This window comes from Phocoena sinus, chromosome 2 (genome assembly GCF_008692025.1).
Source record: "Phocoena sinus isolate mPhoSin1 chromosome 2, mPhoSin1.pri, whole genome shotgun sequence".
NCBI lineage: Eukaryota > Metazoa > Chordata > Mammalia > Artiodactyla > Phocoenidae > Phocoena > Phocoena sinus.
In genome coordinates, this window is record NC_045764.1 from 115,146,353 (window position 1) to 115,218,441 (window position 72,089).

Genomic DNA, 72,089 nt, shown 5'->3' on the forward strand with positions numbered 1-72,089 from the left:
CCTAGATTGGAATGTAACCTGTGGAGGGAGGGATTTTTAAGGGTCGTCTAGGGAAGAATGTGCTTTCCTGTCCTACAATCCTCTTTCAAGTCACTTTTCCTCCTTTATTCTCTTGAGGACAGAGCCATTAAGAATAATGGGTCTGAGAAGAGCTGAATACAAAAGTCCTGAAGGAATGGTCCATTCGGTAGGCCTGGTGATTAAGAGAGCAAGCTTATTCACATCCCCCGGCCCACCCCAGAAATTCTTGGCATCACCTTTAGTCAGTGATGCACTCAAGAAAGACAATGATTGAAAGCCACTGAAATACTGGGTAGTTATCACCAGAAGAACCTTAAACAAGCAACTACACCAACTCACGCCAACGGCCTCCCTTTCTGGAAGGCTCCGACTCAAGCTGAAAATGATGCTGGCACCAGACATTACTTACTGTAGAGAGGAGGACTCTCTAATGTCCTTCAGAAGAGTAAGTCTGAAGGATAACAGAAAAAGGAAATCCTTCCTAATGGCCAGAATCCTAGACTGTCAGACATGACTTAGGAACGTATTCTACTGCTAACAGCCAAGAAACAGATTTGTGGTATTTATTTAGGGGCAGACTAGTGACCAGTATATGATCCTGTTTTCTAGGTTTCTTCCCCACCTCTAAGTCATACCTCCTTTTCTAATCGATAATTTTTGTTGAGGTTTTTTTTCCTACTGTATTGCTGATGTGATCGTAGTACAATGTGCCAATAAACCAGAGGTCATTCTGTCAGGAATGGTGGTTACAAGCACTGTGATTAGAGACTGAAGGCAGACATTTGGTTGCTGTACCTATAATACTGGATGACATTAGGCAAAGATTATCTTGAAGGATAAGTTTGTTCTGCAGTAGAAGAAATATAGGGTAGACATTAGTGGAAATAACTTGTCCACATGCCGTTCTTTGGGAATGATTTTAAAGTCCCGTTTTTTTTTTTTTTTTAACCAGGTGACCCCATTTTTCAAGGATTCCACAAACATGGTACAAGACTGTGTGTACAGTATATAATCCTATGAGAGGTCCTGCCCCATCATCCTGGCAACAACTGACTGAGACCCCTGATGACATTGAGATTCAGTCTCTGAAGGACTTGAACTAAGATACAAGGACAGGTAAGCAAGCAAGGGTCAATGGAGTTGCGAGGCTCTATAGAGCTGGGTTCAGAGTGTGCACCATGGAAGCTCAAAGGCATGAACAAGCCAAGGTGATGGAGACAGGGCTAACATGTCACCCATGTGAGGAAGCAGAAATGAAGAGGCCTTCAGAGAAACCAGTTCACAGAGAATAAAGCAGATGCATAGATGCTTATGTGGTAAGAGAAAAAGAATGAGGAAGGACAGAGGGAAAGAGACACAGAGGGAGAGGGAGAGCAGAAAACAAAGAGGGTAGGGGACAGAGACAGAACTAGACCAGAGCCAGAGGCAGCTAGAGACACAGAGAAAGAGATGAACCGAACCACTGGTAACCTTCTGGCTGCCACACTGTCAAGCTATACTTCCTGCAGTTAAATTCCAGTATTTCTGATGCTTTTTTAACAATTCTGCGTTACAAGCTATTTTAGGTAGATTTCTGATTCTTGCAACCAAACAATTATGAGCTAAACATCTGCTCCTTGATTATACTTGCTTTAAAAAAAACATTTTTTTTACTGCAGTATAGTGGATTTATAATATTGTGTTCCAGGTGTACAGAAGTGATTATTTTTGCAGATTATATTCAATATAGATCATTACAAGATAATGGGTATAATTCCCTGTGCTATACAGTAAATCCTTGTTTCTTATCTATTTTTACACATAGTTTCTGTTAATGCCATACCCCTAATTTGTCCCTCCTCACTTCCCCCTCACCTTTGATGACGGCAGGTGTTTTCTAGGTCTGTGAGTCCTGTTTTGTAGTTTTGCATATTACATTCATTTGGTATTTTTTTAGATTCCACATGTAAGCGATGTCGTAAGTATTTGTCTTTCTCTGTTCGACTTCACTAAGCATGATATTCTCTAGGTCCACCCGTGTTGCTGCAAATGGCAGTTATTTCATTTTTATGGCCAGGTAATAGTCCACTGTGTATATCTACCACATCTTCTTAAGCCAATCATCTGTTGATGGGCACTTAGGTCTGGTTCCATTTTGGGCTATTGTAAATAGTGCTGCTATAATCATTAGGGTGCATGAATCTTTTAAATTAGTGTTTCTGTTTCCTCTGGATATATACCCAGGAGAGGAATTACTGGATCATATGGCAGTTCTATTTTTAGTTTTTTAAGGAACCTCCCCAGTGCTGCACCAATTTACATCCCAACCAACAGTGTATGAGGGTTCCCTTTTCCTCCACACCCTCTCCATCATTTATTGTTCGTAGATTTTTTGTTGCTGGCCATTCTGACCGGTGTAAAGTGATACCTCATTGTAGTTTTGATTTGCATTTCTCTGGTAGTTAGTTGAGAAATGATGTTGAGTATCTTTTCATGTGCCTGTTACCCATCTGTGCCTTCGGAAAAATGTCTATTCAAGTCTTTTGCCCATTTTTTGATTGGATTGGGTTTTTTTGATAGAGTTCTAATGAGCTGTTTAAATAGTTTGAATATTAACCCCTTGTCAGTCGCATCGTCTGCAAGTATCTTCTCCCATTCTGTATGTTGTCTTTTTGTTGATGGCTTTCTTTGCTATGCAAAACTTACAAGTTTAATTAGGTCCCATGTGTTTATTTTCGCTTTTATTTCTTCTGTATTGGGAGACCGATCCAAGAAAATATTGCTACAATTTATGTCAAAGACTGTTTCACCTCTGTTCTCAGAGTTTTATGGTTTCATGTCTTATATTTAGGCCTTTTAACCGTTTTGAGTTTACTTTTGTATATTGTGTGAGGGAATGTTCTAATTTCATTCTTCTCCATGTAGCTGTCCAGTTTTCCCAGCACCACTTGTGAAGAGACTGTCTTTTCTCTGTTGTATATTCTTGCCTCCTATGTCATAGATTAATTGATCATAAGTGTGTGAGTAGTAGCTGCATCTTTTAAATGTTTAGTTTGCAACTATGGAAATATATGTACTGCCTAATATAAAACTGGGGCACTCCAAAAAGGTGAGGCTCTCAAGGGAGAGGGACTATATAAGTTGTAACAACTTTCCAAAGACACACTTGGTTTTAGTCAATAGTAATAATAGCTAACGTTTACTAAGCACTTCTTTTAGGCCAGTTTCAAAAGCTGTACATGTATGATTTCAACTACTGTTCATAACAAATGTAGGATATATTATCCTACATTTTACAGATAAGGAAATAGATTAAGTAACTTGTTAAGGTCACACAGTCTAAGGGGATAAAAGGTATGATCTACTATTTAGATTAAACTGACACTTAGAAAAGAATATATGCATTCATTTAAAAACTCACTTCAAATTTTTATTGAATGCCTATTATGTACAAAGTACTGGTTTAAACTAAAACTGGTTAGTATCAATGTTACAAATATAAAGTCTTCTTAAATATCACTATTCAAAATAAATCTTCCTTTCTGTGGTAAACACACACATACACATGAAGATGTACTTTCAAATTAAGTTTTTCAATTTCCAAAATACCTCCTTTAAAACAGAAGGGAATAAATTCCAACATTGCTATTTTCAATGCATTAACTATTTTAAAGTACACTGGAATATTTGAAGATTGCTTGCTGCAAAGTGGACTCACACGAAAATAAACCTTGCTTTCAGAGGGACGTCTACATTAATACACTGCAATTAATTAAATGACTATGTAAGTAAGTTATACACACATATCTAAAAAAGTAAAATGACAACAGAAGAGTTTTTCACGGAAGGTGATGCGTCACCATAGATTCTGCTTCTCTTGATTTTCTGAGCAGAGCTTGCTTGAGGGCACTAATTTTCTCATCAAGTTCAGCCAGTGAATAGTTCTGCTGTAAACAATAACAAATTGCTGAAGTATCTTAATGCAGATAAAGTTCTAAATGTACTATAAATATATAAAATATCCAAAAGCATGGTAAATACCCTTTTCTCATGAGAATTTAAAAACTGAACTATATATTAATGTTGACTATACTATAAATTTAAAGGCATAAGATAACAAGACTTAAATATTTCTTACTTTTGCTTTTCTAATGACTAAGCTCTCCTGGAACTTTTATACTTTTTGAAAGGATTGTAAAAACTTTTTCAACTGACTATTCTCATAATCAATAGTAAAAAAAAAAAAGTATTTAGGACTAGTTTGCTTAAAATAACTAGAAATTCTCTTTTGATAGATTAACTGCAATCAACTACCCCTCCTGGAAAAAATGGATACTCTCAAATATACTCAAAATTTTACAATCAAAAAAATAAGGGGGATCAAGATGGCAGAGGAGGAGGATGTGGAGCTCACCTCCCCACACAAACACATCAAAAAACATCTACATGTGGAACAGTTCTCATGGAAAACTAACTGGAACCTGGCAGAAGAACTGTACAACCAAAGCTGCAAGGAAGATCTCTACAAAACCAGGTACGACAGAAAATAAAACACATCAGGTCAGGACCTGTGCCCCTGGGAGGAATATGTAAGGAAGGGAAGGTTTGCATGGGTGGACCCTGGCATTGGGGAGCAAGCAGGTTAGGCCACAATCCTGAATTCCAGTCCTGGGGTCCTGCACAGGGGTGAGAAGTGCCCTTGCCTGCTAGGAAATCCACTGGGACAGAGAGAAGGGCTGGAGAAACCTAGACTCTACCCAGGAGGAGTACGTGTGCTGGCTTCCCAATAATCAGGGTGGAGAGAGCCTTGCACTGGTGGATGCTGCCTCATTACACTTCCCAATCCGAAGGGGTGTACACCCCCGGCCCTGTTCACTCCACACCACAGACTGAGAGATCTGGGCCAACTGAACACTGGGAAAAGACTTGGTCTAGCGATACAGAGACAGAACAGGGTGCCTAGAGTATGATCCGGGTGGGGCAGGGGCAGCCATTGTCAGAGCACTCAGGAACACAGTGGTTTGTCTCCTAGCGAGAGTGCCCTGGAATGTCCAGTCCACACTGCAGCTTAGTGCTAGATTCTAAGAGAAGACTGCCACAGAGGCAGCCCAGATCTCAGGCAGCAGTGCAGCCACCTCAATTCCTGCAGTCACAACACTCCGCCATGCCATACCTTTGCACTAGATCCGGGACAAATACAGTAGAGGAAAACATGTAGCCTTGGGCTGCTTCTAAGCAGAACCACAAACACCTACACAGGCAGTGCATAGGTTCTCTCTGACTGCACTGGGCCTCACTTGCTTCAGCAATCACCTCCTTGGGGCAGGGCACACACTCAAGGGCAAAGAAGCCTGATCTAACCCAACCCTCTGGGCTTCTACAACAACTGTGAAATAGACCCCACCCTTGACAGGGCGGTGACAGCAACAGCAGAGAGAAAGCCCTGCCTCACACCCTGCACAGGCTTTAGATACTCCAACACCAACCACATCCCCTATTAGGGGATAATGGCCAGCACACCCAGAGGAAAGACATGGCTGTCAGTCATCCATACTAAAACCATCCCTTGCACCAAAGACACTGGATACAGTTTACACAGAAATGTCCCCACATAGAAACAATCCTTCAAGAAGACCAGAGTAGATAACTTTCTGCCTCTATGAATTTAGAAGAAACAGTTAAGTAAAGTATATAAAACAAATACTAACAGACATAAAAGGAGAAGTTGACTATAATGCTAGGAGACTTTAACAGCCCACTGACATCAAAGGACAGCTCATCCAGACCGGAAATCAGTAAGGCAACAGAGGTACTAAATGACACAATATACCAGTTGGACTTAATTGATTTCTACAGGATGCTACATCCAAAAAACCCAGAATACACATTCTTTTCAAGCACGCATGGAATGTTCTCTAGGATAGACCATAAGGTCACAAACAAGCCACAACAAATTTAAGAGGACAGAAATTACTTTCAAGTATCTTTTTTACTGAAAATGGTATGAAACTAGAAATCAACCACAGAGACAAAAACAGGAAAAGGAGAATAAAAAACATGCACTAAAAAACCAGTGGATGAATGATGAAATCAAAGAAATCAAAAATACCAAGACAAACAAATTGAAAAAACACAACTTTACAAGATCTACGGGATGCAACAAAAGCAGTTCTAAGAGGGAAGTTTCATAGGGATATAGGCCTTCCTCAAGAAAGAAAAATCCTAAACAACCTAACCTACCAGCTAAAATAATTAGGAAAAGAACAAACAAAACCCAAAGTCAACAGAAGGCAGGAAATAATCAAGATGAGAGGAAATAAATAAAAGAGGTCAAACAAAAATACAAAATATCAATAAAACCAAGAGGTGTTTTTTTTTAAAAGACGAACAAAATCAACAAACCTCAAGCCAGGTTCCCCAAGAGGACCCAAACAAAATACGAAATGAAGAGATATAACAACTGATACCAAATACTATTAACAGTTATATGCCAACAAATTGGACAAACTAGAAGAAACGGACAAGGTTCTAGAAACACAGCCTGCCAAAACTGAGTCAAGAGGAACAGATTATTTGAACAGACCAATCACTAAAAGTGAAATAGAATCTCTAATTTAAAAAAAAAAAAAAAAACTCCCTGCAAACAGAAGTCCAGGACCAAATGGATTCACCGGGGAATTCTACCAAACATAGAAAGAAGAACTCATACCTATCCTTCTCAAAGAGGAGGGAACTCTCCCAAATTCATTCTATGAGGCCACCCATCACCCTGATACCAAAGCCAGAAAAAGACACTATAAATAAGAAAATTACTGGCCAATATTTCTAACAAATATAGATGCAAACGCCTCAACAAAATATTAGCAAACCGAATCCAACAATACCTTCAAAGGATCATGCACCATGATCAAGTGGGATTCATACCACAGTCACAAGGATGTTCAACATATGCAAATCAATGTGATACACCACATTAACAAAAGGAAAGACAACACATGATCATCTCAACAGATGCAGAAAAAGCATTTGAAAAAATTCAACATCTATTCATGATAAAAACTCACAAAGTGAAAATATCTCACCATAATAAAGGGCATTTATGACAAACCCACAGCCAACAGAATATTCAAGGGTGAAAAGCTCAAAGCCTTCCAGCTAAATTCAGGAACGAGCCACTGATGCCTACTCTTACCACTTCAACATACTATTAGAAGTCCTACCACAGCAATCAGACAAGAAAAAGAAATAAAAGGTATCCAGATTGGAAGTGAAGAATTAGAACTGTCACTATTTGCAGATGACATTGTACTCTACGTAGAGAACCCTGAAGTCTCCACACAAAAACTATTAGAACTGATAATGAATTCAGTAAGGTAGCAGGATATGAGATTAATATAAAGAAATCTATTGCATGTCTGTTACACTAATAATGAAATATCAGAAAAAATTTTAAAAGGCCCATATAAAACCATGTGGAAAACAAAAAACCAAAACAAAAAAAACCTAGGAATAACTTAACCAAGGAGGTGAAAGACCTATATGCTGATAAAATGGCCATACTTCCCAAGCAATCTACAGATTTAATGCAATCTCCATCAAAATACCTATGACACTTTTCACAGACCTAACACATAAACCTAAAAGTTACATGGAAACACAAAAGATCCAGAATTGCCAAAGCTCTCCTGAAGGAAAAGAACAAAGCTGGAGGTGTAATACTTCCAGACTTCAAACTATACTCAAAAGCTACAATAACCAACACAGCTCTGTATTGGCAAAAAAACAGACACATAGATCAATGGAACAGAACAGAGAACTCAGAAATAAACCAGTGCACCTATGGTCAATTGATCTACAGACCAGGGAGGTAAGAATACACAATGGAAACGACAGGTTTTTTTTGGTGGGGAAAATGACAGACTCCAGGAAGGCTAAAGCCAAGGACTACTTCCCAGTACTTCTGCTGCCAGTGTCCGTGTCCCTGTGGTGAGCAACAACTGCCCCCCACCCATGCAGGAGACCCTCCAAAACTAGCAGCCGTGAGGCTGACAGGGTCTTGGTGCTCTGAGCAGGTGTCAGGCCTGTGCCTCTAAGGTGGGAGAGCCGAGTTCAAGACATTGGTCCATCAGAGACACCCTGGTCCCACATAATACAAATCAGCGAGAGCTCTCCCAGAGATCTCCATCTCAACACTAAGACCCAGCTCCACTCAACGACCAGCAAGCTCCAGTGCTGGACAACCCATGCCAAACAACTAGCAAGACAGGAAAACAACACCACCCATTAGCAGAGAGGCTGCCTAAAATCATAGTAAGTTCACAGACACCCCAAAACACATCATCAGATGTACTTCTGCCCACCAGAAAGACAAGATCCAGCCTCATCCAACAGAACACAGGCACCAGTCCCCTCCACCAGGAAGCTTACACAACCCACTGAACCAAACTTACCGAATGGGGGCAGAGACCAAAACCAACGGAAGCTACAAACCTGCAGCCTGTGAAAAGGAGACCCCAAACACAGTAAATTGAGCAAAATGAGAAGACAGAGAAACACAGAGCAGATGAAGAAGCAAGGTAAAAACCCACCAGACCAAACAAACGAAGAGGAAATCTACCTGAAAAAGAATTCTGCATAATGATAGCAAAGATGATTCAAAATCTTGGAAATAGAATGGAGAAAATACAAGAAACGTTTAACAAGGAACTAGAAGAACTAAAGAGCAAACAATGATGAACAGCAGAATAAATGAAATTTAAGATTCTCTAGAAGGAATCAATAGCAGGTTAACTGAGGCAAAACAGATAAGTGACCTGGAAGATAAAAGAGTGGAAGTAACTAGTGCAGAGCAGAATAAAGAAAAAAGAATGAAAAGAATTGAGGACAGTCTCAGAGACCTCTGGGACAACATTAAACACACCAACACTCGAATTATAGGGGTCCCAGAAGAAAAAGAGAAAAAGAAAGACACTGGGAAAATATTTGAAGAGATTATAGTTGAAAACTTCCCTAATATGGGAAAGGAAATAGCCAGTCAAGTCCAGGAAGCGCAGAGAGTCTCATACAGGATAAATCCAAGGAGAAAGACGCCAAGACGCATATTAATCAAACTATCAAAAATTAACTACAAAGGAAAAATATTAAAAGCAGCAATGAAAAAAACAACAAATAACATACAAGGGAATCCCCATAAGGTTAACAACTGATCTTTCAGGAGAAACTCTGCAAGCCAAAGGCTGTGGCAGGACATATTTAAAGTTATGAAAGGGAAAAACCTACAACCAAGATTACTCTACCCAGCAAGGATCTCATTCAGATTTGAAGGGGAAATCGAAGGCTTTACAGACAAGCAAAAGTTAAGAGAATTCAGCACCACCAACCCATCTCTACAACAAATGCTAAAGGAACTTCTCTAGGCAGGAAACACAAGAGAAGGAAAAGACCTACAATAATAAACTCAAAGCAATTAAGAAAATGGTCATAGGAACATACATATCGATAATAACCTTAGATGTAAATGGATTAAATACTCCAACCAAAAGACATACACTGGGTAAATGGATACAAGAACAAGACCCGTACATATGCTGTCTACAAGAGACCCACTTCAGACCTAGGGACACATACAGACTGAAAGTGAGGGGATGGAAAAAGATATTCCATGCAAATGGAAAACAAACAGAGCTGGAGCAGCAATTCTCGTATCAGACAAAATAGACTTTAAAATAAAGACTATTACAAGAGACAAAGAAGGACACTACATAATGATCAAGGGATCGATCCAAGAAGAAGATATAACAATTGTACATATTTATGCACCCAACATAGGAGCACCTCAACACATAAGACAAATGCTAACAGCCAAAAAGGGGAAATCGATGGTAACAAAATAATAGTAGGGGACTCTAACACCCAATTTTTACCAATGGACAGATCATCCAAAATGAAAATAAATAAGGAAACACAAGCTTTAAATGATACATTAAACAAGATGGACTTAATTGATATTTCTAGGACATTCCACCCCAAAACAACAGAATACACTTTCTTCTCAAGTGCTCATAGAACATTCTCCAGGATAGATCATATCTTGGGTCACAAATCAAGCCTTGGTAAATTTAAGAAAATTGAAATCATATCAACTATCGTTTCTGACCACCACGGTATAAAACTAGATATAAATTACAGGCAAAAATCTGTAAAAAATACAAACACATAGAGGCCAAACAATACACTACTAAATAACCAAGAAATCACTGAAGAAATCAAAGACAAAATCAAAAAACACCCAGAAACAAATGACAATGGAGACACGACGACCCAAACCTATGGGATGCAGCAAAAGCAGTTCTAAGAGGGAAGTTTATAGCAATACAATCCTACCTCAAGAAACAACTCAAATAAACAACCTAGCCTTACACCTAAAGCAACTAGAGAAAGAAGAACAAAAAACCCCCAAATTAGCAGAAGGAAAGAAATCATTGAGATCAGAGCACAAATAAATGAAAAAGAAATGAAGGAAATGATAGCAAAGATCAATAAAACTAAAAGCTGGTTCTTTGAGAAGATAAACAAAATAGATAAACCATTAGCCAGGCTCATCAAGAAAAAAAGGGAGAAGACTCAAATCAATAGAATTAGAAATGAAAAAGGAGAAGTAACAACTGACACTGCAGAAATACAAAAGATCATCAGAGATTACTACAAGCAACTCTATGCCAATAAAATGGACAACCTGGAAGAAATGGACAAATTCTTAGAAGTTCACAACCTGCCAAGACAATCAGGAAGAAATAGAATATATGAACAGACCAATCACAAGCACTGAAATTGAAACTGTGATTAAAAATCTTCCAACAAACAAAAGCCCAGGACCAGATGGCTTCACAGGCGAATTCTATCAAACATTTAGAGAAGAGCAAACACCTGTCCTTCTCAAACTCTTCCAAAATATAGCAGAGGGAGGAACACTCCCAAACTCATTCTAGGAGGCCACCATCACCTTGATACCAAAACCAGATAAGAATGTCACAAAGAAAGAAAACTACAGGCCAATATCACTGATGAACATAGATGCAAAAATCCTCAACAAAATACTAGCAAACAGAATCCAACAGCACATTAAAAGGATCATACACCATGATCAAGTGGGGTTTATTCCAGGAATGCAAGGATTCTTCAATGTACACAAATCAATCAATGTGATAAACCATATTAACAAATTGAAGGAGAAAAACCATATGATCATCTCAATAGATGCAGAGAAAGCTTTTGACAAAATTCAACACCCATTTATGAGAAAAACCCTCCAGAAAGCAGGCATAGAGGGAACTTTCCTCAACATAATAAAGGCCATATATGACAAACCCACAGCCAACATCGTCCTCAATGGTGAAAAACTGAAAACATTTCCACTAAGATCAGGAACAAGACAAGGTTGCCCACTCTCACCACTATTATTCAATATAGTTTTGGAAGTTTTAGCCACAGCAATCAGAGAAGAAAAGGAAATAAAAGGAATCCAAATCGGAAAAGAAGAAGTAAAGCTGTCACTGTTTGCAGATGACATGATACTATACATAGAGAATCCTAAAGATGCTACCAGAAAACTACTAGAGCTAATCAATGAATTTGGTAAAGTTGCAGGATACAAAATTAATGCACAGAAATCTCTTGCATTCCTATACAATGATGATGAAAAATCTGAAAGTGAAATCAAGAAAACACTCCCATTTACCATTGCAACAAAAAGAATAAAATATCTAGGAATAAACCTACCTAAGGAGACAAAAGACCTGTATGCAGAAAATTATAAGACACTGATGAAAGAAATTAAAGATGATACAAATAGATGGAGAGATATACCATGTTCTTGGATGGGAAGAATCAACATTGTGAAAATGACTCTACTACCCAAAGCAATCTACAGATTCAGTGCAATCCCTATCAAACTACCACTGGCATTTTTCACAGAACTAGAACAAAAAAGTTCACAATTTGTATGGAAACACTAAAGACCCTGAATAGCCATAGCAATCTTGAGAACGAAAAATGCAGCTGGAGGAATCAGGCTCCCTGACTTCAGACTATACTACAAAGCTACAGTAATCAAGACAGTATGGTACTGGCACAAAAACAGAAAGATAGATCAATGGAACAGGATAGAAAGCCCAGAGATAAACCCCCGCACATATGGTCACCTTATCTTTGATAAAGGAGGCAGGAATGTACAGTGGAGAAAGGACAGCCTCTTCAATAAGTGGTGCTGGGAAAACTGGACAGGTACATGTAAAAGTATGAGATTAGATCACTCCCTAACACCATACACAAAAATAAGCTCAAAATGGATTAAAGACCTAAATCTAAGGTCAGACACTATAAAAACTCTTAGAGGAAAACATAGGCAGAACACGCTATGACATAAATCACAGCAAGATCCTTTTTGACCAACCTCCTAGAGAAATGGAAAAAAAAACAAAAATAAACAAATGGCACCTAATGAAACTTAAAGCTTTTGCACAGGAAAGGAAACCATAAACAAGAGGAAAAGACAACTTTCAGAATGGGAGAAAATATTTGCAAATGAAGCAACTGACAAAGGATTAATCTTCAAAATTTACAAGCAGCTCATGCAGCTCAATATCAAAAGAACAAACAACGCAATCCAAAAATGGGCAGAAGACCTAAACAGACATTTCTCCAAAGAAGATATACAGATAGCCAACAAACACATGAAAGAATGCTCAACATCATTAATCATTAGGGAAATGCAAATGAAAACAACAATGAGGTATCACCTCACACCAGTCAGAATGGCCATCATCAAAAAATCTACAAACGATAAATGCTGAAGAGGGTGTGGAGAAAAGGGAACACTCTTGCACTGTTGGTGGGAAGGTAAACTGATACAGCTACTATGGAGAACAGTATGGAGGTTCCTTAGAAAACTAAAAATAGAAACCCAGCAATCCCCCTACTGGGCGTATACCCTGGTAAACCATAATTCAAGAGAGGTCATGTACCACAATGTTTATGGGAGCTCTATTTACAATAGCCAGGACATGGAAGCAACCTAAGTGTTCATCGACAGATGAATGGATAAAGAAGATGTGGCACATATATACAATGGAATATTACTCAGCCATAAAAAGAAATGAAATTGAGTTATTTGTAGTGAGGTGGATGGACCTAGTCTGTCATACGAAGTGAAGTAAGTCAGACAAAAACAAATACCGTATGCTAACACATATATATGGAATCTAAAGGAAAAAAAATCATGATGAAGATCCTAGGGGCAGGACAGGAATAAAGATGCAGATGTAGAGAATGAACTAGAGGACACAGGGTGGGGAAGGTTAAGCTGATACGAAGTTAGAGAGTGGCATGGACTTATATACACTACCAAATGTAAAACAGATAGCTAGTGGGAAGCAGTCACATAGCATAGGGAGATCAGCTCAGTGCTTTGTGACCAGAGAGGTGGGATAGGGAGGGTGGGAGGGAGAAGCAAGTGGGAGGAGATATGGGAATATATGTATGTGTATAGCTGATTCACTTTGTTATAAAGCAGAAACTAACACCATTGTAAAGCACTTATACTCCAATAAAGATGTTAAAATAAAAGAAAAAGAAAAAAGACAGTCTCTTCAGCATGTGGTGCGGGAAAGCTGCACAGCTATATGTATATCAAGTCACTCCCCCACACCATATAGAAAAGTAAACCGAAAATAGGTTAAAGACGTAAATATAGGACATGACGCCAATAACTCCTGGAAGAAAAACATAGGCAAAACATTTTTCAGCCATAAATCACAGCAATTTCTTAGATCAGTCTCTCAAAGCAAAAGAAGTAATATTAAAAATAAACAAGACCTAATCAAACTTAAAAGCTTTTGCATAGCAAAGGAAATCATCAACAAATTATAAGACAACCAACATATACTGCAGAGAGAAGACCAGCCCAGAGCATTTGGCTTTGAAGCCCAGCAGGGATGGCTTTTGGGAATCCCACAGGGTTGGGGAAATAAAGACTTCACTCTTAAAGGGCACACACAAAATTTCACACACTCTAGGATCCAGAGCAGAATCAGTAATTTGACAGGAGCCTGGGTCAGACCAACCTTCTGATCTTGCAGAGTCATCCAGAGAGACAGAAATTAGTTGCAGCTCACCCTGCTTACACAGCCACTGGCTGGTGGGCCAGCCATTTTTAGAAGCCTGTTCCAACATGTGGACAACACTGGTGCTAGCAAGTGGCATTGTGGAATCCTCCCTCTAGATTATTAGCCGCAGGACCCAGCCCCGTTCTAGCTCAGCAGCCTGTAGGCACCAGTGCTGGGATGCCTCAGGCCAAAGCAACTAAATGGGCCGGGACACAGCCCCACTCACCAGCAGACAGGCTGCCTTAAGACCTCCTCAGCCCATGGCTACCTCTGGACACAGCCCTGGCAACCAGAGGATCCAGGACCCAGCTCCACCCACAAGTGGGCAGGCACCAGTCCCAGAATACCCTGGGCCCCGGCCCTGCCCTGGAAGCCCGCTTTAACCTCTGAACCAGTCTCACCCACCAAGGGACAGACACCAACCACAAGAAAACGACAGCTCCACAGCCTGCACACCCGGACTGCCTACCAGTAGGCCACACTTTAAACTGGGACCAGCTTGGCCCTGCCCAGTAGCAGGCCAACACAAGCTTCAGGATGTCCTGGATGCCACACTCAACTGTGTCAGGAACCGGCCCCACCCACCAGTGATGCAAAACTAGCTCTGGGTCGCCTTGGCCATAGAATTAAGACTCCAGGACCTGGCTCTGCCTGCCAGTAGGCCAGCACTAGCTGCAGGACCTGGATTCACCCACCATGCGCAGGCAACAGCCCCGGAGTGTTCTGGAACTTGACTCCAGCCACCAGTGGGGCAAAATTAGCTCCAAGGCTACCTGGGGTTCTGCAGTCAGCCACCGTGTGACCCAGTCCCACCAACCTGTGGTTGGCAGCCTCCACACAAGGCAGGGCCTGGCAGCCAACCAGACTAGGGGCCAACCAAGCCTACTAGACCACCCACATAGCCAGCCGCAACAGAAGGACCCATGCAGCCCTCATAAGGGGAACCCCTAGAGCATATAGCTCAGGTAACAAAAGGCCAATTCTCCATTGTTGGGAAACATAACCAACCACCAGATACATAAAAGTAAAAACAGCAACTCAGGCAAAATGAGACAACAAAGGAACATGTTCCAGACAAAAGAACAAGATAAAACATGAGAAGAAGAACTAAGTGAAGTGGAGACAGCCTGAGAAAGAGTTCAGGTGGTGATCGTAAATATGACCAAAGAGCTCAGGAGAAGAATGGATGCACAGAGAGAGAAGTTAGAAGTTATTAACAAAGAGTTAGAAAATATAAAGAACAACCAAACAGAGATGAAGAATACAATATGTGAAATGAAAAATACACTAGAAGGAATCAACAGTAGACTAAATGAAAGAGAGGAATGGATCAGTGAGCTGGAATACAGAGTAGTGGAAATCATTGATGCTGAACAAACAAAAGAAAAATGAATGAAAAGAAATGAGGACAGCTCAGGAGACCTCTGGGACAACACTGAGCACACTAATGTTTGCATTATAGGGGTCCTAGAAGAAAAGAGAGAAAAGGGCTGAGAACATATTGGAAGACATAATAGCTGAAAACTTCCCTAATCTGGGAAAGGAAACAGACATCCAAGTCTAGGAAGCACAGAGAATGCCACTCAGGATTAACCCAAAGAGGAACACACCAAAACACACTGTAATTAAAATGGCAAAAATTAAAGTTAAAAGTAGCAAGGAAAAAGCAACAAGTTACATACAAGGGAATTCCCTTATGGCTTTCAAGTGATTTTTCAGCAGAAAGTCTGCAGATCAGAAAGGAGTTGCATGATATATTTAAAGAGATAAAAGGGAAGAACCTACAACCAAGAATACTCTATGCAGCAACGCTCTTTTTCAGATTTGATGGAGAGATCAAAAGCTTTACAGACAAGCAAAAGCTAAGAGTTCAGCAGCACCAAATAAGCTTTACAAGAAATGTTAAAGGAGTGTCTAGAAGCAAAAACAAAAGGCCACAAATAGAAATGTGAAAATTACAAAAGGAAAAGGCTCATCAATAAAGGGAAACATACAGTAAAGGTAGTAAATCATCCATGCACAAAGATAGTAAGAAGGTTAAAAGACAAAAGTAGTGAAATCATCTAACATCCACAATAAACAATTAAGGGATACACAAAAAAATCAGATGTAACAATATGACATCAAAAACAGTAATCATGAGAGAAAGAGAGGACAAAGGCAGGGTTGTTAAAATGCATTTGAAATAAGAGATCAACAACTTAAAACAATCATGTATATATATGTGTGTGTGTGTGTGTGTGTGTGTGTGTGTGTATATATATATATAGTCTGCTATATAAAAACCTCATGGTAACCAAAAACCAAAAATCTGTAATAGATATATACACAGAGAAGAAAGACAAATCCAAATATAACACTAAAGACAGTCATCAAGTCACAACAAAAAAAAAGCAAACAAAAATTACCTACAAAAACAACCCCAAAACAATTAACAAAATGTCAACAGGTACATATCAATAATTACTTTAAATATAAATGGACTAAATGCTACAATCAAATGACAATGGCTAAATGGATAAAAAGCAAGACCTCTATATATGCTGCCTACAAGAGACTCACTTCATATCTAAAGACTCACACAGACTGAAATTGAAAGGATGGGAAAAGGTAGTCCATGCACATGGAAATCAAAAGAAAGCTGGAGTAGCAATATTTATATCATACAAAATAGACTTTAAAATAAAGACTGTTCCAAGAGACAAAGGAGGACATTACATAATGATCAAGGGATCGATCCAAGAAAAAGATATAACAATTGTAAATACATATGCACCCCAACATAGGAGCACCTAAATACATAAAGCAAATATTAACAGACATAAAGGGAGAAATTGACAGTAACACGATAATAGTAGGGGACTTTAACACCCCACTTATATCAACGGACAGATCACCCAGACAGAAAATCAATACAGAATCACTGGCCTTAAATGACACATTGGACCAGAAGAACTTATTCATATACAGAGAACATTCCTTCTGAAAGCAGCAGAACACATTCTTTTTAAGTGCACATGACCAGTCTCCAGGATAGATCACAGCTAAGCTACAAAACAAGCCTTGGTAAATTTAAGAAAATTGAAATCCTATCAAGTATCTTTTCCAACCACAACACTATGAGACTAGAAATCAACAACCAAACAAACAAACAAAAACATCACCTGCAAAAGACACAAACACATGGAGGCTACTAAAAAAACAATATGCTACTAAATAACCAATGGATCACTGAAGAAATCAAAGAGGAAATAAAAAAAAATACCTGCCGACAAATGATAACGAAAATACAACATTCCAAAATCTGTGGAATGCAGCAAAATCAGTTCTAAGAGGGAAATCTATAGCAATAGAAGGTTATCTCAGGAAACAACAAAAACCTCAAATAAACAACCTAAACCTTACATCTATGGCAACTAGAGAAAGAACAAACAAAACTCAAAGTTAGTAGAAGGAAATAAATCATAAAGATCAGAGCAGAAATAAATAAAATAGAAACAAACCCCAAAAATCAACAAAATAGGTAAACCTTTAGCTAGACTCATCAAGAGAAAAGAGGGCCCAATCAATAAAATCAGAAATGGAAAAGGAGAAGTTACAGCCAACACCACAGAAATACAAAGAATCATAAGAGACTACTATGAAAAACTATATGCCAAAATGGACAAATTCCTAGAAATGTACAATTTCCCAATACTGAACCCAGAAGAAATAGAAAATACCAATATCAACAGACCAATTACCAGTAATGAAATTGAATCAGTAATTTTAAAAATCCCCAACAACAAAAATCCAGGACAAGATGGCCTCAGAGGTGAATTTTACTAAACATTTAGAGAATTAACACCTATCCTTCTTAAACTACTCCAAATAACTGCAGAGCTTCCGAACTCATTCTACAAGGCCATCATCACCCTGATACCAAAACCAGACAAAGATACTACAAAAAAAGAAAATTACAGGCTAATATCACTGATGAACACAGATACAAAAATCCTGAACAAAATACTGGCAAACCAAGTTCAACAATATATTAAAAGGATCATATACCATGATCAAGTGGGATTTATCCTAGAGATGCAAGGATTTGTCAATATCTGCAAATCAATCAATGTGATACACATTAACAAACTGAATAAAAACCATATGAACATCTCAATAGATGCAGAAAAACCTTTTGACAAAATTCAACATCTATTTATGATAAAAACTCTCCAGAAAGTGGGCATAAAGGGAACATACCTCAACATAATGAAGGTCATATATGACAAGCCTGCAACTAACATCATACTCAATGGTGAAAAGCTGAAAGCATTTCCTCTAAGATGAAAGGATGTCCACTCTCATCACTTTTATTCAACATAGTATTGTAACTCCTAGTCACAGCAAAAAAAAAAAGAAAGAAAGAAAAGGAATCCAAAGTGGAAAGGAAGAAGTAAAATTGTCACTGTTTGCAGATGACATGACACTATACACAGAAAATCCTATGGATGCCACCAAAAAACTACTAGAGCTAATCAATGAATTTGGTAAAGTTGCAGGATACAAAACTAATATATATAAATCTGTTGAATTCTACATATTAACAATGAATTATTAGAAAGAAATTAAGGAAACAATTCTATCAAAAAGAAGAAAATACCTAGGAATAAACCTACCTGAGGTAAAAGACTTGTACTTAAGAAAACTATAAGACACTGATGAAAGGAACTGAAAACAACACAGATGGAAAGATATACCGTGTTCATGGATTAAAAGAATTAATATTGTTAAAAAGACCATATTACAAGGCAATCTACAGATTCAATGCAATCCCTATCAAAATACCAATGGCATTTTTCACAGAACTAAAACGAATAATCTTAAAATTTGTATGAAACCACAAAAGACTGAACAGCCAAACAACAGAGCTGGAGAAATCAGGCTCTATGACTTCAGACTGTACTACAAAGCTACAGTAATCAAAACAGTATAGTACTGGCGCAAAAAACAGACACGTAGATCAGTGGAACAGAATAGAAAGCCCAGAAATAAACCCACACACCTATGGTCAATTAATCTACAACAAAGGAGGCAAGATTATACAATGGAGAAAAGACAGCCTCTTTGATAAGTAGTGCTGGGAAAATTGGACAGATACATGTAAAAGAATGAAATTAGGACATTCTCTAACACCATATACAAAAATAAACTCCAAATGTATTAAAGACCTAAATGTAAGACAGGAAACCATACAACTTTTAGAGGAAAACATAGGTGGAACATTCTGATATAAATCATAGCAATAATTTTTTGGATCTGTCTCCTAAAACAAAGGAAATAAAAGCAAAAATAAATAAGGCTCTATTAAACTTAAAAGCTTTTGCACAGGAAATGAAACCATCAACTAAATGAAAAGACCTACTGAATGGGAGAAAATATTTGCAAATGATATGACTGATAAGGGATTAATATTCAAAATATATAAACAGCTCTCACAACTCAACAGCAAAAAACAAACATCTCAATCAAAAAATGGGGCGGAAGGGAAGGGATGAGATTTAAATTACTTGAGCATTTATTATTTTTCAGCATTTTGTAACTGATATTTTCTTCTACAATTAACATCTGGATAGATTTTAATACTTATTTGGCCCATCTGAGTCATTCCACATGCTTAAAATAAAATTATTTCTCTAATTCAACACATTAATTTCTGTTGCTCTTTTTTTTTTCAGTCCTTAAATCCACAAACAAGTCCACAACCACAGTAGAAACTTTTATTAATAAGAAAGGTATAAAACCAATCAAACTATTTCAGAAACAAAATAAAAATGTAGTAACTTACTTGAGGTGGTTGAACTTTTCTTCTTTTTCCAGAAAAGTTCTAGATTAAAAGTAAAAAAATAATAAGTAATCAATGCTTAGAAAAATCTAAACAATTTTCCTTTATAGGATAGTGAACAAAATAAGGAGAACCCTGGCAGAAATAAAGCCCACGAACTCACCTAGCACTATCTGTAACTAATATCTGCCTTTTTCTACTTTGGAAGTTACCCTCCAGAGATGGTATTAAAAGTATATAATAGTAACATCACAGCAACATGCTTGTCCCTGACTACACACACTTTCCTATTAATTCCCAGCTTCTAATGAGGCTGAGTGATTGTGGAAAGAGGTGCTCTGTGGATTTCCTACTTAGTTTCCTTTCTTTAACATTTCTATCCCAGGATATTGAACAAGTGAAGCAGCAAGAGACAGAGGGAAACAGAATTTAGAATACCAGGCAAAGGGGTGAAAACACACACATACACACACACCCTTGATTGACTATAAGGGACACTGTGGTTGTCTAAGTGAGCAGCTGTCTGCTGTTCCTCTATGTGACTCAGAGGAATACTGATTCCACCCCACTGGTCTTGTCAGTGACCAAAATGGGCATGGGCCCAATTCTGGCCAATAATTAAGGAGAGTCAGCTGGGGATTAGGGGGAGAACTTCTGGAAGGAAGAAACTTCCTCACTTCTAAGAGAAAGCCCTCAAAGGAGGCAGTTCTTCTGGACACTGCTGTTATCTGGTTAGGACACCAGAAAGCACTGTAGCTATCTTGCCATCTGCCTGAGGAAAGAGCCAACACCAAGCAGAGCTGAGAGGGGAAAGAGCTCAGTTCTTTGACAATCATGATTTAGCCCAGTAAATCAATTTACCCTGAAGACTGCATTCTGCTGAACTTCACATTTTATAAGATTATTTCCATACTGTTAGAACCAGTTTGAGTATGAACTTCCATTACTTGAAGCTGATAACATTCTCACCAACACACTGCTGTGTTTTTTAAACCCTGACCTAATGAATTATTTCTAGACTTTGTTCTTAGTTTCACAGGACCACAAGCTCTTGAATGGCAAATTAGTATATTAGTACATCTGACAAAGAAACTGTCAACATAGGTGGCAAAATTTTCTCTTGAACGTTTGTGACCACTGAGATTTACAAGAGAAAGTAAAAATCCTGATTTTCCTTTGTGTCAAAAGCTATTTTCAAAGAATACTGAGGTATGCCTCTTATCAGTAGTTTATAATAAGTGGGAAATCAGTTAAGTGTTGGAATTATTAAATATGGGGAAGAAAGTGCCTATATAAACATGCTCCTTCCTGTGCCAAACTGAGCTGGATACCTGTGGTGGGGCCTATGGGCAGGTAAGGGCTTAATGTTTAATTTGGTCACTACTCAGTCGCCTACCTTCCCACAAGGTGGTTTTTTACACCCTGATGAAAATATACTTCCCCTTGTTTTCCTAACAGCTTAATCTGTAAAATATGGACAGTTTCCATGTCATTGAGCAATCAGATTATTAATGTATCATGAAACCAAAGTGAGAAGTATCAGAACAAGGACATCAGTGGTTCAATGACTTAAAAACAGTACAATGTGGCCTTTGGGGGCTTATTTTAGGTCTGATCAGAATATTTCAACAGGCTGAACACTTAGAAACATATCTGTTGTGGATACACTGGACCAGCTTTAACATTTATTCTGTTTGGGTACAAGGAAATCTCAATGTAAAAGGCAGAAATTTTAACAAGTCTTGGTACCTGAGAGAAAATATTTGAGAGCACAACACACTAAACAGCTGGACAGAGATAATTAAAAATTGTCTCTACTCTCCCACTATTTTAAGTTAGCAGGTAATTTATAGCTACATTTATAATGCCTGTGTCCCAAAGAGAAGGTGATTAAACACATACATGAGGTTCAGAAAACCCATGCTCTAAGAAAACTCAGTGGTAAGGAGGCCTTTTTCATGACCAACCCCCTTCCTTACTTCTAATCAGTTTTAAAGGGTAACCAATTGCGAAGGGTTACAGATGGAGTGCCTTAAATGTTTCTTCCCTTCTAGTCCCACTGACCTGATTCAGACCTTCATTTCTCCCTGGTATGGACAATGACATGTTTCCTAAACTACTTTCTTTGACTCTGAACTCTCTCCAACTCACAACTTCACAATGTCACCAGACAGAAACCCATTCTAGGTTTCTTTCGCAAAGACTTAACTGTGCCCCAATGACACTGGAATTACAAACAGGTTAATGTGACCTTCAAGGCCCTCCAAAATGTGTTTGCAATTTAATTTTCCAGCCAGACCCACTTGTTCACCTCATGCTACAGGCCCACCATGACCTTCACGTGTAAACGGCCTGCATGCATGAAGTTGACGTGGCCTTCAGGGCTCCTTCTTCCCACGCTCCCCTTTAGAACCGGGACTTAACCATTACAGACTAGAGTTAAGATTCCACCTAGTCAGTGCTTTCGAACAAAGTTAACATACCTTAAAAGTCCAATAATTAACTATCAGCCAGGTCCTATCCATTCATTCGCACATTTATTCCATGCCTACTACACTCTGTGTTCAAAGACGAACAAGACACAGTTCCTGCCCTTCAGAGGCTGAAAACATAGTGTGAAAAATAGATGTGTAAACATATAAGTCATAAGTGCTATAAAATGAACAAAGTGCTATGGAAATGTACCTGTGAAGAACATTACACTTACTGTTTTCAAGGGTCATAATTTAAAATCAGTAAGTAATTCTCTGGAAATACTCATAAAATTGTATCTTTTAAATGGTCTGTTAAGCAATGCCCTTAAAATTTTTAAAACATTACCACATTCAAATTTTTCCATGTTGAATGTGATGGGTAAAGATCTTAAAACGTGCAACAAATACTAACTTTGTTGTAATTCGTGCTTTATATACATTAACTTTTTTTTGAATTTTATGTCTGTTTCATAAATGAAAAGAATTTTACATAATCTAGGTTTTTTTTAGGAACCAAATACAATTTATATCTTTTCTCTGTTAATGTTTCTCTTTTCATATGCTGTGCTTCAAGGTTACCCAAGATAATCTCTATCCAACTGTGTTTAGAATTCATCTACATGTGAACCTGGATTAGACACATTTCAGTTAAAAACTTTTCATAAATTCAATTTCTAACAAAAGTTCAATCCTTAGGAAATTTAATAGGCTCAATCTTCCCTTGCTTTCTAACTTTAGAAGCTACATATCTAGTCTTTTCCGTAGACTTCTGAGGAATAGATACGTAAAACTATGCAATTGCCATGCGTGTACTCCCAGCAAGAGGAAGGTAAGAGCGGTGAATAATGTGCTATGTCGTCTGCAGGGTGTGTGTTCATCTCCTCTCACGTGCAAGGACAATCCTAGAGCTGGCTCCATTCTGAGCGAGAAGCGCAGCTCCTAGAGATGGCACATTCATCTGTTATGGAAGGGTGGGTATGAAATCTTTGCCTTTGGGTCTGTACCATACATATTCATAGGCCTTAAGGACAGAGTCAACCTGAATGTTTAAACCATTGTCAGTGTTTTGTGCTTGTTGCTCAGTATTAATTTGTGTATGTCATTTCCGATACTAATCCAGAAGTGATCCTTCTAATCAAATATAGGTTAATATATTTGGAACTATTCTTTTAAAGCACTAGTTTTGTTACAGATATGACAACCCAACACATCCATGCCAATCCTGTTTACATTTATCACACTTCCTGCCCCTGAAGTTAGTTTCAGACCTTAGGCCTCTGAAAGTCTCAGTGTTCTTACCAATTCTATGTTCTCACCTCTACACTGTCTCTCCCAACTATCTCAAGTGTAAGTCCTACATTTTGAAAAGCTTACCCGATATTTCTATCTGCATAGCCTGCTATGACTCTAAGTTCACATTTCACCCAAAAATCTCTCTCTCCAGATTTTATTTCTACCAATGATGGTATCATTTTTCCAACCAGAAACTGGACTCATTCTTGCTCCATGTCTCTTTCCATATTCAATCAATTATCAATATTTGCCAACCTTTCTTTACTACTGTCTATGGCACTAATCCTTTCTATTCTCACTCTCATGTCCTTGTTTCAGGATCTCAGTTCACATCTAAACTAGTATAATACTGTCTCCTTATTTTCAGTCTCTCCCTTTTCATATATTTCCCAGAACAGTAATAGATAAATCTTCTAGATATCACTTGCACAAGTCCCTTCCCTGCTCAAATGATTTCAATAGCATTTAAACTTTAAACTTCTGGGGACAGCATTTAAGGTCCTCTACAATCTACTTCTACCTCCTTAATCAAACATTCTAAACATTCTATCCTGTGTAAAATGGATCCCCCCAAATAAGATTATGATTTAAAGGGCTTGTTCTTTTGTTAACTAAATTTAGTAATAGGTGTATGTTAAGCTTTTAAAATCAGAATCAGAGAGAAAAGATAAATGATGGGGCAAGATCTCACTTGAGGCATCTACTACTACGATACTCTCTTATAAGATCAGTCCTACTGTTAACAAGAATTATATTAACAAGGTATGAAATTGAACGAGAAAAAATAATCTGCCTAGGGATTTCTTAATGAAGGCAGCTTGAATGGGAAAAACTTATGGTATATTGTTGTAGGAAAAGGCATACAATCTCTATGAAGTTTTCTAGGAAGATACTATGAATAATTCTAAAAGTGGAAAGACCTTTTTAATTATGTAAAACAACCAACAAGTCTTCTAAAATTAAAGATATATTGTAATTGTATGACTTATCCATGTTTATACAGCTACTTCATAGATGGTTTCTGAAATTAAATAAATGCTAATATTTACTGAGGTTTTACCATGTGCTAGACAGCAGGCTAGGTGCTTGACTGGTATTATTTCATTTAATCCTTGCTTCAGCCCTCAGTACTTTAATAGACATCATTTTATATTTGAGGGAAGTGAATCACTAAACGTCTCTAAATTATTGAGCTTTAAGATTCACTACTCACTTTGGTTATTCAACTTGCCTTCTTCATCTGGAAATATTCCTACCTTTGTACCTTACTCTAATACCAATTTGAAACTGGAAAGATTGCTGTTATTCCTAAAATAATTCTAAGCGCACTTTCACCAATGACTTATAATGATCCATGCTAACTGAGCTATCTTACATAATATTTCAGAAACAGGAGTTTCAGTAAATTTTATTAAAAATTTAGTAAATTTAAAAATTTTGTTCACTTTAACTTTAGTTCCTTCTAATATGGCACTGCTTTAGAACAAACAAACAAACACTAAGCCTCAGAAAAGGCAGTTGTTATGTACAATCACCCCAGAAGACTGAGGAAATTAACACAAGGAGCTCAGAATGGCTTGTCTGAAACATGCTGATATGACAAAGAAGATGCTTATCAGCACAAATTGTTTTCTACTGTCCTTGGTAAAAGGGATAAGAATGAATGAATAAATAAATGCTAGAATTGAGAAATTAAACAAATATAGACTAGTCTTTCAGAAAGTCTAGTGGTTAGGGTAAAGAAAAAGGTAGGGTGGCAGATTGAGGTGTGTGTTTGTTTCGTATGGGGGAGAAATGTAAACGTGTATGAGCTGAGGGAAGGAGTCTGTGGAGAGTGAGAGATTAGAGAGACAGAAGGGACAACAGAGAACAAGGTTCCAGAGGGAGTCTTTGTATTACAAGATAGCAAGTTCAGAGTGACAGGGCTCACCACTATTCAGGCTGATTTATTATGCCACAAAAATGGCTTAAGTTTGAGAATTTGGGTAATGTACCATGAAAGTAACCCTTTAAAAAAAATTGAGTCTATAATACAATATTCAAAATCACAATCTTTAAAGAACGAGGTAACTCTTTACTCAGAACTACGTTCATTCATCACTGAACTATTAAAACAGTGTTTTGCACACAGCAGATCGATGAGTGAATTATGTGATAATGAATCCTAAAATAACATTTATTTCTTGCAGACACTTATACTTACTACAGATTGAAAATATTCAGGAGAAATGCCTTCCAATTCAAGGATTCTGTCCTCAAGTTTTTTAATTCTCTGATAAATGTCTCTTGGCACCGGACCACCTAAATACATTTAAAAAAATTCTGAGATACTATGGATAATTCTTTCTTCTTACAATTTTTATTCTTAAAATACCATTCAAAGACACTTATGCAAAAGAATGGGAATTATTTAAACTTAAGAAAATAAGTTAACAAGAGGAAGACAGAATGAAATCTTTAGCAAACATTTTCATAATATACTCTATGGGATATATTATTATACTACACTTCTCCCCAAGCCCCATTTATGCTTCCTATGTTGCTAGGCATTTTGTTTTATGTTAAATTCATTTTACAAGACATTGAATAGTTCCTGTATAGAACAACTTGTATCTCTGACAGACTCTGACAGTTGTTTAGGAGGAGGAAAATGCATAGTGACAACTGACAATTCAATTCAGTGGTTGTAATATGTCGTATCATTTTCTTCAATTTATACTTCTCCTTACATGCCATATTTTCTCCTTTAACCCAGAAGACCATTTAAAAGGAGCTTTACCATAATTTTTTTTTTAACATCTTTATTGGAGTATAACTGCCTTAAAATGTTGTTAGTTTCTGCTGTATAACAAAATGAATCAGCTATACGTATACATATATCCCCATATCTCCTCCCTCTTGCGTCTCCCTCCCAACCCTCCCTATCCCACCCCTCCAGGTGGACACAAAGTACCGAGCTGATCTCCCTGTGCTCCGTGGCTGCTTCCCACTAGCTATCTATTTCACATTCAGTAGTGTATATAAGTCCATGCCACTCTCTCACTTCATCCCAGCTTACCCTTCCCCCTCCCCGTGTCCTCAAGTCCATTCTCTATGTCTGCGTCTTTATTCCTGTCCTGCCCCTAGGTTCATCAGAACCAGTTTTTTTTTTTAGATTCCGTATACATGTGTTAGCATACGGTATTTGTATTTCTCTTTCTGACTTACTTCACTCTGTACGACAGACTCTAGGTCCATCTACCTCACTACAAATAACTCAATTTCATTTCTTTTTATGGCTAATATTCCATTGTATATATGTGCCACATTTTCTTTATCCATTCATCTGTCGATGAACACTTAGGTTGCTTCCATGTCCTGGCTATTGTAAATAGTGCTGCCATGAACATTGTGGTACATGTCTCTTTTTGAATTATGGTTTTCTCAGGGTTTATGCCCAGTAGTGGGATTGCTGGGTCATATGGTAGAAAGGATGCTCAACATCACTAATCTTTAGAGAAATGCAAATCAAAACTGCAATTAGGTATCACCTCACACCAGTCAGAATGGCCATCATCAAAAAATCTACAAACAATAAATGCTGGAGAGGGTGTGGAGAAAAGGGAACCCTCTTGCACTGTTGGTGGGAATGTAAATTGATACAGCCACTATGGAGAACAGTACGCAGGTTCCTTTAAGATACCATAATTCTTAACTAACAAACTTTCTAGGCAGGGGTATGGTAAAATTAAGGTTACTCAAATTTCAAGATTATGATTATATCCCAAATCCTTCCATTTCTTGCACACATAAAGTCTGCTCGCAACACAGCTGCCAGCAACCCTTTTAAAATGCAATTCAGATAGTGTTAGTTCTCTGCTCAAAACCTTCCAACACCTTCACATTTCACTCAGATTAAAAACCAAAGCCTTTACAATAGTCTACAAGATCCTATACAATTTGGACATTCTCCCCACATTCATACCATTTCAGCCATTTTTCTGTTATTCAACTAGGCCAAGTACTCTTACAACTTTAGCACTTGTGATTCTCTCTACCTCTATATTCACAAGGCTTGCACTTGCCAACTTCAGGTCTTGGCTCAAAAGTTACCATATCGGTAAGGCCTTCTCTGACCACACTTTAAAAAATACCAGTACTACCACTTCCCCCTACCTAGCACTCCCTCCCTATCTTTTTTCCCTTATTTTTCTCCAAACCATTACTACCCCCCTGACATTCTGTGTATTTTGCTTATTCACTGCCTGTTTCTCCAATCTAATGTAAGCTCTTAGAGGGCAGAATTTTATGTTTTGTTCATTGGGTATGGCTGTGCAGGTTGTACACTAAACAAACCTAGGAAGCATCAGTGCATAGACTGAACAGGTGCTCAATATTTACTGAATGAACAAATACATGATTAAACAATCGTTATGCAATTAAAGAATATGGATAAATATTCATATCAAAAGTATCAACTTGTTAAATATAAAAACTCTAGAAATATGGGGGGATTTTTTTGAGAATTTTTAAAGTTTAGGATCTTGGTTGTTCTTGCTTTCGAATAAAGTAAAATGAATAACTTACTCACCTGACTTTGCTCTTGCTGCTCCCTTTACCTAGAACATCCTCTGCCTCACCTCCCTACCTTTCAAGAACCATTTCAAGCTTCACTGGGTCAACAAAGCACTGCCTGAATCTCTTCACATGGAGGCTCCTTGTGCCCCACCACACCCTTCCCTCACAGCCCCTTTAACATCCCCCTTTGCTATTAATCTTTCTCCCAAACAGATTATAAAGTCCTTGACGCCAGAAACTGTGACTACATCTCAGTGTCCCTCCTGTCTAAAACAGTGCTTGGTGTATAGTAGGCATTCAACAGATACTTTTCAAAATTAACTACTTGACACTATTAGATTTAATAAACCAGTCAATCCTGTTATAGTTTGTATTGTAAATGCATCTAGTTCTGAGAAAGGGAGTTAATTTTAATGCTAATCTCTTACTATCCTCAAAGATTTACTCATTCTCTTATCATCTTCTCCCTTCATCCACAAATACACCAGATAGACTGGACTCAGAAATTCCCTGAACCGTATTTTATGCCTCTGTGCTTTTTTTTTTTTTTTTTTTTTTTTTTTTGTGGTACGCGGGCCTCTCACTGTTGTGGCCTCTCCTGCCGCGGAGCACAGGCTCCGGGCGCGCAGGCTCAGCGGCCATGGCTCACGGGCCCAGCCGCTCCGCGGCATGTGGGATCTTCCCGGACCGGGGCACGAACCCGTGTCCCCTGCATCGGCAGGCGGACTCTCAACCACTGCGCCACCAGGGAAGCCCGCCTCTGTGCTTTTTGCAGATATTTAGAAGATAGAATCAACAGGACCTGGTGACTAAATCGGGAGGGAGACTGAGGCTTTGCAGCCAGTTAAGATCTAAGTTTGATTTCTAGTTGCCACTTACTACCTTGGGCATGCTGCTCTGAAAACTTCAGTTCCTTTATCTGACAATGATTACAGCACCAACATCTCACAAGGGTGCTGTTAAATAGTGAGTTGATATATGTATAATACTTTCAGAGTGACTGGCACTTAGGATTTAGTCAGTCACTTAATAAATAAATGTTAGTCCCCAATGGCACTTATTTATTTATATGCTTATCCTCACTGGAAGATCTTAAAGAGCCAGGGTAACACTTATTAATACTTTTTACCAGCACAGTGGGGGATACGAGTGAGAGATGGTCATGGTTATGAAATTAATGGCAGGAAAAAAACTACATTAGTTTTCAGCTATGACTTTAATCAACTGAGAGAGTCAGGATATTGTTGAGAAGTGTAAGAGGAGGAAGAAGGGCGTAAACACATGAACTGTAAATTCCTTGAAAGCAGGGACTATGCTTTCTTCATTTTTGTACCAATCAGAACAATGTTTTTCGTACATGACAGCTGCTCAATGAAAACCTGGTGACTAAATGAATCGGAATTTCTTTAACCACTTGCAAAGATACATTACAGGACACTGCCCAGCACTCTGCTTACCTGTCTGCAATCGCAAGTGAGCCTCAATGTTTTGTAGTCGTTCTTCTACAGCCTGATTACCACAATCGCGGAGCATGCTGTTAGGTTTATGACCTGACCCTTGAATTCCTTCAGGTCTAGTCTGTGGTCCATATGTATTCACAACTCTAGAAACTAAATTAAGAAACTTTTGAGCCTATTAAATTTACATTTCAAAAATCAGAAAGTCTCTCTCCTTAACAGTATTTGATGTTCTTTTCATAACCACAAACCCAAGTACAAAGAAAGGCAAGAGTTTTTGATTTGTTTTAAAATAAATAAAATTTAGATAGGAAAGTGATTTCTATTCCATTTTGCTTATAATCTAGAATAAGTTTCTGACAGTGATGAAGATATTATATAATGGATACTTACCTTTTACATGACTTTTAAACCCAGGGTAAGGAGTAAAAACGGCATCAGTTCTCGCACAACTATTTTCTAAGGAGAATTCAGATGAGTATAAGTTTAAATATATTCTTAACTTCAAATGTATGATATTTTGATAACCCTTCAGTAATGCATATAACATATTACTCATAATCAGAGAATATCATTTTAAATAACAGTAATTAAATTACTATCATGCACAGGATAAAATTTAGTGATCTTTACTCTCTAAAACTTATATCTAATGTTACCTATTTCCAGATTTATATATAGAAAAGTCCTCAACATTTGGTGGCATAATTTAATTTTTTTTTTTTTTTTTTTTTTTTTTTTTTTAATGCGTTACGCGGGCCTCTCACTGTTGTGGCCTCTCCCGTTGCGGAGGACAGGCTCCGGACGCGCAGGCTCAGCGGCCATGGCCCACGGGCCCAGCCGCTCCGCGGCATGCGGGATCCTCCCAGACCGGGGCACGAACCCGTGTCCCCTTCATCGGCAGGCGGACTCCCAACCACTGCGCCACCAGGGAAGCCCCCATAATTTAATTTTTAATGAATACCAATATCCCTAAAAACCATCTGGGCCTTTGGAGAAAATAATTTATATATTATAGAGAGTTAAAATTTCTAAGCTAAAGAGACATAGAAATAAACAAAACTCAGTATTTTTACTAAAATATCTTTTTAAAAAATACAGCATTTTTGATATTACTGATCATATTAGTGAACATGTAATATAAAGTATTATGCCTTTAACACATTTTTTATTTCAGAACGCCACACAAAAAAAGACCTTGAAACCTACAACACATACTTTTATACTTTTCCTAGATTTCCAGTGCTCATCTAAAAAAAATCCCTAATCACAAAAGCTATCTATCTCTTTCCAGACTGCCCCTTTCAAAAAAAGCAATTTTAAAAATGATACCATGTGAAATTTCGTTCCAAATTTCTTCTAAGCTGAAAAGTATAGTTTCTTTCAAGTTATATATCAACAAATAAATCATAAACCAAGGGAGAAAGTTGGAATGATATTAACATAATATATAAGCAATTCAAATATTATAAAATAATCTTTAAAATGACATTAAGTAAAACCATGCATTGCAGTAAATTTCCTAAGACTCCCCTTAATTATTTTGTAATAAAAATGGATGGTAAAAGATAATGAAGGAAAATTCTTTTTTTCCCTAGGGAATTTGATTTTTTAAAAAACCCATTGCTTATATTTTGGTCAATTGAGAGGTATTAAAAGGAACACACTAACACGTTACAATACATCTGAATTTTTTCAGTCTAAGTTTCCTTAAGATAGTTCTGCTGACACATCAAACTGTGAATAAAATTCCAAACCCACTTATCTTTTATATATAGATACTAGAGTCATTTTCTTTTTCTTTTCTTTTTGAAACACCTGAAAATATGTTTAAATGGCCATCACCTCTCCATTCTCTTTCTACCATTTCATGGGGCTAAGGGTTAAAAAAAGAAGCTATCATCCATTCCAGAACTATATTCCAAATATATAGATTAACTGACCCATTAGAGAAAAATTCAGCATGGTGTGAAGATAGTGAATGTATAAGTGCTAGTCACTCTCCACAGCAATTCTTCCCAACACTGTTTGGAGCCAGCAAGGGATTGAATGGGCTAAGGAATCCTGCTGAGCATTTCAATTCTTGTCAATTTCTATCCCCTGGTGGTTTATAATAATAGAGTTAGCAAGGAGAACAGAGGAATAACATTAGTGATACATGTGCTTGCTCCTTCAACAAACGCTTTCTCATGGGTAGCTTGCAGTTGGATTGTAGTACCTGAGATTTTGCCACTGCTGAACCTGTTCTGAAAAGCTAACAGTAAAATATACCAAATCTAGAGATACGTATGTATAATGTTAATAGTAGAAAAGGCTGCATTTAGGACCCACCTTGAGCCTGTATTATTTCATTATTAAGAGAATCAGTGTTACCAGTGTGATACGAGTCAATTCTAGGTTCATCTGAAAATTGTGTTCATAATAATCAGCCACAAGATATTAGAGGCAACAAGAAAAATGTTCATTCCAATTAGGAACTCTTCTCCATAATTTTTTCTAAGAACTACTTGTTCTGATTATTACTATGATGCCTGACTATGATCTATGCTAGTGCTTTGCAATTTTGTATTCTGCAGCATACCTGCAGATCTGTAAATATACTATAAAATCATGTGGAGAGGAAAGGAGAATCTGATGAAAAACAGCAAATGTATGCACTATGAGAGAAAGGAAAAAAGCATAAGACACCATAGTCTTGTTGACAAATTGGTTTTATCGTGACATAAAACATTTCAAACAGCTAAGGAGTAGTGAGAAAACTGCTCCCTCTTGAGGAGTATTAACTTTACTAAGTTCACTTCATGTATTAATATCATAATTTCATAAATACCTTTAGAGACTTGAAATTTATATAGCTTAGACCTTCTTACTAGTGAGACTGAGACACCCTACCACCCACACTTTATCTTCATTTCCTGAAGGAACTTTAAAACAATCTTTACACCTGTGGTAAACATTTGCCTTTTTACGTTAGCATTTATTTGATTTTTGGATAACCAAGATGAAAACCATTTTGTATTATTAAACAGAAGGAAATACTGCTGTCTTAGTTTCCAGATAAACCTGTGAAATAATTAAAAACTGTGTTCTTAATGTTATTCATTTTAAAAAACAAATGAAAGATCATTAAAATCCTACAAAAATTAACTTCTTCTAGGTAGTTACCTTGATTACAATCAATAACATTGCAAAATTCCCTGACGTTGTTTTCATTGATTTCAGCTTGCTTTCTTTCAATAAATGCAGATATTCGTCTGTCAATCTACAAACAATAAGCATGTGTGTCTTAATTCAAACACAGTAAGATTAAAAAAAATACTCCACCCACCCCCCCAAAACCCAACTTCTTACTTCTGCTTTTCCAGCCTTTATTTGAACTACTTCTGGATCAAAATGGATCTGTGTCTTTTTCACATCTCCCAAATCACAATCTTTGTGCTTTTCTTCCTCCTGTAGGTCTCCAATGGGAAATTTGGCATTTACTTCATTCTTGTTCCCTGTTTCTGTTTTTCCTATTTCTTCAACAACAGTTGTATTCTCCTCTTTAATCAGAGGCTGAAGTTTTGCTAAAAAAGGCTGAGAACACAATTCCATCTGCTGAGGTTCAAACTGATCAAAATTAATCACATATTTACCATATTTATATAAATTTCTGCTAAGTAAAGGCAATATTCAATATCAATTAACTAAATTTAAAAGGTTGGCACATCATACATAGATCGGAGCACATGTAGGTGTTTGTGCTGTCCTCTGCTATTGTGACCAATATCATTTGCTATAAATCTGTTAAAAAAAAAAAAAAAAAAAAGGAAAGAAAAGAAGAAAGAGAAAACCTGAGGAAATTTAAAATTTTCTTTGAGGGAATCATTCTGTCACTCATCTTTTATTTTGTGCCAAATCAAAGCCTCAGCCTCTGGCACCAATGCCACTTAATTAACATGTCATTCAAATGCCTCCTCAGAATACTAAGGCTTAGTATTTTTCCTCCTTAACACGAGAGCCAGTGCTCTCACTCAGCAAAGCCCTGTATTATCACTATATCACTGGAGATTCTCCACTTGAAACTGCAGTTGGCCGAAGTAAATGAGAGAGCATAGACGTGAAATATATAGGTGTTATGCTGAGTGAACACTCAAGCTTCTCCTGACATGGCAAGATATCTTCTTGGGTCATGAAATTAAATTTTTAAAAAGAAAACGAACAAGAGCCATAGCTGAAAAGAGGTAGATGCCTATCACCATACTAGAGGGGGAAAAAACCCTGTTGTGTAATGTAAATTATACTACCCATTCCCCCCCCCCCCAGACCCATCCACAATTAGGCCTCAATTGAGTCCTATAGCTCATTGCTTCTGCCCTTTAAAACTAGGGTTAACTATTACTTTTAACATGAAACAGAGTTAAAATTTCCCATAAAGTCACTGAATAGAGGACTGAAAATTAAATGTCTACTCCATTAATCAAAACATACCAACACTCGTCAGTGTTCCAATTATTTTTTCATACCGACAATTTTGCTTCCATTATTTGCTATACCAAATACTCTTCTGAATCCTTGTAACATCTTAATAGAAGTAAACTTTTCGACACTTCATATTTTATACTTTGATTAGAGATAACCTGCAAACTTGCATCAATTGTAACTGCAAAGATGTTCAATTGGAAACTAGCAAGGTCATAATACTGTTATTGAACTGAAATACTAAAAAATATAACAATACTATTATAAATTAACAATTCAGTGTTGACTTAATATAAAGGATGAATTATTTCAAACTCAAGAAAAAGACGATAAAATAGTGACTGGCTACTTACTAATATGAGACATTAATGTCACAGAAATTACTTTCTTTTTAAAAACTATGCTGAAACTGTTTAATTGCAATAGACACTCCAGGATGTGTCAAGCTGGGATAATGCCACTTCTTGAACCACTGAAAGCACTCCATGAGCCTCCAAACTCACCCAAGGCATGGAATCATTATCATAGCATGACACACACCTGCCGTGTCTTATTGCTTAATTATAACCTACCATAGATGCAACTGTATTGAATTTTCAGTGCAAGTCTAGAATTGAATAGAACTGCATTTTCAATCTTCACATCCACATCAGCCTATTGGGCTATATTCCTGTAATTGTCCTGATCACTATGTAAATTAACAGATTTGGATCCAATCTGGCCGAAGTAACCTTTTATTAATACCACTATTAATACAGTGTTAAGATAGAACTAACAAATACTACAGCTTACAATTTAACTACAATTAATTTCTAGTCTCAATATCGAGTTAACATTTTTAACACGAAATTTACCTGTAAATATAAAACGTGTTGTTCAAGTGCACTAAAGAGCAAAGCAGGCTGGAATGCCGAGAGGCTCTGGAGCTTGTTCCAATCGATTGTAATTTTCACCACATCATCTCTGATGTTAAGCTTCAAAGGGGCAAACCAGCAACATCACAAAAAATTACAAGATTAAGCTGTACACATGGGATTGTCCAAAAATAAGATTTCTATAGAATAACACACCATTTAGCTCAAAGTTTTCAAGTTTTCAATCAGACATAAAAATGCTCTACACCTAGTTACCACTTTAAAAAGCCAAAAAATGTGAAATTTTCATAAAAAAATAGAATGACACCACACTCTAATTCTGTTCTTGGGTCTGTGTAATGGGACCATCTTTTACGATAATTCATTATCTAAAAAACTTTGGATAGGGGTCAAAATAGTCTTGTCCTACTCAGAATCCTACTGCTTCTAGCTCAGAGAATTAAACAGAGGGGGCAGGTACCTTTATAAAAGTTCTGATATACACATTTCTTTCTGTTAAATATGCACATAAATACATAACTGAAACATATCATTCCTCTGATGTCTTCTGAATCACATTTTTATTGTTTTCAATTTTAACCAATTTTAAAATCAATTCATACATTTATATTCATACATATTATAAAGTCTAGTGATACACAGCAATGTGTTTATCTACTTCAAATAAAAATTAAACTATTACTTAGCTGCGGAAACCTGAAATTGAAAAACAAATACTTTTCCACAATAGTGAAATAAATGGCCAGAGACTGGATGGAAAGGCCACACTTACTGCTAAACAGTATCTTCTAGTAAAGTATGAGGGCTCATTGTATGAAAATTTCTTATAAATTGGCTATCCATGACCTATTACAATAATAGTATATACGGAAACTACCAAGAACCTGAATATAAAATTAATATCAAAATGAGTGAAGATTTTAGAGGGAAAGCCTCCATCTCTAGTCTTTCGAGTGAATAAAAGTAAATCACCGTAAACTTTTCTAGGGACACGTGTTTATAAGGATATACTACATCGCAGAATCAAGTTAACTATTATTTTTTCAAAAATCATTTATTTAAAATTAGTCATGTTTTCTACAAAATAAAGACAAGTGTTACATTAGTTCAAATACAGATCTTATAAATTGTGATTGTAATAAAACAAAAAGATAAACCAATGTACATAGAACCGAAAAGATCCAAAGTTCCCAAAAAAGGCACTATATGAATGAACGCTATATGACAGAAGTTTACCACCCTTTGACCAGAAATATTTAAAGTCCATATTAGACAAGTGTAAACAAATAAGTTTTGTGTAGGCTGCACTGGCAAAAACTGGTTTACATTATTTTAACTAAGGTTTTATATTAAGATAACCACATTAATCTTAATTTACTTTATTTAATGCCTATAAAGATTTCCTTAGACAACAACTTATGCATGGAAGTAAACTATTACTATACTGTTACAGTTCTCAAGGGATCTAGAGTCTATTATAACAAATCTATGAATACAGTTTGGGGATAATGCAGGCAAATCCTCAACCAAAGCAAAGCATCAAATTTTCTAGAGAAAAGAATAACTTATAGAAATTAAATTTAATGTTTGGATCATATTCTCATTTCAATTCAGCAGAATTATGTAAGCTCTCAAGTGCAGTTAAAGATATTTGGTCTTTTAAGAAAATCACATAATAATGTCACAAATTAACTTTAAAACTATCCCAATACATCCAACTATTATTCAACAAATTCCCTGTTAGTAATATGAATTCTATTTATTTTTACACTGTAGAACTTGTAAACCATTCACTCAAAAATGTATTAGTCTGCCATTAATATGGCCTATTTAAAATATGTATTTCAGTAAAAACTTTATTAAATTAATACGAAAATCCAAGCTAACAATAAATATTTCTTCAGCTTGGTAAAATGGACCAACCAGAGGTAAGCAATAAAGTTAAAATTACAAAATTGGAAATCTGAGATAAAAAATACTTTTTAAATATTCAACTTTATGTTTCCTATTAGGAGAGCTAATAACACGATACTATACAGAGTGAAGTAGGCATTTTACAACATACATTTTAAAAAATTCCTTAAACTTGTTTTGAAAGGAAATAGTGATTTCCACCAAGGGCAATTTTATAAGTATAGTACTTGGGCTTTAATTCTTTAAACAATACATCTCGAAATACAGAGAGTATTACCAAGTTGGCTAGCATTTAATTGATGAGATGATCTTATTTTTTGACACTTGTATAAATGGTCTTTTCACTCTGTCATGAAAACTCACCAAATATTTACTCTAAACATTTTTGACAGGTGACATAAGTAAATTTTAATCACATCTCTACTTTTACCTACAGAATATCTGAATGTTTAAAATTTTTAAATGAGTTTTTAAAATTCAGTATACAAACTATTTCAAAAAGAAATGTTTAAATTATTTCTTAATGTTATTTTTAAAAAGTATCTCATCAGTGGGGGGAAAAAACTTGCATAAACTATAGGTGAGTATAAACTTTTTTCATCTTGATATTAGGATATTAAAAAAAAAACCTTAAAGTTCCAATGTCCACGCCATAGAAAGTTCTCAAACTTTTAAACCATTTACAGGTCTTGAGTCTTGAGACTGAAATAATATGTCCCCAAGTCTTAAAAAAAAAAGTTTAAGTCCTTGACAAACAAGTGAGTTTAAAACTTTTAGCCGACTCTATTAATAATCGTTCCATTAAACCAAACTGAATGTTTAACTTAGAGTAATGCTCTTTTTAAGTTAGAACAAATATTAGGATTTTAAAAAATATTTAAATAACGTTTTAAGAGACTGATTCTCCATTCACCCAAGGCTTTTAAAAATAATTTTCACAAATCAAACGCTCTATTTTCATAAAGTAAGTTACCATTATCTTCAACATAAATGCCTAATTCCGCCTGAGATTAAAAAAATCTGTTTTTTAAAAGCAGACAAACATTTTCAAGTTGTTTCTCATTTAAAATTTGCTTTGCACTTTACATCATGAAACTAAATAGTGACTTGAGTGTAAGCAGTACCTTTACTTAAACCCGATTTTATTATGACATTTCTACAAAAGCTATTTATCAGCCAGTTAAACTAGTTAATAGCTAAATTATTAAACAACAGTTGTGATACAAGCAGTATCGACCATGGATAACTCAGCCAACTTTACGCTATGAGTAGTTTAGATTAATTCCTTTTCTCTTCCTCCCCGTTTTAAAGGGGAAGAGATGCAAGCAACGGCCAGAAGGAAAAAAGAAATAAACAAAAGCAAATGACTCATAAGAGGAAATCACCCAAAAAAGGCGGAGAGAGAGCTTTTCCAGAAATCGCAGGCCGTTCTAACCTATCAATTTCTATAATGAATGAACTGGAAGTAAAAGGAGCCTGAGCGCCAGACGCCTCCCAAACCCTCAGAGAAGCTTCTCCGCAACCATTCTCTCCAAGCCTGTTCATCTCCGAGCCGGGTTTTCACTTACACTAGCCTCACTCACTCTTGGGGGGAAGAGTTGCAAGGAAATCTAGCCTGCAACCGGCCGTGAACTAACCCGCGCGGCCATCCTCACTCAGACCGCAGACGGCTGGGCCCAGGCTCCTCCCCCGGCCTCGGCTACTCACGCCGGGTCCCACACCCGGCAGGCCTCCGCTGCCCCCTGCCTCCGCTCGAGGAAAAAAGGGGGGAGGGGCTAGACGGTTCCCAGACCCCTACTCCCACAGACCACCACTCACTTGTCCAGCCAGGGTATGCAAGGAGCGAAAGACTTCGCAGACCACCTCTTGTGAGAGACTGGGGCTGCAGCTCCGCTCTAGGTTCCTGTCACCGATGGTCGGGCGACTAAGCTCAGCGGCAGTAGCCATGACACTTTCGTAGGCCGCCCCCGCCAGCACCGAAGAGCCCTCACAACCCACCCCACCCTCCCCTGCTTTGGTCGCTGCGCGATGATGTAAAAGCACTGCGTCTCTTTTAGAGCGGGGCTTTGAGCACCCGCCCCCTCTATGTGACTGACAAGCACGTGCACCAATCAGGTGCAGCTACATGGTTCCGCAGAGGACTCTGAGCGGATGACTGCGAACCTGCGTGAGGCTAGCTACAGTATTTCAGATAATGATTGGAGTCGTCATCGAATGAGGGTTAGCTTCTTCAACCCTCATTAGTTAGTTAACATCGCTAATTTAACATAAATTAGTTATCATAACTAATTTTTCATGCGAGGAAGAGGACATAAAACAAGAAAAACTTTTATGCCTCATTTACCATCAAGGGAATGATATTTACTTTAAATCTGCAAAATACTTCTGTCAGGTTTTAAAACTCGTAAATCAGTTGCTATTCCCTGTGTACTACGGTAGAGACGCTCATCCTAAAACTGTTTCAAAGAAGGGAAACACTGTCAATATGATTCTAACAGGAATTTAACTAAGTAAGCAATCGCATGCAACACAATATTTGAAATTAGAGATCAATCCAAATTGAACTTTGACAAAGTATTACTTATCAGATAACTTTGGTAAAAGATATTTGAAAGACTTTGTAGTATTACAGAGTCTAACATTAAAAATTTTGTTGTGCAATTGAAAAGTTTAGAAAGTTTTTAGTGTTAAACTTTATTCCAAAACACTTGCAAAAAATAAATATCAGTTTACAGATGAGGGATTTAAAATTCTTAATTCCAGTAGTCTAATGCTCTTACAGTAAAAGAAGCAGAGGTGGAAACTTGCACAATGTGTATTCAGTTTTAGAGTACGCTGAATGAAAGGGGGAGGAATAAGGCATCAAGGAACTGGGATTAAGGGCAGTAGGGATAAAAGAACGCCTTTGACCTGCCTCTAGAGAGCCTGTTAATTAGGCTTTCATTTCCAAAGATCACCAGGCGACAGGATCTTGAGTAATCTTGTCTGCTCCCTTGTTCACAGCAGGATATACAGTTTATAATCCAGCCTATGTCTAGAGATGTCCATAGAAAGATTTCACAATATCTAATCCCAAATTGAGCAACCTTCTCCTTCAAGCCACTCATCCCCATATTTAACCTAAATTCATGATTCTTTGCAATGTTAGCAATTTTCTTTGCCTCTGGTTCTCTTGTTAGAGAATAATTCTAATGGGGTAGCTAAAAGTTTTTGTTTTGTAACATATTAGCAACTAGTTTCAGATTATTTGTTTTCATCTAGGTGTGAGGTTTGTTTTTTTTTTTTTTTTTCAAATATTCAGGCCAGTGGTATGAGACACATTTGGGAACTTGCTTTGTATATTATAAGAATACCGTCTTTAATAAGGTACTGCTCATTCTTTCCTTTGCCATCACTGATTTTGAAATTTCAAGTTTTACTTGTTCCCTTGAACATCTAATATAGAATTAATTGATGGCCATTTGATCTCTACATAAATTCTCTATAAGATTCTGTTTCAATACGCAGACTTCCCCTTATAGTATTGCTTACTTAGCTAATACTTGCAATTTAACTCTTTTGTGCATTATTTCTTCTTTCCAGGGACTTTTCTTACTCCTTCCTGATGCCTATTACCTTCATTTTGGAACTTATTTAAATAGAAGAGTTTGTAGGCTGAAAAGATGTGGATTTCCTTGGGCTAACTTTAAATAGAAACATATAGAAAATAATGAGTAACAAAAATATGATGAAAGCTCTGAAATTTAGAGAGTAAAGGAAATAATTTACCCTTTATAGAAAACTAATTACAGTTTATAAAGTGGGTTGCTGAAAAATCTTCTGCCTGGTGGAAATAATTCAAACTGTTGGTCTTGGCATTAGCAAGAGAATTAGAAAAACTGTCCTGAAAGTTCATCCTAAGAATCACTTGGGAGGATAAATGAAATCCAGGCTATCTACCTTATCAACAAAAATATCCTTTATAAAGAGCTTTAAAGGTACAACCCTATTAAATAAACCAGTGCCCAGCAAAGTGCCTGAGATATACGTGCTCAATAGATGGTATAATACACCTTTTATCTAATGTAGAAAAGGATGGTATAATACACCTTTTATCTAATGTAGAAAAGGAAAAGTTTAATTTGCCTTCTCTGGCTCCCCATCACCTGATGGATAAGCCCAAGTTCCTTAGAATGGCATCTAGGGCTCTTCTCATGATCTGGCCTTTGCCTAAATTTCCAGCCCCATTTTCTGCCACAAACCATCTGGTGCTTAATGCTCTCAAAACTGCTTTTACTTCTTCAAAGCTTTACTATTTTTTTTGCCTCCATGTTTTTATTTGTGCCCCTGCCTCCTATCTGATTGGAAAACTCCTATTCCTCCTTCAAAAACTCCAGTTCAGAAATCTCTGGGAAGTTTTTCCTCATACTCCTTGTCATAAAGACCTTGTCTTCTCCGCTAAACAACTCCTACAACTCATATATGCTTCCATTATTGTACTTATCACATTGATACTGAAATTTACTTGACTACGAATCTGTCTCCCCACTGAGCTATGAGAATTTATATGTATCATGTTTGTATACTTAAGGCTTAGCATAGTTTCTGGCACAGAGTAATTGCTCAGTATATGCCTGTGGAGCTGAATTTATTTGCCTAAGTTGAACAGATTTGTAAAATGGAAAAAAAAAAAAGAAGTTCCTACACTTGAGGGGAAATTGTAACATGTAGCAAGAATGCTACAAACAATTCATTTCAAACAATGAAGCATGTCCGTTGATTCTCCTCTGGAACAGCAATTTCAAAGTGCTCAAATTTTTCTTAATGAATAAATACAGCTAGTCTCCATAACCTTCTCACGAATGATATCCATACAAATTAATTGTACCTACTATATGCCAGACACTCTGACCATGTTGAAGGTACAAAGATGAATCAGGCAAGGATATTTCTCAAAAAGCTCCAGTTCTCATGGGTGAGGCATATATGTAAACAAACATCTATGATATAATGTGACAATGATCATATTAGAGATATGTATAAAGCAATACAACCTATTAGTTCCTTTGGGGAGGTGTTTGGATTCAGTGTCAGGAAAAACTCTAAACACTTGATGTAAAACATTGATTTTGAGGCTCAAATGATGAGTACAAATTCTTAATTAAGATAAAACAGGAGCAGGAACTTGAACACGCATCGATGTGTTTAGGGAGGATCATTGGATAGAGAAGTATGGTGAAGCCAGCATTTCCCAAAGTTTGCTCTGCTGAATACCAGTTCTGTAAGATGCTTCTTCCAACAGAAGTTTCCACAATCAAAGAAGTTGGAGTAAAACTGATTATTTGTGTTGCCATGTCGTGCAACGGATCACAACATTCCACTTTCTATTAGCAAGGAGCTCAGTACTACAATCAAGTCCAGGGACACAATAAACCAGTTTCAAAATCTCAGCTTTGAGGATTGGTTTATTGGGACTTCCCATACTGATTTGTGATTCATTCAAGGTTTAGAAAACATACCTGTTACTTGAACAGAGAAAATTTTTAAATAAATTATTACTTATGATAAGTTGTTGATTAACTGAAAAGATAACAAGAAAACAATGATCTATCACAGTGTTAGCAAATTCAGGAAGCAGCTAACCCCTCTAGGGCTGCGGGAACAAAGGGAAGAGTTTGGAATTATTAAAATTCAGGAGCTTAGAGGAACATGGAGTCCCTCAGAGAAGGGGGTGCTGCCCAGCTTGGATTGGTGACTTAAGCGGGGGCATGATGAGGCTGATTTTGCAAGTTTTTAAAACTGAAAATAGAGCATCCAACCACTGTAGAACAATATAATGTAGTCTAATATACATATAATTGGAACCTCTAAAGGGGAATAGAGAAAGATTGGGGCAGAAGAAACATTTCAAAAGATGATGACTGAGAAATTTCCAAATATAGTGAAAGCATCAAACCACAGATCCAGAGAACTCCAATATTATATACTGCTGTGTAACAAATTACCCTGAAATTTAGTGGCTTAAAGCAACAAATATTTCTTATCACCAAGTTTCTGTGGGTGAGAAATTCAGGAGTGACTTTGCGTGGTAGTTCTGTCACCCACTGTGGAGAAAAGCAGTGAGAGAGAAGCCACAGGGCCTTTTAGGACTAGTCTCTCAAGTCACACATTGTCATTTCCATCTGATTCTACTTGTTAGTAGCAAGTTACTATGTCTGGCCCACACCCAAGAGATGGGAAATTAGGTTCTATATCTCCATTTCAAATATGAAGGAGAAATAAAGATTTTTTTAAAGGTAAACAAAATGAAGATTATTCATTACCAGCAGACCTGCACTGTAAGAAATGTTAAAGGAAGTTTTTCAGGCAAAAGGACTGACATCAGAAAGAAATTGGTATCTACGCAACAAAATGAAGATCTTACAAAATGATTAAAATAAAGTGATATATGAGACATTTTTTCTTATTTTTATTTGTTCTAAAGATAATTAACTGTCTAAAGTAGAAATAGTGGCAAATTATTGTGGGTTTATAGCACATATAAAGGAATGTGTGACAAAAATAGCACAAAAATTGTGAGGGAGGAATTGTAAGTATTCAGTTGTAAGGTTTTTACATGCACATGAAGCAGTGTAATATTTGAAGGTAGACTGTGATAAGTTAAAGATGTAAATTATAAGCTCTAGGGTAACTACTAAAATATTTTTTTAAAGTATAAATAATAAGCTAATAATGGAGATATGAAGGAATCATAAAAATATTTAATTCAAAGTCAGGAAAAGAAGAAGAAACAAAAAAGAGATGGGGCAAAGAGAAAATAACAAGGTAATAGATTTTAATCCAACCATATCAATAATTAAATTAAATGTGAATGATCTAAACACAGATTTAAAGATTGATTAAAAATTAATATCTAACTATGTGCTGACTAAAGGAAACCCACTTTAAATATAAAGCTTAAAAGTTAAAAGATGGAAAAAATATATACCATGCAAGTACCAATAAAAATAAAGCCAGAATGACTATTTTAATATCAGACAGTGGATATCACAAGAGCAGTATATAATGTTAAAAGGGACAGTTCACCAAAAAGACTTAACAGCATTGTTTGTGCACCAAAAGCAGATCTTGAAAATATTTGAGGCAAAAACTGATAGAACTTAAAGGAAAAAGAAACAAAACCACAATTATGTTTGGAGACTTCAACACCATTCTCAGTAATTGGTAGAAAAAGTAGAAAAACAGTACCTAAATTGCTAATTTTAGTAGAAAATAGACCAACTACAAGGAAAATGGCTCATTCAAGGGTACAAAGGCATGTTTTACATTTCTTCTCCCATTTTATTATAGTTGTTAATCACCTCATTTATTTTTATAAATGCTCACCTTATATTAAAAATATTTTTCTTTGGAAAATCATGTAAATCAAGCTTTACAGTATCAATCCCACTTTTCCCCTTTGATTTGTATTTTAATTTCAGAGGTAGTTAGTCTACATTTCTAATTCATTTTCACAAGTCAGTAGCTCCTAATATTTAAGATTTAGGTTTCCTAATAGATGTACAAAATCTATCTAAAGAAAACTATAAGAGGACTTCCCTGGTGGTACAGTGGTTAAGAATCTGCCTGCCAATGCAGGGGACACGGGATCGAGCCCTGGTCCGGGAAGATCCCACATGCTGTGGAGCAACTAAGCTTGTGTGCCACAACTACTAAGCCTGCACTCTAGAGCCTGTGAGCCACAACTACTGAGCCCATGTGCCACAACTACTGAAGTCCGAGTGCCGTGCTCCGCAACAAGAGAAGCCACCGCAGTGAGAAGCCCACGCACTGCAATGAAGAGTAGTCCCATCTCGATGCAACTAGAGAAAGCCCATGCGCAGCATTGAAGACCCAACACAACCAAAAATAAATAAATGTATAAAAAAGAAAACTATAAGACACTTCTGAGAAACACAAAGTAGACTTGAACAAATTGAAAGACCTCCCACATTCTTGGCTAAGAATTAAATATCATAAAGTTGATAGTTCTCCCCATATTAATGTATAAGGTTAATATAATTTGAATAAAAATATCAAAAAATATGTTTTTCTGGAGCTGGAAAGTTTATTTTAAAGTTAATATGGAAAAATAAACAAACAAGAATAGTCAGGAAAATCTACATATGTTATATCTTCCCACAAATAATGATTATTATTTAGCCTTGAACCATCCATTATGTTTAAAACCAAAAAAATGAAAAAATGTATTTTATATTAACCCATATATTCATCATTTCTGGTGCCCTTCATTCCTTTGGGTAGATCCAAATTTCCATCTGGTCTCATTTCCCCTTTGCTTGAAGAGCTTCATTTAACTCTTTTTGTAGTGAAGATCTGTTGGTAATGACTTCTCTTAGTTTTTACTTTTCTGAAAAATTATTTTGGTTTCAATTTTTAATATATTTGCTGGGTAAAGAAATCTGCTCTCTTTTTCTTTCAGTACTTTAAGGATGTGTCTCCATTATCTTTTGGCTTGCATAGTTTGAGAAGTCTGCTGTAATTCCTAGCCTTGTTCCTCTGTATATATATGTGTGTATGTGTTAACTCTGGCTGCTTTTAACATTTTTCTCTTTATTGTTGGTTTTCAGCAATTTTGATTATACTGTGCCTTGGCATAGTTTTCTTTATTTTTATTCCACTTGGGATTCATTGAGCTTCCTGGAACTGTGGTTTTGCCGTTTTCATCAATTTTGGAAAATTTAAACTTTTATTTCTTCAAATATTTTTCTAGCACCTCCTCTCTCTCTCTTTTCCTCTTGGGACTCCAATTGTACATATGGTAGGCCACTTGATATCCCAGATGGCTATTCATTTCTTTCTAGTCTTTTTCTCATGGTGCTTTATTTTGGATAGTTTCTATTGCTATGTCTTCAAGTTCTTTGGTATTATCTTCTAAACTGTTTAATCTGTTCTAAATCCCATCCAGTGCGTTTTTCATTTCTTATATTGTACTCCTCTACTTTAGAAGTCCCATTTGACACTTCATTATATCTTCCATATATCTCCTCATCATGGTCCTGTTTCCTCATATTTTCTGGAGCACAAAGAGAATATTTGGTATTATGAAAATGAATAAAGGAAAACCTTATTCAAAGGGAGTTGGGAGGTCGTGAAGGGGAAATTCTCACATACCACTTGTCACAGCTTACTTGACATACCCTAGCAGAAAGAAGGAAGATTTTCTCCTTTCCCAGCAGCAACGCAGCCAATGAGAGGCTACTACAACCCCAAACTCTCACTCCCCTCCAATAAGCTTTTGTTCAAAACAGCCCCTTCCAAATTCCTCTTCCTCTATAAAGAATGCTCCTCTCCTTTGTTCTCTATACTTGCGTATGGTTCACCATGGTTTTCATGTTCCAACTTGCAATTCCTCCGTTTTTCACTAACAAACTCGATTTTGCTGGATAAACCACTTACCTTTTTTGTTTAAAAGGTTGATGTTACTTGGTGTCAGAAGTGGGATCTGTAGGCAATGAATCCCTAAGGAACTAACAACATAGCAATAGAAACTATCCAGAATCATGTGGATTACCCACTTGAGCCCTTTGCACTCTTCATTTCATTGAGTCTTTTTTTTTTTCCTTTTGGTTCAGTAAGTAAGTTTCCTCTAATATTTGAGCTACCTCCTTTTGTTTAAGTGCTCCAACTTTAATTCAGTACCTGTTTTTGTTTTTGTTAACGCATCATCCTTTTGGTGAGTCCACATTTGTTTTCTGAACCTCAGGTTCTAAAGTATGGGATCCCAATTCTCTAAATCCTCTCAGGAGGATCCTCCTTCTGGGATCCCAGCTAGTTTTATGTTCAAAAACTATAGTCCCTCTTCATGTACATTTTTAGCTAAATGGACCAACTTAGCCAAAAGTAATTTACAACTCCAGTGGCCATTATGGGGAACTTTCAACATCCCCAAACTTGTTTTTCTCAGAACTAAATTAGAAGACTGCAGCTCTAAAATTAAACAGATGGGAATAAAGACATAGACCTACTAGAGAATGGACTTGAGGATATAGGGAGGGGGAAGGGTAAGCTGTGACAAAGTGAGAGAGTGGCATGGACATATATACACTACCAAACGTAAAACAGATAGCTAGTGGGAAGCAGCCGAATAGCACAGGGAGATCAGCTCCGTGCTTTGTGACCACCTAGAGGGGTGGGATAGGGAGGGTGGAAGGGAGGGAGATGCAAGAGGGAAGAGATATGGGAACATATGTATATGTATAACTGATTCACTTTGTTATAAAGTAGAAACTAACACACCATTGTAAAGCAATTATACTCCAATAAAGATGCTAAATAAATTAAATTAAACAGACCGAATGGGATTCCTATTTTAATTGGAAACTGGAGGCTTCCAAATGCATTCAAAAATAGAATCTCCTCTTTACAAAATACCATTTCTAAATTAACCAATGTAAGCAAACTATTGAAAGAAAACAAGAAAGCTTCTGAGGCTTCTTTTCCCTCTCCCCCACCCTCTTTGTCTCTGGTGCCATCTTCCTCTTTCCATTCTGTGCCATCCTCATCTCCTCTATACCCTCTGCTTCCTCATTCTAAATGTCTCATTGAATTTCCATTTTTCTTCAAAGATCTCCCCACTTCCTCCTCCCCTGAATCTATTAAAACCTGTCCCTTTGAAATCAGACTCTAAGAATCCAAATGCTAAACCCCTAATTTCTTATGTTCCCTGAACTAAAACTATGAGCCACAGTCAAAATTTTTCCTAAAGTATCTAAGGTTCCCCACAGATTTGCTGAGGAATTTAATATAGTCATTCATACATATCAACTTGGTTTCTCTGACTTATATCAGCTAGTTCATATGCTTGTCAGTGAAGGCCAGGCCCAACACTGAATGAAAACTGCTAATTGGGATGATCTCAAGAAGTCTTTAAAATTACAATCTGGAGAAAAATCACCATTGCTTTATTATATGATCAGGAACAGGGAATTGCCAGGTAACTCCATTTGGCAATTGCTAGGGCTTTCTCAAACCTCGCTGATAGAAACAAAATTCAGGCTTGTCCCCAGAAGCCCAATGAGCTGTGCATGATTATTATGGCCAACTCCAAATTGTCTTTGAAAAATTCTGGTCTTCCTTTGAATGTTGAATCCACTTGGGTAGCCTTTAATTCTATGTTAATTAATGAGCTGAACCAGGATCTTTCTCTTCTAGTTAAAAGGATCAGGATAGAATGGGAAACTACACCCTCTCCAGATTTAGTTAATTTAGCCAACCAGCTCACCCACATCCTGGATGATTCAACTAAAGTAAGACCACGAAAATCCTAAATTTTCAACTCTAGCAAATGGAGGCCCCTAAACAAAATTAAAACCCTCTTGGTCTCTGCCATTATTGCAGAAAGCCAGGACATTAGAAGAAAGCCTATTACAAGGTTAAGTGCCCCAGGTGTCTTCTGTCCTCTAGTCAGTCTTTCCAATGCCCTCCTAACCCCCAATGACAGGACTCTGAGGAACTACAGAGGTTTTCCCAAGCCTTCCCCTTAGTCAACTTGGAGAAACCACTCTCCAGATTGGGAATGTATCTCTCTGTGCTCTTGTTGACCCTGGAGCTACACTCTTGGTGCTCAACCCCACTGTTATTAAACAGCTCTTACTTTGGGTATCAAAATTGTCCAAATAGTGGGGGTCTCAAATATCCGTCAACAGGTTCCTGTTTCTAAACCTATCTCCTTTTACTTAGGCCCTCTAAGAGACACCCACTATTTTCTCCTTAGTTCTCCTTCTCCTACGCATTTACTGGGCCAAGATTTCTTAGAAAAATATCATGCTGGAATTTCTTTCTCCAAAAACGGGGAAATAATTCTAGAATTTGATAGCAGCAAGCAAAATGGACAACTAGGCAAAACAAATGATCCTTCAACATCTTTTATTTGTTCCATCTTTTATGGCACTAGAGCTAATTCTAAAGACACTAGTTATTTGTCTCTACTGATCAGCTACCACCCTCCTTAAGGGCAACATCCTTAAGTGACACTGGCACAATCCACAGTGCACCTTCTATTAAGACCCAAAGAGATTCCTCAAAGCCTTTCCCCAGAATTAATAAATACCCTATAAATATGGAGGCCTTCCGGGCCATTAAGTCAGTAACAGAATACTAGAAGGTCCTGGGCCTCATTTTCCCCTGCACTAGTCCTGGCAACACCCCTATTTTACCTGTCAAGGAACCCAGTGGTTGGGGATGGAGATTTGTCCAAGACTTCTGAGCCATACACAATATTGCTACCCCTCATCACCTTATTGTTCTCAATCCCTATACATTACTAGACTCCATCCCCACTGAAAGCTAATTTTTCACTGTGATTCATTTATGTAGTGCCTTCTTTAGCATTCCAGTGGATAAAGAAAGTCACTATCTCTTTGCCTGTATTTGGGAATGACAATACACCTGGACGGTAATGCCCAGGGTTTTACCAAAAGTCCTTCTTATTTCTCACAAACCTTAAATGCTGATTTAGATGATATAAAATTTCCTGGAGATTCTTACTTTATTACAATGTGTAGACAATTTGCTTCTCTACCCTGCTTTCCATGTCTCCTTATAGGAAGACAGCATTCACCTGTTAAAACTTTTAGCCTCAAAGGAACATAAAATTTCTAAGGAGAAACTGCAGTTTTTTCAGACCCAAGTTTGTTTTTCAGGGCCTGCTCTCAGAACAAGGGCTGAACCTAGATCCAGATAGGCTTCATGGGATCCTGAACTTCCCCAAACCCCAAATCAAACCCCAACTACAAGTTTTCTCAGATTGGCTGGCTACTGGCAGAACCGAATTCTGAACTTTTCTCTCATGGCCCAGTCTTTATATGCATTACTAAAGAACACCAAACCTGACCCTATTGCTTGAAAAGATCAGGATGACCTAGCCTTTAATACCAGAAAGGAAAGCTTGATAAATTCCCCTGCCCCTGGTCACCTTAATTATCAACTTCCCTTTTTCCTCTTCATATATGAGGATGGAAGCACTCTTGGAGTACTTACCCAAAAACATGGGGATCACTATTGCCCCATAGAGTACTACAGTCAGCAGTTAAGTACTGCTGTTAAGTACATTGTTAAGTACTACGGTTTAGCATTGGTTCAAGGATACCCCCCTCACTTCAGAGCCATTCCTGCCACTGTCCTTTTAGTTAAGGCCGCTAGAGAAACAGCCATGAGATCCCCTCTAACCATCTTTGTACACCATGCAGTAGAAGCCCTCCTGAATTCTCAGCACACTCAACACCTTTCAGCCAGTTGTCTCACCTCTTGCTAACTGCTCCTTATATAGCTCTTTCTCACTGTTATAACCTTAGCCCTGCCATCCTTCTTCCCTCCTATAAAAATGATACTCCTCATAACTGTTAGACTCTGAAAGATCACTTTTGGACCACTCTCAATGATTTACAGGAAACTTGGCTAACCAATGCTGAGTTCTCATGGTTTACCAACGCTTCTTATTTAAAGCATGAAAATGGTAAACTTTGTCCTGGATATGCAGTGCAACTCCTTTTGAAGTCATGGAGGCAGTATCTTTACCTTTGGCTACCTTGGCCCAACAGGCTGAATTATATGCTCTTACTTGAGCTTGTACTCTAGCCCAGGGCAAAGCCACATTTATACCAGTAGTCAGTATGCCTTTGGAGTAGACATGACTTCAGAATGCTATGGAAACAAAGACGTTTCCTTATCTCTAATGGAGATAAAATGAAAAAATGCACTTATGTCCAAAATTTATTAGATGCCATACTCCTACTATTATTAAGATCTCTGGGTATTCCAAACTTGACTCCCCGGAAGCGAAAGGAAACCACCTCACCTTAGTATTTCCACCAAGAATACTGCTCTCAAAGGAACCAACAACCAAATTCTGTTATGGTCCAAAGGGATGTTTCTAGATAATCTAGAAAATTGAACTAGATATGCCCAAAAATCAGCCCCAGAAAAGGAAAAACAATATTGGAAATCTAATAAAAAGAGAACCCTGGTTTGAGGCAAATACTAATCCAGTCCTTCCAGAGACTCTAAAATTCCCATTACCGACCACTGCACATGCATTAAACCATTCTGTGGACAAAGTGATAACGTTTATGAATCAATACTGGTGGGGAAATATTAATAAGGCTGAAAGAAGTGCCTACTTTGCTAGCCCTACCTGCCCAAAATATAATCCAGGGAAACCAGTCCCCACTGCTCCTGGACACTTTAAATTGCCAAATGGACCATTTCAAGTTTGGCAAATGGATTTTATTCAGCTTCTTTGTCTCAGGGATATAAATATATGTTTTAGCCATGGTTTGTTTTGTTTTTCCACTTGGTCTAAACCTTTCCCTGTAGATAAGCTGCTGCCACTTCAGTGGCTAAAATACTATTATAAAAGATTATCCCTACCTGGGGAACCCCTCTTGAGCTCCACAGTGACTGGGGAACCCATTTTACTAGTCAAAGGGTAAGCCGGGACGAAGTGAGAGAGTGGCATTGACATATATGCACTACCAAACGTAAAACAGATAGCTAGTGGGAAGCAGCCGCATAGCACAGGGAGATCAGCTCCTTGCTTTGTGACCACCTAGAGGGGTGGGATAGGGAGGGTGGGAGGGAAACACAAGAGGGAGGAGATATGGGGATAGATGTATACATAGAGCTGATTCACTTTGTTATACAGCAGAAACTAACACAACATTGTAAAGTAGTTATACTCCAATAAAGATGTTAAAAAAATTAAAAAGTCTGCGCTGTTTGGCCAGTCTTATAGCATTTTCACTGTGCTTATCATCATCCTTAAATTAATCTTTAGGACTAGTTAAAAGAACTAACAATGTCATCAAAACTCAATTGGCAAAATTTGTGGAAACCCTCCAAATACCTTGGCCAAAGGCATTGCTGTTGGTCCTTCTAAATCTCAAATCCACCCCCTTTGTAACTCATAAACTACCACCCTTTGAGATAATTGCTGGGTGCCCCATGTGTCTAGCTCCTGTCTCTTTTGGTCCACAAATAATAAAAACAGATATACTTCAATATTGCAAAGGTCTAATTACATCCAGTGAAAATAACCATGCTTTAGTATTACAATCTTTTCACAGCATGCTCCCAAGAGATGAAGACCTCAAACACCAAACTTTGCAGCCTAGAGATTTCATCTGTTGGAAAAGATATCTCCAGAAAGACTCTCTTTAACCCCATTGAAAAGACACCTATCAGGTACTGTTAACCAATCCTTGTGCTGCCACACTCCCAGGAGTAGACTCTTGGATTCATGTGTCATATCTAAAGAAAGCACCAAACCCTGACTGAGCCTGTACACCAACTGCTGACCTGAAAATAAAGATTTCCAGAAATTAAAGCAAACAACAGCTGAAGGAGATGGCTTTTCCAAGATGACTGGACCAGACCTGTATACATTTTTCTCACTGTTGCTTCTTAGCTTATTTTCTCCTGTTCTTTCTTGGAAAGGCAATGCTCTTATCCGCATTTCCCAATCTACTGCAAAAGGGGGAAAACTTTCTGAATGTTAGACCTGTCACCAGAAACTCCAATCTGTTCACTATGTCATAGACTGCTTGGTCTTACCTGTAGCCAATTTTTCTTTTGTCCCAAATGCCACTGCTGTGAGCCTATGAATGTTAGCTATTGGGTTAGACTGTTATGACCATACCTTGTTTCAATCTTTCCCCAGTCAAAACCGTACTAGTTCAACTAAGTACCTCCATCCTCATTAATTATATGACCATCACTCCCCCACATTCTTTTCCTTATCTAAATATATGTCCCCTGCATCCAAGGGAAATACAAACAGGCTAACTCCTATTTGCAAGGCTTTCAGAAAGGACCCTTTTAGGATGGAATGACATGTTACAGAATCTCATCACAATTCCTCTGATCTTTGGCTTAAAAAGGTCAATCAGAAAATTCCAGCTAATGGATCTATCAATAACTAGATCTCAGCTAGAGTTCTCTGCACTCCACCTGCTTTCATTTTTGTCTTCAGTGAACAGCATTTCCCATGGGGATATGAATGTTTAGATAGCTGACGAATTGGAAGTCAATGCTTATTGGGACATTTAATTGTTCCTGTTAACATACATAACAAACCAGAAGTCTCCCATTGGCCCGCCCCATTAAGCTTCTGTGGCTGCCTTACATGGAAACTTCTAGGAGGCATACATGACTCCAGGTTTGCCTCCATAGGGAGAGCATTTCTCCCTTGGGTTGGAGTATGTGCCAGTGAATACATTATCAGAAATCTTTCCCTACCATTAGGAGGGCTATCCAATTCCCCAGCCAAGGCAGTAGTGACCCAACAAAAATTACTTGACTTGTTGGTGAAAGTATTTTTGGACAGTCACACAGCTCTGGATTACCTGCTTTGTGAACAAGGACACATTCGTTGCACATGTATAGATGCCCCTGGAGAGGCAGAAACTCAATTATGTAAGATCAGGGAACAGTGCACTGGTTAACACAAATATAACCCGACTCTCCATGGTCCTTTGATTTTTTTCAATTGGCTACCTTCAAGTCTAGAGTCCTGGTTTAGAACCATCATACAATCTGGATTTGTCATATAACTTTAAATTTTGCTTTGCATAATTATTTTTAAGTTTTGTACCTATTGCCTGTCAAACCCTTGTAGAAACAATGTACTGATAAAGTGATGCTAGCTCAATGCCTCAAGATGATCTCCAACACTTACGACCTTGATAAGATACAGACTTTGGATGAGAAATGCCTGACAGTTCTCTCTCCTACCCTTCCTTGTTACTCAAGTGTGGCTTCAATGGTGTCCAATCTGTATACTTTCTCTCCAGTGTGGGACATGACAACCAGGAAAGGTTCTTCCTGGCATCAAAGGGATAAAACCACTAAACATGGGAAAACTGACTCTTGATCTGTGATGCTTTAGAGGAAAGATCTTGATCAAAAGGGTGAAATGTGAAAATGAATAAAGGGAAACCTCATTCAAAATTGAGTCAGGAAGTCCTGAAGGGGAGCTCTCACATACCACTCATTGCAGCATACCTCAACAGGAAGCTTACTTTACATACCCTAGCAGAAAGAAGGAAGATATTCTCCTTGCCCAGCAACAGCCAGCCAATAAAATCCCCTGCAACTCAACCAATAAGAAGCTGCCACAACCCTGAACTCTCATCCTCCTCCAATGAACTTTAACTCAAACAGCCCCTCCCATCTTCCTCCTTTCCTATATAAAAGAGCGCTCCTTTTCTTTGCTCTCTGGACTTGCCTATGAACTGGCATGGTTTGCATGTCCCAAATAGCAATTCCACTGTTACTCCCAAATAAAGTTGATTTTGCTAGCTAAACCACTTACCTTTTTGTTTTAAAGGTTGGCATTATCTTAATATCTTTGTCTGTTAGTTACATCATCTCTTATTTCTGGGTCTGTTCCTACTGAATGATTTTTGTTATGGTTAAGGGTCATATTTTCCTGATTTTTTTGATTGCCAGACACTGTAAATTTTACATTGCTGGTTTCTGGATTTTGAAGCATTCATTAATTAGGGTTTTATTTTGATATGCAGTTAAGTTACGTATAATAAGTTTTATGTTTTTGAGGCTTGTCTTTAAGCTCTGTCTTGGCATGTCCAGAGCAGCCATAGGCCAGGGCTAATTTAGCCCCACAACTAAGGTGATACCCATCCTGAGTATTCTAATCAATGCCTCTTATATTGCAAGAGCTTTCCACTCGTGTTGGTGAGAACACAAACTATTTACATTCCTGTGTGAGCACTGGTAATTGTACTGCCTGTTACTTTAGAAACTGCCTGTTACTTTAGTTTTCTTTCACATGTACCTGGATCAATACTCAGCCAAAGATATGCAAATCTCCAGAACTCTCCTTCTCTGCAGAGCTCCCTTTTCTCTGGTTCTCTGTCCCACAAACTCTAGCTGCCTTGCCTCCCCAAACTCTGATCACTGTCTCTTCAACACAGTGAGACAAACAGACTTTATTCGCATTCCACCTCCCTGAGCTGCTAGTAAACTGGCACAATTGTAGGGCTCAACTTGTTTGCTTCCTTTCAGGGATCACAGTCTTATGATTCCTATTGTCCAACGTCTGAAAGCACTTGCTTATTTTATCTGTTTTATATTTTATTTTATTTTTCTAGTTGTTTACTTGGCAGGATAGATCTGAATCCTGTTACTCAATCTTGGTCAGAAGTAGAGGTCTATCACTGCTTTTATTGACCTTTTGGTTCTCTTAGGGGTCATGCAGTAGTTGTGACACTCTCCAAAGTAACATTCTCCAGAACTGAGAAAGCTAAATTCCTGCTAAGCCAATAGTACCAGCCAGGCTACATTTTCACAAGGGCAGGAAGAGGGTGTTGGGCAAAGCACAGATGTCCCAGACAATGACTCTACCTCTAATTTTCTACTGTTCTGAAAAGTTCATTCCCTGACTTAGAAGCAAGTTTGCTTCAAGAACTACAATTGCAAATCCACTTCTCCAAACATCTTAAAGCAAGGATCTGTGGGTATTAAAGTTTCTATGTTCTATGTATCTGAAAATGTGTTTGTCATCACTCTTCACTGATAGTTTGACTTGTTAGCTTTTTTCTTAGAATCCTGTCAGGTTCTAAGGTTGTTTTTTGGTTTTTTTCCCGCAGTACTTTGAAAGTATTTTTCTGACTTTTTTTCTAGAACTATTGTTACTGATGAGAAATCTAATGACAATATTTTCTCATTCCTTATAGTGTTCTGTGTCTTCTTTATAGAAGCTTAATGATTTATTTTACTTTTCACAAGTTTCATCATGGGTTTAGACATGAGTTTTAAAAAATTAATGTTGATTAGCATTTGATAAGCTTTTAAAATCTGAAGACATGGGTCTTTAAAAATTTTTTTCTGCCAAATTGTTAGTCACTTTCTCTTAAGATATTGCCCATCCACCATTCTCTCTATTTTTTCCTCCTGAAAATATGTATCCCAAGTGTCTCTTAAAATTTCTTTTATATTTTATGTCTTTTAATAGCTTGGTTCTGGGAGTTTTCCTCAGTTCCATCTTCCTGTTCATTAATTTGCTTTTCATCTGTATTTTGTCTGCTATTTAGCCCATCAGCTGAGGTTTTTAAATTTCAAATATAGTCTTTATTTCTAAGATGTCTAATTGGTTACTTTCCTTAACTACTAGGTTAATGTGTGTGTCTCATCACCTATTTTTGTTTTTGTTGATTTTCTCCTTTTTCTCTTTGAAAATATGAAATGTATTTATTTAATATTTCTAACCCAGACTTCTATACTCTGTCAAGCATTTGCTGGTCAGTTTCTCCCTTAGATTGTGTGGGGATAATTTCACCCACTTTACAGAGTTGTGAGCATAAAATTAGGTAATATAAAAATTTTCTCAGATCAGTGGCTAGCGCATACAATCAGGTTACTATGTTCTTTTAAACACTTTTCTCAAGTTATTTGACTATATTCCTTTGATTCTCACTGGTATTCCCACCCTAACCCTTCTATTTTCAGCCATCTATTACTTTATAAAGAAATGAAAAGTACACATGTCACTCATTCCTTCTTGCAATTGTTTTCCTCTCCCATTTTTAATGGCCTCTGAGAAATTCTACAACATTCCTCAAGATGAGAAAGTGTCTATAGGTATATCTACTGGTTGACTAGTAGCAGTTTTTCTTATATTCTACATTTATTTAAGGGAAATCTAAACCTACTTCCTGTGTTGATAAATTGGCTCACCACGCCTAGTTGTTGAGGTGAATTACTCTTCACCTTCTTTCTCAATCATGCAATTATCTTTATTGAGTTAATGCATGTAAAATGCTAGAACATGGTGCCATGCACATTGTGAGTTCTCAGTAAAGTTGGCTGCTATCATTATTAACATCTTTATCTTTTTAAAGAGAATGATCATTAAAATTAACAATATTCTTTAAATATCTTATTCTACTAAGATAACAACTAGATGTTTTCTTTCTTCGCCAGAGAACATAATGAGAAGAGTGATTTGAGGGTTTCTGTCTCTAACACTTAAGAGAGATGCAAAGAAAAATTTCTACAGATTTTTAAGGATTATAAAAATAAATAGAGTTGTTCTCAAAGGCAATAAGATTAACTACATAAAATCAAATCCCTTCTGATCCTATGGCTGCTTCTAGTATTTGGTAAATATAATCTTGTAATCTACCCTAAGAAAGTATTCTGAAACACAAAAAATGTTTTGAGCATAAAGATATCCAAAATATATTTCTATTTATACATGTTTAAAAATTAGAATTATCTTATGCAGTTATTCAAATGATATTTAAAGACTCAAACAAAATGGGAAAATGCCTGTTATAATGTCAAAAGAAAAAGATGGTGTAATAAACTATATAGAGTGTTAGCTTAAATACTGGAATAGTACATAGAAAAAAAGACTGAAAGGAAATTCACCAAAATATTGACTGTGATTTGTTTAGAGTGATCTTTTTCTATATATTTTCCTGTATTTAAATTCTCTACAATGACTATGAATTGCTTGAATAATCAAGGAAATAGAAAAAAATCAATGCGCTAGTACTAGCTGCATGACTTAAGTTGCTCAAATCAGTTGAAATAGAGTATGTGAAAGTATGTTGTAAACTAAATACTAAAGTAGTAAGGTAAATTATTGTTATTATCAATAACTGAAGGGTAATATAATTCATCTTTTGAACTCTCATATGGAGAGCCCTCTTTTCAGTCAATTTCATCTAATTTATTTTTATCAATACAAATTGGGTTCCAAAACACTTGGAAAATCTCCCTGAGGATAATAAAAATGGTATTACCTGTTTAGTTATTGCTTTAAACTATTACAGTGATGATAATAAACAAAACCCTTTAACCTGGTTTTACCTCCTGTTCTTACACTCAGGCAGCAGCAGCATTATCCCCCTAAAAAGAAAAGCTAAAACTATTAAGATTTAAAATATAATTTTACAACAGCTTTCTCTGAAAGATGAGTTAGTTAAATCATGGGCAAAGAAAATACCAAAATTTACACGAAGAAATATATGCCTATTAAGCAACACATTAACCGCAAGTGATTTCATATGTAGATTACCTATAATTTGAATGCAATTTTCTAAATTTTTTTAATGTGAGTAGTTCCAGAAGTTCTTTGGTGTTTAATAACATGTGCTATTATTAAGACAGTTGTTAAAGTGCAGATGTTTTGTTCAGTGTCTGATCCATTAAGATACTGCCTAAGAGAATGTTATTACTTAAAATTGAAGGTAACTATTTCTGGATCTCCTGGCTTCCTTCCTTCTCAACACCAATTATATGTCAGATACTTTGGTAGGTAATGGAGATGCAGCTGTGAACAAGCCAGATACAGACCCATCCTTGGGTTGCATGGAGCCTAGTCACACAATATTTGAGTGCCTGGTATGAATCCAGTCCTATCCTGAGAATTGGAGGGTTCCCAATGGAAGGATACTCCGTATACTTGAAGAGTTCTTGAGTTCTTATCCTCTTGAATGTTATGTTCTTGACTACTGCTTAACAGTTTATATTGACCACCTACCTGGCTTTCTAAGGAGAGGAATTGAGAACAACCAGAGTCAGTCAGCTTCTTTCCATCTAAGCCTAGGAACCCATCTAAACTGAGGAAAATCCAGGTGTCAGAAAATTGGTTTAAAATACAAGATACTAATTCTGCCATGGAGTTTAGAACAGTGATGTATTCAATCATATCATTTTTGAATAAGCTAATGCCATTTTGTCATATTTTCTTATAGTCGTTTCAAATATGCAGACACATGGGATATGTAAATTTGACTAGACGACAAGCAGCATAAATGAACATGATAGTAGCTAAATCAGTAGAGGCTGTTCTTTAATTTGTGCAGATTTAATGTCCTCTGAAAGGGTCTCCTATTTATTCAAAAAAAGATTCTACAGGATTTATAGTATGGGATTTCCAAAATCTCACAATGGAAAAGTAAATATTTATTTAATATTAATTTTATAACATCTTGCATTCAACATTTGTATAGTTTTATGAAACTTTAAGATAGGAGTCTATCATAAGAGGACACTTCTGTGGACATTCTGATACAAATAAAACAATTCTAAAACAGGTTTATTGATGGTATAACTATTTCAGAAGTCATGTTGGAATGCAATTTAGAATAGTCAGTTTAGAATAAAGTAATTAATTTTTATGGGTTAAGAACATAAGGGAAATATCACATAACACCAAATCAAGTTGTTTGGGGGAGAGAGGGCTTGCCTTTAGCGAAATGAGAAACTCTACTTTGCGTTCATTAAACCTCTATCTCTCTGCCACACCAATCCTCACCTTCAGTCACCACCCTATCTCTATGTGTTTCCCTGATCCTTTTCCTGTACTACAGAGAATTTTGTTAAAATAGTATTCTTGGAGAAAGTCATACCACTACGTGTACCCCTGGCCCACTGCAAAATCAATCTGTCCTCCTCCAACTGGGTTCTCATTGCTGCTTGACAGTCTTGATATTGATCTCCCATTTATTCCCCAGCACACTTCCCTTATAGCAGGTGCTTCAGATCTCTCTGCTCACACATCTAATTCACTACTTACCCTTTCCATTATCACCAGATAATAACCATCCTACTTTACAGAGAAATTCACAGATAACTGGATGTGCCTTCTCATTTTTCCTTATTTCTACCTTAAAGCAGCAAAATTTTATTGAGTATCAACCACGTGCCAGGCACAGTGCTTGGGCAATGGTATGCCAAAAATGATGTAGCTCGCGGATCTTTGTATGCACCATGCCCAGCACAGTTCCTGGCACACAGTAGGTGCTCAATAAATGTTGAAATGAATGTATGCACTGATGAAAAGATAGGTCTAAAGGCTAAGATACTTTAGAAGGTATTTCCTAAAGAAAATACCATTCAAGATGAGAGGGAAAGTACGGAATAGATTTTATGACCTTAGATATTCTTTCTTAGTAAAGAAGGATGATTCCTATCTCAAAGGAAGAGGTGTTTTTTATTTCCAAGTCTAAATTCCTCATACCATTGCTTTCTGCTTCCTCTGTGAACTTGATTCGACTTTCTCAGAGGAAGACAACTTCACTATGCCTAAACACACCTCTCCCTGCCGAAACTTTCATCACCGTCATTAATAAAAACTAAATTCTGACTCTGCTGACTACAAACATCCTATTTTCATACTTAATGAAGTGGTCTGAAATTACTACAGTATACTCATTTCCTTGCCACCCATATTGCTCTCTTGCATTCATTTTGTCTGTTTTACTACTTTTATCTATACCAACTGAAATCTCACCTATTTTTCAAGACTCACCTCTCCCATCAAACCTTCTCTGGCCCCTGTAACTGGTAGCTTCCTTGAGCAAGCCAGCATTGTCTGTGCTGATCCTATGACATATATCCTAACCTGCCCCCCACTTCTGTACAATGCCATGGGTTTCATTTCCCTAACACAGTCTGGGTTCAATAAATATTGGTTGAATGAGCATTGGTAAATAGAATACCTTAAAAGGGAGATGGCCAAAGAAAAAAATGGTTAAAGTTATCTTTTTACAAAAGAAACTTTTTCTATAATCATTTTAATAAACAATTCATTTCAAATGCTATTTCTATTCATGTCTTGCTACTCAAGTGAATGAAATGATCAGCAATTTGGCTAGCTTCAATATTTAGCTAGCAGGATATTGTTAGAAATGGTGATGGTGATATAGCCTTAGATCCCTTCCTCTACTATGGGAGGAAAGTAATGCCTTAATATCATATGTGTTACTAAAGTCTCGATTTCTCCAATGAAACATCAAGGGAATTGCAAGGCACCTCTGAAAGACTGGTCTCTAAGCCAATTCCAAGGCAGATCCCCAGAAATGGGGATTTCTGGTTTGCTTTTAAATGGTTCTGATATTTTTCATTTTGCATGTTTTTCAGCTGGTACTGGTTATCACTGTACTTTATCAAATAGCATCCCCATTTCAACTGAGAATGAAGACGTTCTTAGATAAAGAATTTGTAAAAGTCAGGTATATAATAAAGTCACGGGTGGTTCTTGGAACTTGCTAAAATGAAATGCTGCATCTAAGTGTAACATCTTAGCCATATAAGATCATTATCATAAAGTAATCATCATGATTAAAAAAACTCTAATTGAATCATTATTCTTTCCAAAAGATCGGAATTCTAAGAATACTTCTCAGAAGCTCTCAAACTTAATATGGAGCAGGAAATATTGCAATGAGTCCTCGAGAGTGAGAAATAAAAAACAGTTGTGCTCTTCTTTCATTATACTTTTTAATCACTTCATTATTCATAACTATACAGTCCTTATGTGTGGTGAAGAATGTATTCATAGGGGAATGTATCTGTCAGCATACTGGTATATAAAAAAGAATAAAAGTAAAAACAAATTAAGTAGACTTAGTAGGTTCTCATATTTCATATTTGAAACTTTATATATTTCCTTTTTGAAACAAATATAAGAAAACAATAAATATTTTTAAATGTGTATTTATGCCATAACTAGGTGAAAGCAACTCTTAAGTAGATTAGTAAAGCCAGATCTGTGATTTCTGATTTTGACTCCCTGGACAGGACCAACAGCAAAATAATGCCAAAATATGCATATCATTTTGCAGCTGGACCTACAAGGACACAAATGATATTTTAATATTCAATCAGAAATATTACATACATAAACATTATAGAAATCTACCACTAAACTTTGTGGTGATTAAAATTTTAGTGTAGTCTGTGATCGCTACAAAATTTCAAAATTTCAAAATAATGTGCAGAGCTTGAAGGTGAAATGGATACCAAAGAGGAGAAAGGAAGGAAACTGTAAACAACTCAACGACAAGACGTTTGAAGGATCTATTGAGTTTGATTCTTCACCCATCAGTTTAAGAAATGAAATAACTAATCTTACATACGTCTGGTTCCTATTTGAAGATGCTTTAATTTAGCCACTCATTCTGTTCTTTCAGTCTTCTTCTTATAACTTGACATTCTGAGCCCCATCTTGACCTTAGTAAGCTATTATACCGGGCAGCATAGGACAGGCTATGCTGCAGTAATAAAACTTAGTTGGTTAAAACAAGTGTGTTTATGTCTCTTGTTACATGTACAGCATGAGCTGGCTGGGGACTCTGCTGTATATTATCCTCATTTAGGGACCTTGGCTGAGCAAAGGGTTCCACCTCCATTCTTCCACAATTACTGCAGAAAAGAAAAAGTAAAATGGCAAATAGCACAAACTATTAAACCTTCTCCTTAGAAGTGATATTTGGCACTTCTGATCACATTTGTTGACTAAAGCAACTCATATGGTCATGCTAACCTCAAATGGGGTCACGGGTAATCCTCTCATGTGCCCAGTAGGAGAAAAGCCAAAAATATTTAGTGCACAGCTACCGAGAAAAGATTGGAGATGGTAACTCTTCTAGCTCATTCTCTGTTCAAGCCAGATTGGAGTGTAGATTCCTTTTCTAGTTGTAGAAATGGAAAGATATCAATGGATGATAACTCTTCCAGGACCAAATGTGAGAGAATAGTATATGGAGCATTAGGATAAACTGTTTTACTCTTCATTCATTTGTCTATGGATTCATGGTCTTCTTTTGCCCCCAAGGAGGCTATCATTTGGTAGAAAAAGGAAAAAATTATAGGTTTAGGCTCCATGAAACAACTTGAGGATGAGGCAAACTATCGTATCATTCAAGTGAATGGTGATAGTCCACATAATAAAGTAATAGGGGCAGATGAAATTAACTTAAAGATCAGTGTTGAGTGCAGTGAGTTGAGAAAATTTCTTTGGAGAATGTCTAACATTAGATGGACATACAATGTTAGGTTTAGATTGACAGAAAGAAGGAAAGAGGGTATGTCTAGTAAGAAACAGAGCAACTAAGAGACCAGATATGGGAATGAGCAAGGAAGAAGGAGAGGTGAGATTTGCTCAGCTGGAGTGAAGGGTGAGATTAGGGGTTGAAGTAGCAGTTAGGATCAGTTTTCTATGAACTTGAACACCAAGCTAAAACATTTATATTTGACCTGATGGGCAGCAGTGAGAAACTGTGGCTTCAACCGAAGAATAAAAGAGGGTTTCATGTTGTTGGAATTTTTAGGATACAGCTAAAGAAGAAATTCCTAAGCGGTTATGTTTTGTCACAAAGAAATCTTGAGAAAGCTGATAATCGACAGGGTTCCTCTTAGACCTTAAGGAATTTCCATCTGGTTGGGGAGAAAGACTGTGCCTATGAGGTAAAAGTAGTCTTTGGTTAAATTTTTCAAGTATAAATTTGGTCACTGATGGAAACTCTTTCCCTAAGTAATACAATAAATAAAACTCTAATTCAACTATCCAAAAAACTTTTGGTGTTTCTACTTGGAGACAAGAGGTTGATTTAAGTTACATTACAATGATTAAACACATACATACATATATAATAAAATAAAAATATGTATATATACTACCTAATAAAAGAGAATATTGTGTTTTCAAATCATGAATAAATAAAAATGTATTGTGTTCTACTAGTTAAAAACATGAATCAGGGTTTCATAGGAAAAGCATGGTCTTTAGAAAGAGACAGATCTGTGTTCAAATTCAAGCTCTACAACTTTTAGAGAAGTACAGAAGGTAAACTATTGTATTTTCAGCCTCAGTTTCCTCACCTGTAAAATGGTGAAAATAATTGTAGAGAGAGTTATGAAGATTAAACAATAAAACATATGTAATGCCCCTAGCACATTATAGGCATGATAGCAATAATGGCAATGATTACATATAAGCAATTACTAAATACTGAACTGAATTAAATTTAAGGAAAGTTTCCTGTCTTTACATTGTAAGGATTATAAAATTAATAAATCAATACATTAACTATTAACTAAAGTCAACCTCATAATTTTATTTTTATTCTAGAAATAAAAAGAAGAAATAAAGAAGAAAATAAATTTTAATTCAGAGAAAGCAGTGTTATATTTCTAAAGTGTTCATTATCCTTGGTTGGTTTTATTCCACTTAGCAGATGTCCTCTCTTCCTACCTTAAGGGCAGAAACTTTCAACAATGACTACTTCCCTAAACTGGGGTGAGCAATGCACTCTATTTTACAGATGAGGAAGCTATACAAAATGAAGTAGCACTCAAGAAGTTAGTTGAATAATTAGTACTTTAACTCAAGGCATTTTCTTTATAGATCCTGTTGTTTCCCAGTAGTTTTATAGTACCTCGTCTTTTGGCTGAAAAGTTATGGCTACGAGTGTGTCAATCTTCAAATTGTATCCCAAGGACGATATTTAGTCAATGTTAGGTCCCTGAGGATTTAATTACTTTGCCAAATTGTGTTCCTGGTTCTTTCCTCATATCTGCTCCATACTTCGAGTACAGGAGATCTGAGAGTATGAAAATAAGTAAAATGAATGAGAAAATAAAATAGAAATTCATAGTTAACAACTTTAATGTAGTAATCATAAAATTTTAATTTGAAAATGTCTTACTAAATTTTAACTTAATTTTGAAATGTCCTATATATATGCTAATGGGGCTATTGGAACACCGAGGTCTGATACTTCCTCTGACTGGGTAGATCAGCAGAGTGTGAAATTAATGTTCTTAGTCTAAGCTATTATGAAGAAATGAACAATGGTAATCATTCTCCTGAAGTATTTATCTTAGTGGTTTCTCAGGAGATGGTCTAGAGTTTCTGCTTTACTGGAGAATCATCACCCAATAACAATTTTCACAATATTGATCACAAATCTTGAAATGGAATGTGTGTGTGTGTGTGTGTGTGTGTGTGTGTGTGTGTGTGTAGAAAAAATCTGCTTACAGTGACAAAGTAAATTCTTTGTGACTCGGTTGTACCAGGTAAGTATTTCAATGTTAAAGTGTGAAGGGGTTTTCGCACAAATATATATGATAAGCCACTGATGAAAAAAGACCTTTGTCATTAGACGTGAGTGCTGCTATGCCATACAAACAAACAAAAAAATCTACTTCTCTCCCCAAAAACAAGTCAAGAGGAAAGGAAAGGGAAAAAACACCATAGCTTAAATGACAGGTTTTGTAAATGTTCTGCTGTTTTATATTTTTCAGTTGAAACTACAGTTTCCTTTTTCTTCTTTCTACTTTTATTACACAGCCCAGAAGATGGACATTTGGCAAGCCATAATAGACTGCTCCTTTCCCAGGTATCTCCTGCTTGTTTCCTTTATCTATGAATAGGAAATGGCTTAAAGGCACCTGTGTGATGAAGGTCCCGGGGCAGCTGCCTGACTAGTGAATGCCTGATTCTGTGTTAACATGCTTTGTCAGATATTGGCAGAATCTGTTCTCTTCTTTTGCCTTTTCAGCCAGGGTACCATTGACAGCCTGGCTACCCATTTATAGAAATGTTGTCCATCAAACTGTGAGGAAGGACAATAGTGTTTTTCTGTGGCCAGTGACTGTGGGAAACTTTTCTTTGGCTATTCAGGCAATTTTTGTCGCTTGCTCTGAAGAGGAGAGACTGATGAGTGCAAAAAGTACAATTAAGCAAAGCCAGACTTCAATTGAAGGCTCTAGTGTAGTCTGCTGTTCTCGTTTTTTTCTTTTTTCTTTTTTTTTTTTTTTTTTAGAGGAGGAGAAAACCCTATGGGTTTTCACGTTGCTGTGTGGCATTCAGCAGGGGGCTATTACAATCCTAAATTTTTTTTTCTAGACCACCTAATTCTAAGTTAAAATTAAATGTAATGAGAGCCACTTGGAGTTCTGAATATTTTAAAGCATAATTCCCACAGAAGGGATTCGACCTAAACTGCAGTGAGCATCAGTTGGCTAATTATAGCTGCATTTTATATTACAGCAGGTGTCAGATGCAGTCATCTCAATAAAGTCCACATAATACTCTGGGAAAGAACAAAGACTTTTCTTTGAATGTGGGTACTAATTTCTGCTAGGTGTCATATGAGCCTTGATACTTCTTGGCATTAATAAGAGCACTGCAGCACTCAGAAATGCTCTTTGCTTGGGATGAATTGATATTGTAAAGCACTTACCAGTCAGACTTGGCAGATGTCAGTAGTTAATACTTATGTTGCAGAGGTCGGAATATAATGCAAAGAGTCTTATGTAAATACTCTCAGATGATGGGCTGGTTTTGAGAAAGCGCCAGAGCACCGCACCAACTCACTTAATGAAAGTTAAATAGATAGCAGTGGGGTATCTGCATTTACTTTGGCTCCTGCTTTATTGCAAGTCCTCCAGAAGTGAAGGGCAGATGGTAAGGCAGTAAACTAGGTGAACAAAATACACTGGACTTGGATAAGGACTTGTTATGTTCACAGTACTTTCCTTGAATTCATGTGGGCGATTCAAATTACTGAAGTGATAGAGAGGCCAAAAGCATGCCTGAGGATAAGGACTCCTGTACATATCCAACAGATAAAAATAATTTTAATTTAGAAAATATGTCCACCTTTGAAATATAATTGGACAATAGGATAGGCCAAAGGGATGTCACTTTAAAATAATGACAATTGTCCTGCACTTTTCCATTCTTCTAGGAGATTTAGAGTTCATCCAACCTTTTGTTGTCACATTGGATCAGAGCAAATGAGATCAAAATGGAGGACCTATTAAAATCTTATTATGAAATACCAAGTAGAATATGACAAATGTGAACTCTTTATATGCATTCCACTCTGGAATCAACAGTGTTTACTTTAAATCTAATTCAGAGCTAACAAAGCAAAGGCAGTGTCCTTAATTATAATCCCCCAAATCAGCTCTGGGTTCTCATTTTGGCATGTTACGGTTTATGTACATCTCAGAGCAAACCCTGTAGGGTGCTGTCGGCAATTAGGCGGGACTTCAGGGAGTTTAACATTCATTCAACATTGATTCAATCAAAAATTGAGCACTGGTGTGAGCAAAGCACTGTTAAGCCCAGCATTGAAATCTACAATGGGAAAGAGGACACAGAGTCTGTCCCAGAGTGCTGACCATCTACTCATAAAAACAACATCTCTCCAGGCTCTTTTGAAGATTTCTGCTAATTTTTGTTTAGATCAGATATGTCCATGGATTTTGATACAGTCCAGGACAAAATTGTGAAGTAGTAGAAAAGTCACACAGAAATCACTAAAAGGAGCACAAGTAATCTGCTAATGACAATTGTTTCTTATAGTACTCAATAAAGTCTCAATTAATTTTTTTTCTTACAATAAATGTAGTGTTTTTTTTATTACAGAAAATTTAGGAAACACATATAAGATACAAAAAAGAAAAGAATCCACAATTCTACTGCCTCTTAGACAACATTATTAATATTTTGGTGTGTATAAAGTTTATTCTTCATTCTTCATTTATATACATGTAAATGTATATGTCCATTTTAAATTATGGATTACACTATTTGGTAGATATCTTTTAAAGCAAACCTTATGATATAGTTAGAATATCTTTTTGTATTATATTCTTTCCAAAACATAATTTTTACTGATTATATAATAGTCTAGTACATGGATATGCCATACTTTATTTCTAAATTTTCTATTATTGTACCTTTAGCTTATTTCCAATTTTTTTGCTGGTATAAACCATGCTCTAATGAACACTCTTGTAGCCAGATTTTTTTCTAAATCCATGATAATTTGCTTATTCCTGGTAGTGGAAATGCTGGATCAAGTGCAGTTTTAATTAAAGATATAGATTTTAAGACACTTGTCATAAAAACAAAAAATATATTTCATAGGAAATCTTTTATTGCTTTCCATCTAGGTATGAGATTTTAATTGTAAGAGAATTTAAAGTAAAAAAAAGCAAGAGCTTAGTTAAACACTAAATTGTGAATAAAACAAGATATTTCCATCTAACTAGGAAATTGATCAGCTATTATCTGATTAAGAAACAGGTAGCATGGGTAGCTTCTGTAAGCCATGAGATTTTCAGTACAAACAGGATGTATACAATGAACTATAAATACGCAGTGCCTGGCAGCACTCTGTGAATAGCCAAGGTACTGGGGCCATTACCTAAACTTTTATGTGGAAAGAGTTCTGCTATATATTTAAACATTATATATACATAGAAAGAGAGTTCTGGTGCACACTGAAATATTATGTATATATACATTAATTGGTAGTGTGGCTATAATATCATGAATTTAAATAAGGAGTTAAAAGGCCATTACTCTTGCACTGCTTCCAATTTAAGCCATCCAATTTTAATTGGCCTTCACAGTGGCTTAGAAATCTTTTGGTACATCAGTGTTTACCATGCTTCACATAATGATTATTCCAAGCCTTCATTCTCCCCCAGGCTAATCCAAGAAAACTCAGAAGAACGAGAGAAAGACTAAAGGCACTAAATTGTATGTTTTGCATTGATAGAAAAATAATGTATATTTTACTTTAATAGAAAATTAGGGACAGTTAGTGATCTTGGAAACACTGTTAGGCTTTAAACTGTTTTCCAAGTAGAGTACTGTAACTGTAATCATTGAGCCTAAAGAAGTGGGAGAAGGTAGATGATCATATAATCCTTCATCTAATCCTCACTGAGAGCTGCGAGTATTCCTGCTCTGGAATATTTTGTTAAGTGTCTATGTCCTACCTTAGTGGTGCATTCCATAATTTAATAGAGTCTCTTAAGTCCCTTAAGTGTTTTCACATGGTAGACACAATTGGTATATAGTTGCCTAATATTTGGCATTGCTACAGCAGTCTGTCTGGGCTACCTGTCCACCTGCTTTGGGGGGACCAGTTCTCTTCCACTCCTAGACATTAGTGGATTTTAATAGCTGGGTGTAGTCATGGAAAGAGTAACTGTGGGCATACCCTGAGATACGCTCCCTAAGGAGTAGCATCAGAGGCTTCACACTGTCGGGGAATTACTAAAAGAATTTTAGTTTACTGAATTTAGTTTACTAAAATAATCCAGCCAGTCCAAATAACAAGCAAATAACAATAACAGACTCCGGAGAGGGAGACCATTACCTGTATTATGTAATCCTCCTTCCCAGACATCATGATTGATTCAGGGAAAAATAGCCAAGCAGGACCCCAGAAAGCCACCCCTGGTATGTTTTATAATGGAGATATTGGATAAGATTTCTTCTCCTCTCTGAGAAGATTTGAAGATGTGACCTTAGGCTGCTGGTAGCCATGCCCCCTATCCTACACAGAAACTGCCTGCAATGGGAGAGAACAAAGCCAACATGGAAGAGAGAAAGAGAACAAGAGGCAAAGAGTAAGGAGTAAGATCAAGAGAGAGAATGCATGTGAGAAACAGCTGGGCAGACAGACTGACTCACCTGATTCTAGGTATTCTGAAGGCCAGCTTTAGTGCCTCTCCTCTTGTGGTATAGTTATATAAGCACTTAACGCCTCCTTTTTTTTCTTTTACATGAACTAATTAGAATTGGGGTTCTATTACTTTTGTAACAGAGCAGGACCCTATGGGGCCTTCCCAGGACAGAAACACCCTCCCCATGTCCTCTGCCTGCCTCCTGTCTGTAGAAAAACTTTAGCTAAAGAATAAATTTATTCAGAGAAGTGAGAAAATGCAGAAGCAAAGAAAAGCAGTCAAACAAGACAAAATAATAATAGTTTAGCCATTAAACAAAATCAAGGACCTTTAGTTCCTCCTCAAGGGTATTCTGAGGCATATCTGTTGAGCAGTTTTGCAGATACTGAAACCCTCACAAGGTGGAAGAATTTAACTACATGATGACCAGATGGTAGCTATGACCTAAGCTGCTCCATCTTACACAATTCCAAGAACTGTCCTCAAAGACATAGGAACACACCAAGCCTGGAAATGAAGATTAATTGTACTAAAAAAATCAAGATGACACTGATCAGACCACTGCATGACCAATTTCAAGATGACTGTCAGAGCTGACTGTGCCATTCTACATGTAGCCCCCTCCATCTGCCTATATGTCCCTAAAAGCTCTGGTCCCCTGGCTGGCAGTGGGGAGTTGGCTTTTGGACATGAGTCTGCCTTCTCCCCAGGTTCCCGGCCTCCTGAATAAAACAACCTTTCCTTTCCTAGCAACACTTCTGTCTTGAGTATTGGCTTTCCAGAGGCACGCAGCTTAACCTAAGTCCATAACACTTTGATACAGAGTCCTCGCTAATACACATTCTAAATTTGTTTCTTACTTGTGTACCCTCAGTAAAATCTCTAGAGCTTACAATGAAAAATTAGAAGTGGATTCCTCTCCCCAGAACTCTTAGTAGGGAACTGAAGAGAAATATTGACAAAAAGTTTACACTTGACAGTCCACAAAACCTTCTAGTTTTTGTTTTAGTCACTATATAGTCCTCATTTAAATTTTAGTTCTCAGATTAATTAATCCTGTTATTCATTCTATAATCACTTATTGATGTTCTTCTATGTGCACAAGGTAGTCATAAGTACTGTAGCTCCCCTACCTTGAAGAGCCTTCCAACTTGGTAATAATCATGATAGCAAATACTTACATAACTGGGAATTGTTCTAAGGGGTTGACACATTTAATCCACACCATAATCCTATGAAACAGGAGTTATTATTGCCTCGGTTTTATGGATAAGGAGGCTGAATCACAGAGGCTATGAGTAGCTTGTCCACTGTCTCACAGCTACTAAGTGATAGAGCTGGGGTTTGAACCTGAGCTGTGCGGCCCGAGCCCAAGCTCTTAATCTCTACTCTGCCACCTCTTCTAGTAGTAAAGACTAAAACTTTATAACAAGAAGTCTTTACATAAGAAAGTAAGGTCAAGTCATCCAGTTATATTCTTTATATAGTAAGTTTCAGCTGCAGCAGATCTTAATTGTGCTGGTATAAAATGAATGTATAAGTTAAAGTGTTTACATATGCAGAAACATCCATAACATGTAGATAAACAGCTTTATTTACATGTTTAGCAATTAAAGCTTCTCCTTATGAACACAAGCTTCTCTAGTGTTTTCTAACATTTAACCACTTTTCTTCTGATTCCAAAAAGGATGCATTTATTTTAAATATATAGAAAATACAGAAAATCTTTAAAGTCCCCCAGAATTTCACCAATATATACTCAGTGATAACATTTATTATTTAGTTCATGGTATAATCTTATAATTTTTATTTCTGTTAGGTAGGACAGTAATACTAGTGAGTGCTATTTCCCTATTTCACCAAGTATGAGAATGTTGGTTCTAATACATATCATGAAGTTTCTATTCCAATTTGGCTTTAAAGGGATGCTTTTCAGTGTACGGTTTTTTGATAATTTGCATTGAGATTGGTTGATGTAACACCCAGCTGCATTAACATAATTCCTAGAAATTAAGAGTGTGCACTAACTGTACATTTCACAGCTATTATACCTCATTTAATTCAGCGCATGTTGCCCATACGCAAGGCAAATAGGCCACTCCTTATTTGAGAAGCACCAAATTTCTTTAAGAAATAATCCCCTCTACCTCTTGTTAGAAATATTACCTTTTTAAAAGCCTGAAGGCATTTGATTTTTAAGATTTCATTATTAAAACGTGAGTATTACAGAATCTTAATAATCCTAACTAGTGTCAACAAATGTCTTTTTAACATGTTAACTGGAATTAGTTGAGTTAGTGCTCTGGAAAGGAAACCAGTATCTGGGAGTGAGAAGAATGGAAATTTAATCTAACAGTCAAGTGGCTTGGGTTCAAATTCAGCCTCTACTATCCTGATTGCATTCAACTTCTCTACCTAGTTTCCATGTCTAGAGAGTAGGAAGCATTGTTACTAGTTATTAATTATTATTACTATTTTTGATCATAGATCTACATTAGATGATTTAACACATGAAAGGTGCCAAGAATATTATTTTAACAAAATTTTTTAGTGCAGGACACTTAAGGTGCTGAGGATTCAGCAGTGAACAAAAGAGATTTTTTTTTAAAGTCGCTGATCAAAAAATAATGCAAAAGGTGGATAAGTTTGGGGGTGGAGAATTCAGTGTTGAATAGGGTGGTGAAAGAAAGCCTTGCTAAAAAGATGATTCTTGAGCAATCATCTGAATGAGGAGAGGAGTAAACCATGCAAATATCTGGGGAAAGGGAGTTCTTTCTAGGCAG

General features: G+C 36.9%; 1 protein-coding gene across 5 annotated transcripts; it reads right to left on the reverse strand.

The window, feature by feature from the left end:
- Positions 1–3,344: 3,344 nt before the first annotated feature.
- On the reverse strand, positions 3,345–39,040 carry MBIP (MAP3K12 binding inhibitory protein 1). 5 transcript variants are annotated; one of them, XM_032624227.1, is made up of 9 exons: positions 38,836–39,040; positions 35,083–35,202; positions 33,119–33,343; positions 32,933–33,029; positions 30,161–30,226; positions 29,768–29,920; positions 25,957–26,054; positions 19,990–20,028; positions 3,345–3,944 (listed from the first exon to the last, which is right to left on the reverse strand). In XM_032624227.1, the coding sequence occupies exons 1-9, from the start codon at positions 38,962–38,964 to the stop codon at positions 3,840–3,842; spliced, it is 1,032 nt and encodes a 343-aa protein (XP_032480118.1). In that variant the 5' UTR covers positions 38,965–39,040; the 3' UTR covers positions 3,345–3,839. The 5 variants fall into 5 exon arrangements, with proteins under 5 accessions (XP_032480118.1, XP_032480116.1, XP_032480121.1 ...); XM_032624225.1 differs by having other exon boundaries at positions 3,405–3,947; positions 38,836–39,034; XM_032624230.1 differs by lacking the exon at positions 25,957–26,054 and having other exon boundaries at positions 3,405–3,944; positions 38,836–38,997.
- Positions 39,041–72,089: the final 33,049 nt, after the last annotated feature.

Excerpts from the sequence above, each read along its gene's own strand:
- MBIP (XM_032624225.1), bottom strand. The coding sequence starts at position 38,964 with ATGGCTACTGCCGCTGAGCTTAGTCGCCCGACCATCGGTGACAGGAAC. Across the intron at positions 33,344-35,082 it reads AACACGTTTTATATTTACAG|CCTTTTTTAGCAAAACTTCA; the intron begins GTAAATTTCGTG and ends TTGTGTTCTCAG. Across the intron at positions 20,029-25,956 it reads CTGAATATTTTCAATCTGTA|AACTTTTCTGGAAAAAGAAG; the intron begins GTAAGTATAAGT and ends CTTTTAATCTAG.